At 30.5% G+C, this 67,754-nt stretch overlaps 1 protein-coding gene across 1 annotated transcript; it reads right to left on the reverse strand.

Moving 5' to 3' along the window:
• Positions 1-10,393: 10,393 nt before the first annotated feature.
• On the reverse strand, positions 10,394-60,055 carry LOC119604514 (MOXD1 homolog 2-like; the record flags this gene model as incomplete). Its single annotated transcript, XM_037957193.1, is given in 10 exon segments — positions 10,394-10,978; positions 15,123-15,291; positions 19,900-20,035; positions 35,628-35,790; positions 45,979-46,148; positions 47,179-47,374; positions 49,313-49,498; positions 51,561-51,836; positions 59,893-60,036; positions 60,038-60,055. Coding segments are annotated over 10 exon segments (1,767 nt in total), but the record flags the coding sequence as incomplete, so codon positions are not given.
• Positions 60,056-67,754: the final 7,699 nt, after the last annotated feature.

Genomic DNA, 67,754 nt, shown 5'->3' on the forward strand with positions numbered 1-67,754 from the left:
AATTATTTTAAATAGTTCGATTCTTACTTTATCTACTCCAAACAGCAGATTTTTTATATTACTCTCCTAGAATTTTTTAAAATTTTTCTAAATTACCTCTATTTTGGGTATTTTTCTACCCATTCGGCGTTAATGGGTTAAGGGTGTTATTGGAGGCCATTCGATTGTTTTTATTTTTTGTTTATTTCTTGAGGGATGTAATAATTTAGTTCACATCAATATGAGAAATATAACGATAAAAGAATCCACAGCATTATTTGAAGTTCTATGTAAATCATATAATCATTGTTTATAAACCAGAATGTAACATTAGCAACTACTACTACCAGTAGTAGTGATATTTAGAAAATGTTTAAAGTATCTGCTGAGATTACACGACGCACAGTGGTATAGCAAAGAAAAAATAAATAAATCTGTTACTTTTAAATGGTTAGACCAATTTAAAGAAATTTCAGATGCGTAAAACAGAACATTCTTTTCTAAACCACTGTTCGAAGTACTTTCTGCTCTTCAAGTAGTAGAAGTAGTAGTAAAAATAACAATAGCGATCAAAAATAAAATCCTCAAGTATATACACATAACTAACAGGTTAAAAATTTGGTTAGATCACTTATGTTCAAAAATTTAGGTATATTTTTTAATTATGAGTGTATGTATTTAGCAATGTACGTATTTTTGTGTATATGTATGTATATTAGTAGTAATGCTTAAAGATATAAGTTTATTTTAAACTACATTTGTCATTTTATCTACTTGCAATATGATTTGTTACTTTTAGTATTTTAGTTCTTACTTGGGATTCGTTTATAAAAAATGTATTTTAAGGTACATACTAAAATAGTAGGTATTTTGGTAGTTAGAAAACCTAAATTGTAAAGCAAATGTTTGTTTCATTTTAGCTTACTTGATAAAGTTTTTCTTTTAAGTTTATATATACTATATTTTTTTTCTCTTTAGTCTTAAGTCTAGGGATTTGAAAAAATAGTGGATATATAGTAACTTATGAAACATTTTTTACATATATTATTTTTAAATAAAAAACTTATGAATGTACATACATATATTTTCGCATTTCTTTGGAAATCTTTGCAAACCACTTTTATATTTTAGAATGCTGGGTGTATGTATACCTATCCATAGTACATATGTACTTCATTTTTGAATATGGATGTTTGATAAATGAACACGCTTATCGAAAAAATTTTCCTTACGACAAAAAAAATTCCCTTACCTTTCGTTGAATTTAGATTAAAATGCAAGTTTCAATACCATAACCAAAAATTCAGCATATATTGTCAAAAAACTTTTCAAAATTTCACATAATGAATGATGTTCATCATTCAAAGGTTTTGTAGAAATAATAACGATTTAGTGAAATTTATGCCTACACCTAATTTTGTGCATACTTATTACTCGAAAATTGATATTAACAATGGTTGCAAAGATTTGAATATCATAAGGAAGGAGAAATATAGTATCCACACATAAAATGTATGGGGGATTTCATGTCCAACTTTTTCGAACTTTTGAAACTAATGTTTTTCGATCGGGATAAATTTGCACTATTAACTAGTAGTTTGGATACAACTTTTCAACAATATTTGTCAAGAAGTCTTTATGTTAAAGTGACAACTATATCGGTGCTACATTTTATCATTATTTGGTAATGGGCAATGTTTGTTGAAGTGATTTTCGGACCATATGTGGGAGCTATGACCGATCAATTATGAACCGATCCAGACAATTTTTTCTATATTTGAACTTTACTGATATAAAACATAAATTTGTGAAATTTTATAATGATGCCGATTTTGTGAAGGAAGTTATTAACAATAAATTCATTATCCGGAAATATGTACATTTGTATGGAAGATATGGACCGATTCTTCTGATAAATATCCCACTCGCATCCCACTACGCAACTAAAAAGCTCTTAAAGAAAAAGACATACAGTTAATCTCAAAAATAAGTATACAGAAATACTGACAATTGGTTTTATTTAAAAAAGGATATTATTTTTTCAAAAATCAAAAAAGTAACATATTTATTTATTAAAAACAATTATGATAATTATTATTCACAACTTTTTTCCGGGTTATTTTGGTTACTTGAGTTCTTATTTAAGGTGTAGTTAAATAGGTGCAAAATTTACGTCACAAAAATAAGTATACAGATAATTTCAATATGTATTTGGCTTAATGATATTAACAAAATTCATGAAAATTTTACCTGTTTGAATGTAATTGTTTTATAATAAAATATTCTGTACACTATAACATGGAAAAAATTCACTTTTTGTTCCGAAAAATTGAAATTTTTGATAATTGATCAGAATAATATTTATAAGAGCATTTTTTCCTATTTAAATCCCCGGAGTTTTGGATCGGGTATTCAATAATATCCCTCGTTTGTTCATTATGATGCATTGGAAGACGATATTTTAACTTTTAAATTAATTGTTTCTTTACAATAATTGCAATCCATTGCGGAACATGGCCGTTTTAAACATATTATAGCGTTCATATTCGATATTTAACGGCGATTTCCTAAATTTATGTCTTAAAATGCGATATTAATAATATATATAATATATAATAATATTTTATAGTAATAATATATAATAATATTTTCATTAATTAAAACAAGTTTTTTGGTTCCAATCATCCATTACACACTCCTAAATACTACCAATAATCGTCAAATGGTGACCATGTCAATAACTTACACTGAATTGATTCTGAAATTGATTATTGTCCAAAATAGTAAGATTTTTATATTATATCAGCCTCAATTGGTGGTATGAATACGAATTGAACAATTTTGAACACGGATACATCTTGCTAGAACAAATAAAATGTCCGATCCATAAAGCATGGTTATTGTATCGAGTATATCAAGATATGATTGGTAGCATTATTGTATGCTTTGGAAATCGGAGTATTTGAAAAACCTGTTTATATTAAAGGAAATATATAGAATTATCCAAATTTTAAAGTTTATGTTGTAAGTCTTAAGAAATCGGAGTTAAATTTCGGGTTTTTAAGAACGTACTGTGTTCAAAATGGCCAAATCCATGCATATGGTGACCATGTCAATAACTTACACTACATATCGGTTCTGAAATTGATAATTGTCCAAAATAGTAAGATTTTTATATTATATCAGGCTCAATTGGTGGTATGAATACGAATTGAACAATTTTGAACACGGATACATCTTAATTTGTTGCTAGAACAAATAAAATGTCCGATCCATAAAACATGGTCCGACCCATAAAACATGGTTATTGTAAGATATGATTGGTAGCATTATTGTATGCTTTGGAAATCGGAGTATTTGGAAAACCTGTTTATATTAAAGGAAATATATAGAATTATCCAAATTTTAAAGTTTATGTTGTAAGTCTTAAGAAATCGGAGTTAAATTTCGGGTTTTTAAGAACGTACTGTGTTCAAAATGGCCAAATCCATGCATAGAACATTAATTTCGAAATAACAACTCTTTTCAAAAGTTAAAAATTCTATTTCCAATGCATCATTTGGAGGGTTCAATGACCACCAGATCCAAAACCAGGGGTCTAAAGTGGAAAAAAATCGTAGAAATGAGAAAAAACTCTACTACTAATTAATTCCGGAGCCAATCGGCCCAAATTTCAAGATTTCGGAACTAAAAGTAGATTTTTTCAAAGTTATTGTGTAAAAAATATTTTATTAAAAAGTAATTATATTAATACAAGTAACATTTTCATAAATTTTGTTAATATCATTAAACCAAATATATACTGAAATGATCTGTATACTTACTTTTGTGACGTAAATTTTGCACCTTTTTAACTTCAGCTTAAATGAGAACTCAAGGAACCAAAATATGAAGAAAAAAAGTGGTAAATAATAATTATCATAATTGTTTTTAATAATTAAATGTGTTACTTTTTTGTTTTTTGGAAAAATAATATCTTTTTTTAAATAAAACCAATCGTCAGTATTTCTGTATACTTACTTTTGTGATTAACTGTACGTATTCTTTTGAACCAAAAATAAAGAAATGAAAAAAAAATTATTTTGCGAATTAATTTTAAATAATTTTTCCGAAAGTTTGGAGAAATAGCCATCTAAACTATTTGGAATAAATTTTGTTAAGAACAATAGATAATAAGTTACACAGATGAGAAGAAACACATGTTTGGCAAAAAAATGCCGAACTTTAACTCAGAGAGTAAAGAAAATTGTGTCTAAACTACTATCCGCGACAAAAGTTGGGTCATTTTACATGAAATTTCCCGTATATTGTATATCGTCACACACGTTATAACTTAAATTGTAATTTTTTTTTTGAGAGCATACTTTTTAAAATGAAAAATTTAACGATTTTTTAGTAAACAGTAATCATCTGATTTACGTAACAGGGACATATAAATTTTAATATGTAATATATTGGAAGAAATTAATAAAAAATTTATTAACATAGGTAGGTCGCCATTTTCAACAAGCATTGATGGCGTTAGTCGACGGATTACTGCTTATAAAATACAAATAAAAGTCCCTTATGAGGAACATTTTAGTTTTGAGTGACGATATGGCTGTAGGTGTGTATGTTGTGTAATGGAAGAAATTTTTTTCAGACTATATTTAAAATGTGGATTTTAATTATTTAATTTTATTTATTCTAAATAAGACATTAAAATTCAATTAAATATATAAATAAGTTGGACAAAAAGATCTTCTTGTAGACCGGCATTTGTATTTGCATTTCGATTATAATTTTTATCTTTGTGAATAGTTGTATAAAAATATTATTGAATTTGATTTGTTTTATAGTTTCTTTTGTATGGTTATGTTTTTTGTATGTCATTTTGTATTTATGTGTATGATAATTGTAAAACTAATGATTTATTTATTTATAAATATAAAATGTTCACAATATTTTTTTTTTTTTTTTGGTTTTTATCTTTAATATTCTTTTAATTACTATTGTAAATAGATAACTTTTGCATTTTTAAGTACATATGTATATTTACATATACATATGTATACACAATTAATATTCATTACATAAACATACGTATATGTATATTGAACTTTATATACATACATAAACATATATAAGTGTATGTATGTATGTACTTTCGGGTGGTCCCATTTATATGGAGCAAAAATTAGGTACCGATGGCCAAACCGAAAAAGAAAGCTAGATTTATTCTTAGATAACGTTTCTCAAAATTTATATCCTGGATCAACATTTGCTCAGATAGCTAAAATCTTCATTAAGTTTTATTTGATTTTTTCGAAACCAACGTTCAACAACATTAAAAACGACATTTACAAAGAAAGCACAACAGGAATTATAGATAAAATTGTGTAAGTAGTTCATAAACTGAAATGTTATTTTGATAAAACAGTGCAACACGATTTGAGGCCCCCAAAGATTTGACGCCTAGGTGTAATTTTTGCAAAAAAGTGATAATTTTCTCAGGTTTTAAGAAACTTTATCCTCAAGATTAAAATCGCAAAAAGTTTCAAATATTAGTTGTTTACGTGTTAAAAACATATTTCAAGTGCTTCTATAAATCACGCGAATACTTAATATTTGTAATATTAATAAATACTTAACACGTATACGTACAGGTGTCTTTTATAAAAGCATACATATAATGTTGCATATTTCGGTTATTCGCAAACTTTTTTTTTAAAACATTGGTTTACGGTTAACCGAGTTATCCGGTTTTTAAGTCTTGGTTAATCGGTTTCAAAAAAATCTAATTTTTAGTACAAACTTGTATGTTTTCTTTGATTTTTTATTGTGATTTTAAAAATTTTTGGATAGATAATTCTAAACATTATTTTCCGTTTGTGCATATGAAAACACACCTAAGATTGTTAAACAAATGTTAGGAAATGTTAAACATATATTATGTATATAAAATCGAGATTTACAATTTCAGACAATCAGGAAATTAGTAAAAAGTTGGCATTTAAACCAATAAAAAATTAACTATTTAAACAAATTCCAACCATTATATGAAGAAATTTGTTATTTATTAAGACGAATAAATAACTTTGATGATAAAATGCAGGATGAACATACTTGTTTACTGCGTGAGTTACAGAGAAGTTTCTCAAAAGTTTTCTCAAAACGGACTTCATTTTTCGAAAAATAAGGGTTGTAGTCGCTGTCCGAGAATTTATGCAACTGGAGTTTTTCACAAACTGTAATGACGCTTAGGTTGATTGACAGGAAGTCAGAATGACACCTGTCAATATTCCTAAGCGTCATTCACAGTAATTTGAACAACCACAGGCGTAGCGAGCGGAGGGAGGTCACAATTAAAGCAGGTGTTCAATGTCTATGTCGAGACAGTCGTCGTTTATTTTCGTTCCCGATGAATCGTCGCGAGCCTAAACACTATTTATACTTGATAGTCCTGGACATAAATATTTTATTGATATATATGAATTATATATTCAAAGGTCAATTTATCCCTCCTATGGCAACTTCCATATACCTAACGAATCAATAATATCTTCAGATCTGTGCCTCGTTTCTGTAACTCTCGCATCGAGAAGTTTCTCGCATGAAACAGTGAAATTGTAGAAAATACAATGTGAATTGAAACAAAATATCATTTCTCACATGCAAGTATTTCTGTAAGAAAATTTTGTGAGAACTATCTGTCATTTATGTTTTTTGAAGTAAGTTATTGGAAATTTGTGAGTAAAAGTGTTTCTGTAAGAAAATTTTGTGAGAAGTGACATTTTAAAACGGTGCGGAAAGTAAAATTTTAATTAAAAAAAAATTAATTTAAACGCGAATTCTATGAAATAATGAAAAAGTAATGTTATATTTATAATTAATTAAGATTAAAATAAATATTGTTCACTAATTTTTAGAAAATACGAGGAATTTCGGATATACAGAAGCAAATGCTAAAAAAGTACGTGGGCGTAAACTTAGAATTTGGCAAGGGTGAATTTAGTGGGATAATTTTTCGAACAATTTTCATTTAATTTCTATATTTTTTGTTTATTTATTCTTCGTTTATAAATTTGTTCGTTTTCTTCTTTTAATTTTTATATTTTTGACAGCTGTTTTATTGGAAATTTCCAATAAAAACGTAATTCGTGTAGCCTCTTCTCACTTTAAGTTACAGAAACACTTTTTACTCACAAATCGAGAAACGATGGAATTTTTTGTTTCACACTTCTCGATGTGAGAACTTCTCACTAAAAGTTACAGAAACGGGGTACTGAATAAGTTTGTTTTCTTGTAGTATATTAATGTACATATCTATACTAAAAAGTGCAAATATCTTATTAAGTAATTAATAATATTTCGCAAAATGACATTTTCTTCCAATAAATAGTAAAATATTTTAAAGATTTCCAAACATTTCGGTTAACCGATTTAACCGGTTTTTTTTATACTCGGTTAACCGACAAACCGGTTTTCTAGAAATGGTCAATTTTCGGTTAACTGAAAACCCGATTTTTCCAAAAGTCGGTTTTTATAAACACTACATACATACAATTTTGGTTCTTTATGATAGGAGTAAATCAAAATTCCGATCGGTTTGCAAGCTATGAGCATGAGAAAATTATCACTTTTTTGTAAAAATGACACCGATGCCCCAAATCTTTAAGGCAAAAGTGCATAACTTTGGGCAAAACCGGGAGACATGGGTCTTTTTTGGTCTTTTTATCAACATTTTTTACCAAATTTGTTTTAGACTTATCATTAAAACCTCAAAAAAGGATAATTTTGTCCAACTCATCAAATATTGACGTCAGGACAGAAAAGTTAAGAAATGGTAGCTTATAATGAACATTAACAACTTCTATTATAGGACCTCCCTAATGTACATACATATTTATGTATGTATGTAAGTTTTTTTTCATCGTATTTATTTAATAGATTTATTTTTTAAAAATATTTTTAAAATCCAAATAACTAAAATCATAAAATTTTAAATTAACAAAAGATATTATTTTTTAATTTTTTATCAAATACAACATTTTGCAGGTATATAAAGCATTTCCAACTGGTAAAGAAAATCGAGCATGAGCCATTAAAAAACTTTTTTTGTACATAAGAGTGTCCCGAGGATCAGCCTATTTAAGAATTTCATGTAAGAATACTTCTCAATCGATCCGTTTTTATGTACTGAATACGAAAAAAAACTATTTTTTTTTGAATGGTCCTCAGTTCCCTACCAGCGATTAAAAATCCTGGAATCAGTATAATTATTGAAAAATAAAACACTTTTGATATTTTTGAAATGGGAATATTCCGTAATTTAGGGCTGAATACGGGAAAAATAATTTAAAAATTTTTGTAGAGTATTTTTATCGAAATAGGTCTTAAAATTGTCATAATTTTTGGCTTATACACAAAATTGTTTATCATTTGGTTTGGCCAATTTCAGATTTTTTTGAATTTTTTAAAATTTATATGCCCCTTATAACACACTAAAAGTTGTTTTGCGAACCAGAAATAAACTAACAAATATTTTAATAATTTTTTCCGCGAGAAGCACAAAATTACGCATTTTTGAGATCCATATCGAAAAGATGGCAAAAATTTTTTTCAACATATTGTACTGAGATCAAGATTTTTAATAGCAGGTAGGGAACTGCGGACCTTTTCAAAAAAAAATTATTTCATTTTTTTCGTATTTAGTACATTAAAATGCATTGTTTGAGAGGTATTCAACCAAAAAAGTGGTCCACGGGACACCATAATGTACATACATAAGATTAAGATTTTTCAATATTATAACAATTCCACACTTAAATACTTTTTATGATTTTTTAATGACATGAACTTATAATGTCAGACTGAATATAAAATATTTGTATTTATATAATTGGTTTTTCATTATGTTTTAGTGTTTAAGTACTAATGTTGCTAATATACTTACTAATTTTGATTGTTTTTGTTTTTCATTGCTTAACATTGCAAATAATGATAAAGATTCAGTTTTTAAATCCTACACCATACAGACAGAAAATCGTGAAAAAGTACAAGTTGTTAGGAAATACAAATAACAAAATTAAACAAAAATTATTGTTGTTATAAAAATAATTTTTTTCTTAAATGTATTACATATATCCCAACATTAATAACACGTTTCAATATAAGTTACAACATCAATAGAACTTGTGGAATTTTTAACAATAGACTTCTAAATACTTTTTGACACTATGCATTTAGATGCCATGAACCATTTTCAATCAAAAAGTCAATTTTAAACTTTTTTGTTTACTACGCCCTATTGTATTTTTGGTAAAATTTTTACCATATTTTCTAAAATTATACATCATTTGATTAATATTAGGTATAAATGTGTATTTATATGTTGTTGTTGTTATATGTTGTGTGTATGAAAACGATCTTGCTAAGAAATTTTAAATGATCTGATTGTTGAACAATAGCCTGAATGGTGTAGAATTTTTATATCTGTCTGAACCAATTTTTTTTATAAAATTGATATACAATTTTATTATACTGATGTATATTGTAATTTTTAATTATTATTAACTTATTTGGTGTATGTGTTGGTTATTTGATGAATGTATAAATTAATAATAGGAAATATCATTCTCTAGTGACTCTTTCTTTCTGCTCCTATAATAATCGGCTTAATTTATTAAAAAAAAGTAAACAGGGACATGAAATTTCCAAGCGAGATTTTAAAAGTAGTCAATTCAAAGGACTCGCTGTTTTATAAATTACAACTTATAAAGCCTTCAAACAAATTAATGATTAAAATAATCACATATTTTTATTATTACTTATTTGCTATACTTAAAAACTCCATTGTCATTATTATTTCTAAAATTTTATTCTTTGACTTTTACGAAAATGTATAAGTGTCAATCTAAATTTAAATTCATGTTCAATAAACAAAATCTTTTCATTTTTACTTTTCAATTAACTTAAAAAAGAAATACTTAAGTTAAATGTCAGCTATGCTTCATTTAAATTTTATACACACATTTTAAATGTATGAAATTATAATAATGATAATAAAAATTTATTTAAAATCAGTTCGTTTGTTAAATTATAAGTCTTACAGGACGTTATAAATTATATAAAAACAAATTATAATAAAGCAATAAAAATCAGTACTTCCATTGGTGTATGTGTGTGTATTTATAAATACCCAGCAAACATATAAGTTTAATCTACAATTTAAAATAATTTTAAATTTATGTAATGCCTGATAAAATTTCAGCTGATTAAGTTTCAGCTTAAAAATGAAGAACTAATTTTTATACTCAAATATTATTTTCAGAATGATATAAAGTTAACATTATCTTCAAAGTCCAATCGGACAAACAATTACTCAATTTGATAGAAAAAAACTTAATTAAAATTGTACGTTATCTCTCACAAACATACCTACACCAATGGCTTTAAATTAATCAATTTAATAAAGATGTATAAAAAAGTAAAAAATACGATATTAAATAAAAAATATCGTCAAAAATACATTTATGGGAGGGGAATATAAAATAAAAAAATTAAGAAAAAAATATATTTTTTACTTTTATGTTCCTATTATCTTTCATTGTGTCTTTTTTTTTTTTGTGAATTTTACCTTAATGCACAACGTAGCAATATCATATGTTTTCCTACACAATTGCGGTGAATTTGTGACATTTTAAATCTTTCACGATGGAAGGAAGCACCACCACCACCTGAATACTTGCTGCAACATTAGAAACGATGTTGTAGATGATAAAGTTGTTGCAATCGTTCGACTGTAGCCGTGGGTTACACTTAATCCATCTGTGGCAGAACTTCTACTGCTTCGAGCAGCACCCTCAATAATGTTGTTGTTGTCGACTTCATGTAGAACAGGAAAGTTGATGTCAGGCACTGTTTCTTCCGTCACAAACAGTCTCTTGTGTTTACAGTGTTTCTGTTTTCTATAGGATTTCGTAATGTTTACGTTGTAACCCTCCAGGTATTCCGTATTCTTTATGTCATAAAAAAGAATAGAAGAACAATAAAAAATGTTAAATTATATGAATGGTACATTGTTTAAAGACCAACGTAAGAGTTGGAAATTATTAGCACATGAATCGGTCATATCGACCGTAAGAAAACAAGAAGACAAATTGTTCTGTCAGATATTAAATAAAAGAATAAAATTCATATGAATGAAGGTTATTTTTTATCTTTAATGTTATACATATTTTTCAAAGTAATTTACATTAGAAGATGTTACTCAGTGGCAGGTGCAAATCGGAGAAAGATTTGTATATATATACAAAACATAATCCTTTTGAGCTATGACTTTATATGGGAACCATGACCAATAATGGACCAATAGGAACAAAAATTTTGAAAATTATTTATCGATACACAAAACACACTCATGTGGTATTAAATGACTTTCGAAAGTGGACCTTATATGGGAGCTATGACCAATTATGGACTGATCCAGAAAACATTTAGCAGGGCGATTGATATATAATGGACCGATCCATATCTAGGTTAGCAATATGATTTCTATTGATATTATATTAACATCTATAAACTGGTGATAATCAAATGCATCCTCGGTCTTTCCTTAGAATTATAATCTAGTACCACGCGAACCGCTAGCCTACAGGACAGAGTTTCGGACTTTATCTTGTCCTGGTTATTGGAAAGGTTTCTTCGGGGTGCACGTGGTCGCTGTGGATTAAATCCAAACTCGCGGAAGGAGAATGTTGGTTAAAATACTGATACATGATAATGTCTATAATTCGGAATAATATCGGTCCTGTAGCCGAGATAATAGATACCTCGCTGAGGATTGACTGTGGGACTAATGCCCGTCATTTCAACAAATAGGTACTTTTAAGTGCATAGTTACCCTTGATGGAAAAATATTTGGTAATTTTAATCCATACATTTAAAATACATGCCAACTTACCCAATAGGTAAAGATACCTACTAGATATTTTACAAAGTAGACATCTATTTGCTTAAATTCATGTACCTAGAGTGAGTGTGTCGGATGTGCTGGGTTGAATGGTGATGGATGAAAGGTATCTTATACAAGTGACACTATAGATTTTTCCATCCTTGTCCGAGTATGTTCAGGGTTTATTCTGTTCATATCAGATTTATCACAGTGAGTTCTATGTGGCTAAGAAGAAATAAGAATTTCGGTCTACCGATTACGTTTTTAGGTGCTGTTGCTGAATCAATAGAAGCCATCCCATCTCGGAAGTTAAGCAACAGGACAGCAATGGTCAGAGATTAGATAGTTCGAGTACTTGAGCAACACAATAAAAATGGGAAAATGATAGCGATATATGGAAAAAGTCTTAGCTTTCCAGGCATATTAATTTTTTATCAAAAAAACTCATTTCTAAATTTTTACTTTATGCCAAGTTTACTTAAAGGATGTGCAGCGCTTCGACTTATGTATGACTGTTTTTTTTTGTTTGTACCTTGTAAACCACTGAAGTGAGAGAGGTGCCATTCTCACACAAAATTATAATGAAATTGTAGTATCTGAGAACGTAACACGGTAAGAGTTTTCAAATGTATATTCATATCGTCACCTGAAATGCACTATTAAAATTAAAACTATTGTTATAAAAACGATATTTTCTTACATGTATTATATCCCAACCAGGGTTGACAAAATTGGTACAATTGAAGGGCTTATTGCAGTAACTCTATATGCCACAAAAATAAAATTTTGAGTAAACCGACATTAAAGTTTAAACAAATTCTCAAAAGAATGGCTTATTTAAATTTGTACTTAAAACACGCTTAATAATCATATAAGGTCGATAACTATCTTATGCCAATAGATGGATATCATAAATAAAGTGGAAACCACTGTTTTAGCAAAAAATTGTGGCTTATCAAGTTATTGCCTAACAATAATTGAAAATTTTTTATTTTCAAAAAACAAGTTCTAGTACATTTCAAAGTGGCTTATCATGTTCTTGCAAAAAAATATATATGTAAATTTTATTTTCAATATGAAATTTAATATATTATTTTTAGTTTCTTTTTCATATGAGAATAAATTTGGCTAAATATACTTAGCTAAATTATTATGATTCGGTATAGGCAAAATATATTTTATATAGAATGACAAAACACATTGGTTTGGGTTTTGCACTGAATATTCAGGTTAAAATTTTATATAATCTTGCGTTTATTCAGCATCATTGATTTTCTGCTTCTTGGTCATCATTTTAAACATCTAAACCAATTTCGAAGCATGTTGCGTCAGAAATCTTGCAAATGTTTTAGAACTTTATGCACTTTATATAACAGGCGTTATAATATTATCATTTTGTATAAGCTGATGATTGTGACATGTTTTACAAATATTATAGGATATGCTGCAATGTCTTTGGTAATTTGGTATGATAAATATGATTTTATATTATGCACATAGTTTGAACTTTATATAAGATCTTTATCCCGAAATGGAAATCAATTTATAAACAAAATTTATTGATGTTTTACAATCAAACATTTTCCAAACAGCAAAAACTTGGTAAGCAACATAATTATAAATTAAATTATTTTTGTGCAGTAACATGGTAAGCCACTTTAATTTCAAAAAATTATATATCTCGAGATTTTGATCAATAAAATTTTTTCTTAGTAATTTGATACTTGTCTTACCTTGTTTTATCCTAACAACATCAAAAATTATCAATTCCGCTTTTATCTTCATCATTATAAAGGACTTTTTTATAAAGTGAAAAAAATAAATGTGGCATATCGACTTTATGAAATAAAAATTGTTACATATAGTTTAAATTGAAGAAGTGGCATGACCAATATATCTCCAATTTACCATAATATGTTAAAAATCTTTTTAGATATGGTTCCTAGCAACTCAAAAAGCACATAAAATCGAATTATGATGGTTGGTGGCTTATCGAGTAACTGCAATAAGCCCTTCAATTGTACTTTTTTTGGTACAATTCAATCCTCAAAAGTTCAATGGTGCACCAATGACCCATTTTGTACAATTTTAAATTTATTTCCTTATTGAAATAATAATCTGAAATTTCTAAATTTTCTATCGTCTGGTCTATAAATTAGTCTAGGCCCTAGACTCTAGGGACTAGTCTCTGTGTTAGTCTTTGAGTTATTTACCGACTATTTTATTATCTAGTCTTTAGGGTCTAGTTATAGACTACTCTATGAATTTGCCTTTGGACTAACATATAACATTCTAATCTATAGACTAGTAAAACTCTACTCTAATGTCTAACCTATAGATTAGTCTAGTCTATAGAGTAGTCTATTGTCTAGTTTATAGACTACTCTATTGTGTAGTCCATAGGGAGGCTATAGACCGTCTAGTCTATGGATCAATTAGGTGACAAAATGATCTTGTTTATTGACTAGTCTAATCTATGAGCTAATACAAATGAACTATTAATTTTGAAAGTGCTTTATAATGATATAAAATTTCTAAAAAATTTTGATTTGGTAAAAATGGAGTCAAAAAAGTACAATTGTTAATGTTGTTTTGTACAATTTGAAAATTCGATTATCCAACCCTGATCCCAACAGCAAGAAACACGTTTGTTGCTTTTTAGGACATTCTGACTTGTAAAAATAAAGACTGTGTTTTTTAAGTTTTTGGGTTGGACCCTTTTGCATTTCAAGTGATAAGGGCGGTCTATGAAAAGTGTCACGCCCTTTTAATACGGAAAAACCCGTTTTAAAATTGAAAGTATTCTCTCTAAATGGAAGCAGAAAGTTCAAACTGTGTATTTTCATTTAAAAAGTTAAACATTGCAATTTGTAACGCGAAAAGTTTAGCAACTTTTAACTTTTGACGCTTTGACAGCTGATCAGCGTGCTGTGAAAGCATGCAACGCTTTACAGCATCAACTGTACTTTCAGCTTTAGAATGAAATTAAAATTTATCTTATCTCATCTAGCCTCTTATTACACGTTTCTTAATTTTAAATAAACAAAATGATCAAAAAATATTATTGTCTGTTTCTTTAAATCTTTAATTCTTACCGCCATATTCATAAAGATTAATCGTTTATTTTATATTTATTATACGCTTTTCCATACAAAATTCCTATACTTTATTAACTATTAGAATTAGTTTTTAATTTTCATAAACTTACCGGTACAACATGATTTTTTGCACCCCAACAAAGTGGCTTAAATGAACCTTTTCTGGTTGCATCTTGGAATTCATTAAAATGATTTTGCCAGTCATATGATAGCAGTCTTGTCTCTAAAGTCATTCCGGACAATTCTGGAGGAGAAGATATGAGTACTGGATTTGAATCTCTAAAATTAAATAAATAAAAATGCAAATAAAATTAATTATAATTATAAACCCCGAAAAAATTTTTAGTTGAGTCATTTTTGAACCAGGTGTGCGATATGTACATATATGAAAAAAATATTTTTAGTTTTATTAATACAGAAAATTACAATTACATAAAATCTTTTTATATTTTTAAAATTTTTAAGTTTGAAATATAAAGATGTACAAAAACCGTCAAATAAAATAATTAATTACATTTATTTTATAATTGAGGGGTGTGTAAACAAAGGCAGCAATTTCCATTCTTTCCATGAACTGAATTAATGATGCCATCTGATTACATTTGTTGAATACTTGAATACTTTTAGCCAATAAAAACAAACAACGATCTACACTGGAGATTGCAAAATTAAAATTCAAAATAAAAACAAGTTAAAGTGCTATACCTTCCACCATAAACAGGTTATTTAAATCGTCAAATTTTAACGGTGGACTTAAATTCACCATAACATATCCTTCATTTCCATTACGCCTTAAACTATGCCATGTAAAACGTAACTAATACTTAACAGACTGTTACATACCTAATGTACTAAATTTAACAAATGTTAAACTATGATAAGTATTTAACATAATATGTATCTGTGTAAAAATGGAAATAAAGATATAATACAAAACTTTTTATATACGAGTAATTTTGTTTGTAAAAACTTGTGATCCGATTTTTACGATTTTCAACGCTGTTTATCCTAGTATCAAAATCTAAATGCCATACAAAATCATTGATCTGCATTATTTTATGTAAAATATGAACAAGAAATAGTGAAAACGATGATTAACCACAGCCTTATGTAAAAACACTTACCCAGCAAAAAAGAACTTCCAAAGAATCGAAGAAGTAGAATTTACTCTATGAAAGTACTAAAAAATACCTGCAGAAGTGAAATTTTTAACACTGACTTGTCATAGGAGCGATGTTCTTTTTATACCCTCCACCAACATCAGTGGTGATAGAGGGTATATATAACTTTGTCATTACGTGTGTAACTCTAAGAAATATTCATCTGAGACCCAACAAAGTATATATATTCTTGATCCTTATGAAATTATGAGTCGATTTAGCTATGTCTATCTGTCCGTCCGTGTGCCTTTATGTCTGTGTAAAACACGTTCACGTTAAAACGAAGCAATGAAATTTATCGAAAACATGCATCATTATCTGGTGCAGTTTGGTATTGAAAATCAGCAAAATCGGTACAATAGGCTCAGAGATATGGGTAAACATTTCAGACAACCTCTATTTTGATTTTTCAAATGGTTTTTTGTATTTTTACAAAAACTACTGCAGATAATGTATTGAAAATCAGCAAAATCGGTAAACAATTCAGACAACCTCTATTTTAATTTTTCAAATGGTTTTTTGTATTTTTACAAAAACTACTGCAGATAAACTAATGAATTTCGGAAGATATATGGCTTATATACAAGGATCAACTATGTGGAAAATCGGACCATAATTTTACATACCAGCCATAAAATAGGTCTAAAAGGGGGTTAAAAAATTGTTTTATTTTATTACAAAAAAAAAAAAAAAAATAAAATAAAATAAAAATTTTACCAGCAGACTGGTTTTGAACCTAGACCCTTATAGCTGCCAGTTCTATGTCCTGATCACTGCACCATTGATTGCTACATCTCTCGATTGTTAACTAGTGGTTTTTACATAAAAATACGAATTTCGTTGCTAACGCGCGATTCAAAAACATTAAGAAAACGTGGCTGTTTAATTTTGTATGCAATTGAGCAAGATCAGTGTTGACAAAAAGTATTCAGCAACTGTTTTTTTATACCCTCCATCAGCATAAGTGGTGATAGAGGGTATATATTGGGCTTCACGCAATATTTTTTAAATTGTGATATCATACCTTTTATGAAAGTTTTTGGATCAACGCTAATATTGGCGTAATTATTTTGTTAAAATTTCAACTCCTTCATCTGCATATCTGCGGACAAAATACCGATTTTAGGCGACATTCATCATTCGAAAATATAATATTCAATGCCCTTAAAAAAAAGGTTAAAATTTTTAATTTATTGTAATCCGTTTAGGAGTTATGATGGTTATAATGCTAGCTTGTGGTTTAATAATTTCCCATCAAACGATGGTGTTATTCATCATCATCTCCGAATGTAATAAAATTCCACCCAATTAATGTCATTGTATAATGACAAATTTTGGGTCTTATAACTTTCGTGGTTTTCGAAATATAGCGTTGTAAAGTTTAAAATCTGAAAATTTAAAGTCTCATCACATCTAAAGGGTTAATGATAAAATTTCTGTTTTCGCACCATTTGTCTCAGCAAAAATTATGCACAAAGAAAAAAAATTTTTGAAATATTTTTTGAAAAAAGTGCATCTTTGGATAATACTAAATGTGTGAAGTTAAGCTCATTCTTATTGATTTTTCCTATAAAATCAATTATTAGAGCATGATTTCCTATAAATTCTATAGTTTCTGCTCTGTAAAAAATGTCGCTCAAAATCAGTGGTTTCCGCCTCAGATATGCAGAGGAAGGAGTTGGAATTTTGAAAAAATTATTACAGCATAGTGATCACAGATACAAAAACCTTCTAAAAAGTTGTGATATCACAAAAACGGGAAATATTTTGTTTTTTGAAACGAAGCCTAGTATATATATATGTATATAAGTTTGTCATTCCGTTTGTAACACTGAGAAATATTTATTTAAGACCCAAAAAGTATATATATTCTTGATCCTCGTGAAATTCTTAGTCGATTTAGATATTTCCGTCTGTCTGTCTGTATAAAACACGCCCACGTTAAAACGAAGCATGGAACTCATTGAAATTCACTCAAAATATTCATTGTTATTCTAAGCAGTTTGGTATTGAAAATCAGCAAGATCGCTGAAATAGCTTCAGAGTTATGAGTAAAAATTTGAGACAACCTCGAAAATAATTTTGATATTTCACATATTTATTTCTACTTTTTACAAAAACTACTGATAAATTGATGAATTTTGTCACTGATACAGCTCTTTGTGGCAGGATCAACATTGTTGAATATCAGAAAAATCGGTTTTCAATTTCATATACCTCCCATACAAATGTACATATTCGGTCCAATTATGGACCGATCCTCATAAAATTTTATAGAGCGATTTTTGTTCATATAAAACTTTATGTCGAAATTTATAGCTGTACTATATTGTTAAGCCAATAACTAGCGTTAAAGTAATTTTTTGAAGGGGAGACCTTCATTTTCTGAGGCGTGGGTTAGTTATTGACCGATCCATATCAAATTTTGTAGATCGACTTTGGTTCATATAGAACTTGTTTATATCGAATAACATCGCTGTACAGTAATTTTCTGAAGTGGGCCTTATATGTAGGGTAAGGTGATTTACCGACCCATTCAACATGAAATTGGAAAGAAAGATTTACGTTCATATAAAAGTTGCTTATGTCGAATTTCATAACTGTACTCGTATTTTGAAGCCAGTAATGAGCGTTATAGTGATTTTTTGAAGGGGACCTTCTATGGGGGCTAGGGTCACAATTTGTTAAACCGATTCTGATTTATATACATCTTGCTTATGTCGAAATTCGTTAAAGTAAAGAGGACCTTATATGGAGGGAAGGGGAAATTTTGGACCGATCTTCAATATATATCTAATAGAAAGGTTTTGGCTCAGGAACTTATTTGTGTCGAATTTCATCGGTATACTCGTATTTTTAAGTCTGTAATTAGCGTTGAAGAAATTTTCTGAAAGAGACCTTATATGGGGGGTAGGGTTAATTATGAGTCGATCATAAAATTTGGTAGAGATAATTAATGTCGAATTTAGTCTCTATTTCGTTCTTTTATAGCAGTTATGTCTGCTTAAACTGTATTCCGGGGGTCCACTTGTATGGGGGCTGGGTGAAAACATCAGTCGATATTGCCCATTTTCAATACCAAATAAACTGCAGCAATAGAGAATATTTGTGCAAAATTTCAGATCTAATAAGCACCCAGAATATATATACTTTTGTGGGTCTATAACCAATATTTCGACGTGTTACAAATCGAATGACAAAATCAACCATCACCCATCTTTTTTGATGGTGGGTATAAAAACAAAGTCATTTTTCTCGAAACGATTTTTTGCATTATGCCGGTCTTTGAGTAAATGGGAGACTGTACCTAAAAACCCTTGAGGAGTGTTTGTATTTTTTATTCAACAGATGGCGTCGTTGTTTTTGTAATAAATTCTGTACCTATACTAAAAAGTATTTGGCAGGAATGGGTTTAAGTAATGTAACATTTATATAAATATGTATGTAAGTAAACATAAATTTACTCCTTTGAATTCTTTTAAAATGTTAATTTAATTAACTTTAAAATTTTACAAAAGATTTTATTGTATTCCTTAACCCCTTAGGTCTATAAAAACAGTTAGTTGCAATTTTTTCAATAAGAATTTAGAACAATAAGTCTTGGTATAGCCAAATTTCATATTCTATTTTCTAATAAAATTATGATTTATATTTTGAATTCTATGCAATATGAACTTTAAATGTAAATTTAAATATACATACACACATACATATTATATGTACTTACGTTGCTAGTTGCTCAATGCCGAGCGAGTGAAGAACTGTTGGCAGACTCGGAAGTGAATGACAGGTAGTTAGCTTATTTTGTCGCGGGTAGTAAAGAGTCAATACAATACAACTTTCCTCCTTCATAGTTAAACCACCTGCAAGAAAATAGAGCGCAATACAAAATTGAAATTAAATATAACTGGAACAATACGAGTCGAGGTGGAGGATATAAAATGTAGTAGATGCAAAGCAAAAAAAATTAAATAACTTTTTCGCCATAAGTTGCCACAATAAAGCAAGCAAATGAAAAGTTGAAAAAAAACGTTGAATAAGCGGTAATAATAAACGATTCTATAATGGCTGGAAATATTAAATGAACTATTCAATGAAAATGTATTTGAATGTCTGTAAATGCAACGTTTAAACATCCAGTCAGTTAATAATAAATGTTCCCTGCCAGCAATTTTGTAGTCGACTACGAGAAAAATTCTCTTCTTGTTTACTTTTACAGACTGACTATAAGTCAACTACAATGCAATGCAAATTTGGATCTGGAGAGCATTTTGTTTCGACATGTTCATGTTTCTTTATTGTTTGGAATTTTGTTTTATATTTTTGTCATTTTCTTGTATACATTGTGAAATTAGAGTCCGTAAATTGGACAAATAAATTATAAAAGGTCCAATATTTAAAAACTCGGTACCTAAATTCTAAATTCTGCTGATTGATACTGTAAATATAATACATTAATAGTTAACATTACCACGATTAATAGCCTCCTAAAGACCCTAACTGAGAAAGGATGTAGACCTGTCTGCTATGCAGACGATGTTGTAATACTTTTAAAGGGAAAGGATCCAAATTACTTGTGTAGAACAGCTGAGGAGGCTCTGAATATGGCCTTGAGCTGGGATCAACCGAGAGGCCTCAATGTTTACCCGGCAAAAACGGAAATCTGTCTTTTCACAAGAAAGACAAAAATTTCTACGTATACTGAACCTTGCTTCCTGGGCAAGAAGATACCAGTGACACACAAAGTTAAGTACTTAGGTGTAATCCTCGACCGGAAGTTAAAATGGAGACACCACATAGAAGATAGGATCAACAAGGCACATCGGCATGAAATGGGGTCTTAGTCCTACTATGACAAATCGGCTTTATAAAAGTGCAATTAGACCAATTCTAGCTTATACTTCAATAATCTGGTGGACAGCTTTAGACAAAAAGTGCAATATCAAACTACTACAGGGAGTTCCGCGAACATGCTGCTTGGGTATAAGTGGTGCCATGTGTACAACTTCAACCAAGGCTCCGGAAACGTTGCTATATATTCCACCCATTGAAACATTTTGTCCCCCAATTTAGAGCCATCCGTGTAACAACGGATTCCTACTGGTATTTGCTCTAATGTTCCGCTTGACCAAGACATTCTATCTGAGATCAGCGTTTCAGAGATAGATAGAATGTCTTGGTCAAGCGGAACATTAGAGCAAATACCAGTAGGAATCCGTTGTTACACGGATGGCTCTAAATTGGGGGTCATAGTGGGGCTGGGGTTCTATATTGAAGATCCAGAAACATAAATATACCACCGTTTACCAAATCATAACACAAGCTTCCAGGCAAAAGTACGAGCAATAACGGAATGCGTAAATTGGATTAGAATAAATATGGCGCCCACAGCGCTTAATATATTTACCGGCAGCCAGAAGGCAATTAGAGCGATATCAGCTGATAGAACTAAATCTAAGACCGTATTGGATTGTAAGAAAGCTTTAACTGAATACTCTCCCAGAGGAAAGGTTTACATCATATGGGTACCAGGCCCCTCGGCTGTAGTCGGCAACGAAAGGGCGAATGTAATAGCTTTAAAGGGAAGGGAGCTCGATGTAGTTAACCTGACAAACGCAAAACCATTCGACGCAACAAAAGCTGAATTAAAAATATGGTTGAGATAATCCCATAAGGCCTCTTGGAATAATGAAATGGTGGGTAGAACTACAAAGTTTCTATAGGGTGACCCTGATGGGAGCAAGACGAGAAATTTCCTCAAAATGAGCAAGTCTGAGGTTAGTATGATGGTACGTATTCTGAGTGGACACACAGGATTACGAGCACATCTATGCAAAATTGGACGTGCGGATTCAGATGAATGTAGAGCATGTGCAGAGGACAGTGAAACTCTGGAGCACTTTCTTTGCCACTGCCAGGCATTCGTCGAAGATAGATCCAAGTATCTTGGAAGTGATGTTATTCCGGAAATAACATTCCTGACTAACACTAATTGGAATATTCTTAGGAATTACGTTCAGGAAACTGAGTTTCTGAGCACTGAAAAATAATTCATTCAGTTCCCTTTTTTTTCTTCTTCTTTTTTTTCATAATAAGGAGCGCACAACAGGCCCGATAGTGGCCTAGGTGTATTTCTTCGGATTTGATGTAGTATACATCCTCCTATCAACCTAACCTAACATTACACATAACATTTTTAAATTTATTTTAGATTTGGAACAATGGGAATCATGGAAATAATTAACAAATCATTCATAATTTTATGAATACCGGTGTAATTATTAGTTCCCCTGCAGAAAACATGAAAGAAGAACCTGAGGGAACTTTATTTGTAATAGGTATCGACAAGAATTCCATAGCTAGTCTTGCCAAGAATAAAGGTAGGGCTTAGTTCGCCTCTAAAGCTGTCATATTCAAGATTGGGAAGTTGCCGATTGGAACGGCTGTTACAACAAGCCTCGAAAGGGACACTAAAAAGCCTAGGACCACATCATCAGTAGCAACTACTGATAACGTTAAGGAGTCAAATCCTAAAAGTGAGGAAGTTACCACTAACTCGCCAAAAGAAAGTGCAGCTGCCTTTTCCAAAATTGGGAAGGCGGCGTTTGAAAAGTCTGTCAAAACCGGCCCCGATAAGGACACTAAAACACCTTTGAGGAGTCAAATCCTACGGCGTAAAAAGACCGCAGTATATTGGGATGAGTATCGTAGTAAACTTGGAGAATATAAGAAAATTGTTCGAAAAGCCAAACGAGACTCCTGGAAACTTTTCTGTGAACAGGTAGACAGTGTAAATGACGTATCGAAGATAAAAAAATTCCTATCCAAAACTCATGTCCAACCAAAATCTATGGTCGATGACATTGGCAGGAGGCTGGAGGATATATAAGAGACAATGAAACTCCTAATGGACTCTCATTTTCCACCCAGTATATCAAACAACATAGATGAACCGATATTGGAGGAAGGGGAGGCTAACACGAAAATTGTAATTACATCTTATATGGTTAAAGGGGCAATCAAGTTGCGGGGCCGACACTTTGGAAGCGGGACTGGTTTCCTTACATCTGTCTCATTTATTCACTGCATGCTTGAAATTAACATATACCCCCATTAAATGCCAGGATGCAAGGGTAATATTTATACCCAAACCAGGGAAACCTAGCAAACCTAAGACTTAATGCTCTGTCTTACGTACTTCCTACTTAAAACCTTAGAACGGATAGTCGATAGTATGGTTAAAAGCAGTATACCAGACAAAGACCTTAAATTTAAGCAGCATGCTTATGTAAAGGTACGAACTTTGGAAACCGCTTTAAACGAAGTTGTCCACTACATAGGCGAATCCTTCGATAGCAAACTGTATACACTGGCGGTATGCATTGACATCGAAGGCGCCTTCAATAACGTGCACACTGATACTCTTATCCAATCCCTAGACCAGTTTTATGTTGACCTCCTCCTCCTTAGGTGTAATCCTCGACCGGAAATTAAAATGGAAGAACTACACAGAGGATAGGATCAACAAGGAACATCGGTGCTGGGCGATATGTAGAAGAACTATAGGCATAAAATGGGGTTTTAGTCCTACTATTACAAATTGGCTTTATAAAAGTGTAATTACCCAATTCTAGCTTATGCTTCAATAATGTGGTGGACTGCTTTGGACAAAAAGTGTAATATCAAACTACTACAGCGAGTTCATCTTGGGTATAAGTGGTGCCATGTGTACTACTTCAACCAAAGCTAGATATTCCACCTATTGAAACATATTTAAGATATGAAGCGGCGCTTAAAGCCGAACGACTCTTTCTTTACTTTATGCGAACTGACCAAAAGCGGTTTTAGGACATGTCATCAATGTATACTGGACACATTGGAAGGTTATACACAATCATCGGACGTGCCTGATCGCATACCAGACACAGAATATGTTTGAAACGCTGATCCCACATATAATGTCAAGCGGAATACTCTGTTCTGAAACTCTGGAGCCACTGTCAAGCATGTTATTCCGGAAATAACATTCCTGACTAACACTGTATGGAAGATTCCTGGGAATTACGTCCAGGGAACTGAGTTTCTGAACACTGAAAAATACTTCATTCAGTGAACATTTTTTTTTCATAAAAAGGAGCGCACAACAGGCCCGATAGTGGCATAGGTGTGTTTCTTCGGATTTGATGTAGTATACATCCTCCTATCAACCTAACCTTACCTTACCTACCAGAAATAACCTATTCAGCTAAATGATGGATTGTAATGAACTCTCATTACCAAGTAATGTATGAAATAACTACTGGCCATTACCAAAAATTTCAGATTTGTTGCTAGGTAAATCTAAAATCTGGGACAACCTCTAAAAATTTCGTCAGAAAATTAGTAGTTTTGCACAACAACAACGATCAGATTGTACTTTTTTGTGAATACGTTGTTTGCTTATTTATAATAAACAGTAAACCACTGCAAAGTGGTTTAGAAACTTTAATTTTTGAAAATAATTGGGTTTATCTGAAGCTATTGAATATATCGCAATGAAATTTCACATATTTGGAGCTGATGTGTTTTAGAGTTGATTGACAGTTGTAGGTGATTGAAGGCGGAATGGGGGCCAGTGCGTAGCCCCTCAAAGTTGATCACCTCGGGTATTAATTTTTTTTTATTCGCCAAAATCCATTTATAATCTGAAATATAACTACTTATTGAGAAGGTCTACAAAAATACGCTTACATGTGTTGGTTATCTCTTTTGCTTTAAGATATATTTAGGCTAAAATTTTTTATTCTTAAATTTTCCCTACCTATTTTTTTTAAATATCCCCTAGATTTCTGATAAAATTCTAAATAAAACAAAACAAGTTAGCGTGCTATATTCGGCTGTGCCGAATCTTAAATACCGTCCACCATAAACAGGTTATATAAATCATCAAAATTTAACGATGGATTTAAATTCACCATAATACATATATCCGTCATTTTCATTACGCCTTAAACTTAAACCATGTAAAACGGAACTAACACTTAACAGACTGTTGCATAATGTACTAAATTTAGCAAATGTCAAACTATGACTGTGTGCCAAACGGCAGCAAAGTTCTATGGTAAAATAAATTTTTCTTATGGTGGAAAATATTATCACTTTTGCTGTTCCAAACGAAATCAAAAAATGTAATCAAAAAGATTACATTAAATTTTGACAATTGTCACTGCACAAGAAAATCTGCATTTATTTTAATAAAAGAAGCTCTTTTATTGATTTTTTTATTATTGAAATAAATTTCTACAATCACAAATGTATTATAAACTGAAATTATAAAATATTTTATTTTTTGTATTTTCAAATTTTTCTTTTCATTTGTCAAAAATGTATGTAGCCCTATGAACTAGTAAAATTTTATTCACCTCATATCTATCAAACATTTACATTTTCAAGTAAATTGTTACCGTTTGGCACACACTCTTATTTTAAAAATTTTACATAACTTCGGCAAAATAAACAGATTTAGGTGACAGATACCACGCAGAGCGTTGGAAATGAGTTGGTGTCAAATGTATATCATACGGGATGGATGTAGGGTTATACGGACCTTACTCACTCAGATGTTGGTCTCAATGAGTGTGTCGGTGTGCAGAGTTGAATGGTGATGTATGTAAAGTATCTTATAAATGTGATACCAATGAATTTGCCTTCCATGTCAGGGTATATTTACTAAATATACCCTGGACAGAGTAAACCCTAAATATTATTTAGGGTTTACTCTGACCATACCAGACCACAGTGTATCCACTGATTACGTCCCTAGGTGCTATTGCCGAATCACACATTCGTGGTTGAAAACTGAAGTGATGTTTTTGCATCTCGGTAGTTAAGAAATGGTCAGAGATTAGGTTGCTCGAGTACATGAGCAAAGTTTAAGAAGCACAAAGTGGTGGTGGTGAGTCGTCTTACCCAGTGGTCGTATAAGGCCAACACGACAGGTGTTCACATAAAGCATATTCACTTATGTATCTGTTATCTTTTCGGTAACAGCACCGAACTTATCCAGAAATATAGATTTAACCCGTAATTTTTTGTTTAAACCACAGCCATCCCGAAGGGAGCACTGCAATAACCGGGACAAGTCAAAAAATGGAAATCCAGGCGACTACGGGAACATACATACATAATTTTGATTTTTTTATATAAAACTAAAAATATTTAATTTATTTACATTTAATTTGACAAATGACTGTCGGGAAATCTAACAGGTGGTATGTTTTTAAAAAAATTTTGACAGGTTTCCTCTCTATGTTTCTCTATGCTATGAGCATCAGGGTACAGATAGCGATCGAATTCAATTCGCTCGCGAGCGAGTTTAATTCGAGCGATTTAAATAATTAATTTTCCGGCGAATAAATCTTTCGACTCGCGAGTTTAATTTTTAAACTCGCGATAAGAGTTGAAAATTTAAAGAGCGTAAAATAGAACTCGCTCGCGATTCGAGTCAAAACGAGTTAATCACGAGTTTTATAATTTTGTAAATGGAATAAATTTAAATTTATAAGGCATAATCAATTTATATATAAATATGACATAACCAAATAAATTTCCCATTAAAATTATGTACTCAAATACATATGTATGTACATTATTTGCTGCAAAGTAGTAGACACATCGTACATACGTACATACATACATACATACATACATACATACAAACATACAAACATACATACATACATACATACATACATACATACATACATACATACATACATACATACATACATACATACATACATACATACATACATACATACATACATACATACATACATACATACATACATACATACATACATACATACATACATACATACATACATACATACATACATACATACATACATACATACATACATACATACATACATACATACATACATACATACATACATACATACATACATACATACATACATACATACATACATACATACATACATACATACATACATACATACATACATACATACATACATACATACATACATACATACATACATACATAAATACATACATCATTCAACACGTCTTTTATTATCTTCATAATACAATTTTCCAAACCATTTGATTCACAATCAATAACCTAACTGCCTGTTTCACAATATCGAAACAACATTTTCTTTCTTATAAATATATTGAAAACAAAAACAAAATTTTTAACTTATTTGTTGTTTTCAATATATTTGTAAGAAAGAAAATGTTCTTTCGCATTTAGAGAAACCGGCAGTAATAAATAAAAAAAATTTTTAAAGATCACTTGCATGTCCATCAATATACATATGTACATACATAACTACAGATAAAAAACATACACATATAAATAAAAAGGTAGACAATATATTTCTTATACTTTCCCACTTTTGCTTTGTCAGACCGTCATAAAACCTACGGCTACACAATCACACATACATAATTATTTCCCATACTATTGGTTCTATTTTACTACCACAACAGAACCTGTTTCTTGCACACACACTTTGCTGATTTTCGGCTCGAATTTAACTCGAATTCAACTCGTTTTCCACTCGCTCGTAAGCGAGTTGAAAAAACAAAAACATGTAAATATCGCTTACGAAGCGAATACAAAACACATAAATAAATATAAATAAAATAGATATAAATAAAATAGCGATCGCGAACGATATTTTTACCTACACTGATGAGCATAGAATATTACCATAGAAGGTCAACTCTCTCCGAAAAAACCTAACTCAGCTGTCAAAAAAACCTAACTCTAAATATGTAATATGTATAAAAGCTTTTTACCACACTTAAAATGCTCACATAGTTGCATAAAGTCGGTCGAAATAATAATACAACGTTTTTATTGCATTATTCTTCTTAAATTATTACATTTTAAATTATAGATTGTATTTATAATAGCATGATAATATTTTTCATGCATTCTATATTTGTTAAAATGTAAAATTCTTTATTTTTTTCGATTTTCATAAATTTGTTTACTACTAAAAAATGCGCCTTGAATTTGAAATTAGAAAAACAAAAATTAAATGTAGGGTGATCGACTCGATTTTTCAACCGGTTTTAAAACCGGTTTTTTCTGCTTTACCAGTGTCGGTTTTTTCATAATATTGATTTTTCGAATATCGAATAACCCGGTTTTTTCACTTTTTAAAAACCGGTTTCGAATACTTTTATTTGCTTTGTATTCAAAGATTATTTAAATGAAATTTTTAAGTAAATAATAATACAGCCCGTCTAAATTTTAAAAATATTCGAGTCGAGGAACTAGCGTATATTTTTCTACAGCTCCTTTGGTTAAACTTCTTTGATTTTCCTAATTAATTAAAAAAATTTATTTGTAAAATTGATAACTGTTTGATAAAATTTTACAAAAAAATTTTATAATTACAATAATTAATTTACGGCTGAAATTTTATGGAAGAGTTGGAATGCCTATGCAAATTTCCTAAACAGGGCTTTTATAAAAAGCTAGGATTACATAGTACCTTATGTTTAACAGAAGTGTCCCACTTTTTTCCTAATTTTTTTATATTAAAGAAATAATGTAAATCAGACGACTAGATCTAAAGTTATAATCTTTTAAACTGTTAAAAATCATTTCGGGCCATGTTTTATTAATCAAATTTGAACATAAACATTAAGTTTTTTAAATTAAAATATATTTTTTTTTATTTATAATGAAAAACCGGTTAACCGGTTTTTTCTGTATTTGAAAAATATCAACCGGTTTTTTTTAAATGTCAACTATTCGAACTATTCGAAAACCGGTTTTTGGAAAATGTCGAATAATTGATCAGCCTAATTAAATGTCAAATAATTAAAAAAATAATAATAATAAATTGTTACCGATTGGCACACACTCTATGATAAACTTTACAAAACTTTTTATATAATTTGGTTTGTAAAAACTTGTGATAAGATTTTTGCGATTTTCAAAATTATTTATCATACGATTTTCAACATTGTTTATCCTAGTACCAAAATCTGTATGACGGACAAAATCATTGATCTGCATTACTTTTGTAAAAAATGAATAAGAAATAGAGAAACACTTTGACTAACCCCAGCCTTATGTAAATGCACTTACCCAACAAAAAAGAACTTCCAAAGAAGCGAAAAAGAAGTACAATTTACTGTATGGAAGTACTAAAAAAGACCTACAGAAGTGATGATTTTAACACAGACTTGTCATAGGAGCAATGTTCTTTTTATTTGATTCCACTTTGACTACTTTTGAAATCATTCTCAAGAAGTAATTTTTATATTATTTGTTGGAAGTTATTTGGATTGAAATTGTAGTATTATAGAATATTACAAATTTGACATAAATAATATTAAAATAAACATATTTAAAACAAAAGCCCAAAAATAATATTTTCCTCTTCAAATTTTTTGAAGAAGAATTACAAAAGTACTTATAAATTTGTGACAATTAATTTTGTTTCTTAAAAAATTGAAATATTTTTAATAAAAAGAAAAACATTGAAATAAAGATAAAATTGACGTGTGGTGTGTAACTTGCAGCTTGTAAAGCGCGAAAAGTTTGAAAAGCGTAAGACTCGTTGCCACCATAACGCGTGTTGTGTACTTTCATCTTAATAGTTTCCAAGATAAATTTTTGTATTTAACTAATATGGTAGGCGCCACGCTCCCTAATGCTAGTCCCCCTACTTTTTGTCCTAAGTAATCATATTGACACTAAAGTGGCTCCGTTAAATATTGAGGATTCTAACTGTTATATTATCTCAGATATACTGATAAAAAGTAGCCCATAACCTTTTCCAGACATACAGGAATACACTGAGAAAATCGGTTCAGCCGTTTACTAGTCTATAACGTTCAAACATACAAACAAACACACATTCATTTATATATATATATATATATATATATATATATATATATATATATATATATATATATATATATATATATATATGAATGAATGAACCAATGAATGGTTGGTTATTTCTGACTCGATGTTATTATTATTATTACTCCACGATTTTTCATTATCCTATTGGGTAAAAACTTATTAAAAGTTAATTATAGATCGAATTGAAAACAAGTTAGAGTGCTATATTCTGCTACGCCGAATCTTAAATACCCTCCACAAACAAGTTACTTTTTATTAAAACCCATTTAATTATACAATTTTTAGATAACTTGACAAAATTTTTGTTTCCGTACTGAGGATACTAACTTTTATGCATATGTCGAACTAATTTTGATTAGGTCCATTTTAATAGAATGATTTATCTACAAACAGAACACAATCATGTCGAATGTTATCCGGATATAATCATTTAATAACGAATTAAGTGATTTCCAAAAGTTAACCTTTTATGGGGGTTAAGACAACTTATGGACCGATCTGGAAAAATTTTCCTAGAATGATTTATATATACAAAGTACATATTTATGTCGAATTTTATCCCCATAACTTTGATTATCAATGTGTATTTAAGTAATTTTCGGAAATGGTCCTTATATGGGAGTTGTGACCAAATAAGGACCGATTAAGAACCGATTATTTCGTATAATGATTTATATAAAAAGCATGTCGAATTTTACTCCAATAGATTTAATAATTAATGAAATATGTGCGTTTAGTTGATTTTCGGAAGTGGACTTTATATAGGAGGTATGACCAATTACGGGCCTATCCGGTAATATATATGTACACAAAACATATTTGTGTCGAATTTTATCAAAATGTCTTTATTTGATAATGAAATATGTGCGTTTAAGTGATTTTTTGAAGTGGACCTTAGTTAGGAGCTATTTCAAAATATGGACCGATCATAAAAAAAATTTGGTAGAATGATTTATATGCTCACAAAACATATTCAAGTCGTACTTTATCCCGATAGCTTTATTATTCAAGGAAATATATGCGTCTAATTGATTTTCGTAAGTGGACCCTCTATGGGAGCCTATCCGGAAAAATTTAGTAGAGTGATTCATATAAAGACAAAACATTTTTGTGTCGAACTTTACCAAGATAACTTTATTTGACAATGAAATATGAGCTTTTAAATGATTTTCGGAAGTGGGCCTTATATGGGAGCTATGACCAATAATGGACCGATCCGTAAAAAATTTGCTAGAATGATTTGTATGTACACAAAACATATCCAACTCGAATTTTATCACAATAGCTTTATTCATCAATGAAATATATGCGTTTAAGTGATTTTCGGAAGTGGACCTATGACCAATTATGTGCCCATCCGGAAAAAGTTTCGTAGAGTGATTCATATTTAGACAAAACATATTTGTGTCGAATTCTATCAAGATAGCTTTATTTGACTATGAAATATGTCCTTTTTGTGATTTTTGGAAGTGGGCCTTATATGGGAGCTATGACCATTAGTGGACCGATCCGTAAAAAAAATTTGTAGAATGATTTGTATGTATACAAAACTGAGATCTACGTTGGTAGTATGATTTCTGTTCATATTATATTTGTATGTACAAATTTTTGTATGTACAAAATTTTGTGTTGATACTGATATATTTAAGGGAGTTATTAATGATAAACTATGGGGGCTATGGGAAATTTTGGATTTATTATTTCGATTTTCAACATAATTGATCCCTGGGTAAAAAAATAAAGTGTAGCAAAAAAATAATGTGTGACAAAATTCATCGAATTATCTTTTCTATTTTCTGAGAAAACGACTTAAGAATTACGAAAAAACCCGTAATTTTTTCGAGGTAGTCTGAAATTTTTACTCATAACTTTTAACGTTGTGAACCGATTTTGCTGATTTTCAATACCAAACTGCTTAGGACAACAGTGAATATTTTTTGGTGAATTTGGTTTATTTCTTTTGCTTAGTTTTAACGTAAGCGTGTTTTAGGCAGACAGAAGACGGACGGACATAGCTAAATCGACTCAGAATTTGATAAGGACCCGTAATATATATACTTTGTTAGGTCTCAGATGAATATTTCTTGGTGTTACACACGAAATGACAAACTTATATATACCCTCTATCACCACTGATGGTGGTGGAGGGTATAAAAATTAGACTTACAAAGGACATTTTTCCTTTTTAGGGGCAGGAATAATAAGTGAAATTGGCTTGCAAATCATAAGAAAGCATTGAAAATATCTAAAGGAGTATAAGTTTGTGAACTTTCTGGCGATTAAGTTTATATACAAGCATTTGGTATCATTGAACGCATAATGACTTAGGAATTAAACTTTAATGGATATATAATATAACGGATCTTTTATTAGGACACCATTTACGAAAAAGTTAAAAAAAATATAAAATTTGAAACGAATAAAGATATCGGGACAAAATTTCCGACATATATAGATTACCAGTTATCTAATTTTCTATATACAAATACCGAAATTCTAAAGCGGAAAATGTGTTTTTTGACAAAAGTGTCCATTCTGACGTTATTTACCGTGTGATATAGAAATACTTTGTGTATATTTAAGGAACATATGTGGCTATATAAATATTGGATATTTGTGAAGAGCGGTGCTATGATTTTTAACTTTTTTTATTTAAATCAAAATATTTTTTCAAAATTGATCAAGTTTGGATAGGGCTGGTGGGGGAAGTGTCCGCTAAAATGAGCCAAATTTTATTTTAGACTCTTCTACATTAAGTTCTCTTTCCGGATCATATAAAAATTATATATAATCCCGAATAAAATTTGTTTCTATAAAAACTTAAAAAATACGCATTTTATACTTGTTGCAACTTTGGTGCGTCTAACTTTTTATAGGGACAAGATAACTGTTGAGAAGTTTTATTTAGAAATCGGGAAAATTTAAGAATAAAACAAGTTAGAGTGCTTCATTCGGCGGTACCGAATCTTAAATACCCTCCACTATAAACAGGTTTTATAAATTATCATATTTAAACGATGGACTTAAATTTCTTATAATACACTCCTCGCCACTTGAATAGCACATACATCAATTTTTTTTCAAAGCTTATATTTTTGGATCAGCAATTTCTGGAAACTTGTTTTTCCCCCCCCCATTGTATTATTTTTTGTTCTGAATAAAATATGATATGAACGGTTGTCATATCTGTGATATTTGATTTTATATAATTTTTCTTGTAAATTAACCGAAAAAAGCTACTGTAAAAAATTCGCCACTTAAATAGAACATCCCCCCGAAAAAGTAATTTTATAGCAACTTTTGTAATTAAAACATATTGATTTAGATTATTTACAACGATATAAATTAAACTAAGCTATTTTAGTAATGTGTTGAACCTCCTTGGTTGACTAACACTTCACAAATCCTGTTTGGACGTAATTCATATAGCTTGGCCATGTAATTCAGTTGCACTGAGCTCCAGACTTCTTTAATTGCAAAATCCTTTATTTTCATTACGCCTTAAACTATACCATGTAAAACGGAACTAACACTTAACAGACTCTAACATAATGTACTAAATTTAACAAATGTTTAACTATGATAAATGTTTACAATAATTTGAAAATGAAAATAAAGATACATACATATATAGTGATTTTTGTAAAAATTTAACTAGATAGTGAAAAACGATGATTAACCCCAGTTTTATGTAAAAGCACTTACCCAGCAAAAAAATTCCAAGGAAGCGAAAAAGATGTAGAATTTACTCTATGGAAATACCAAAAAAGACCTGGAGTGTTGATTTTAACACAAACTTGTCATAGGAGGGATGTTCTTTTTATTTGATTTAAATATTATTTATGTTATTTTTTGGAAGTTATTTGGAATTGAAATTGTAGTATTATTTAATATTACTAATTTGACATAAATAATATTCATGTCTGTTCTGTAATCGATTCGGTTTCAAAACCGAAAAGCTTGTTTTGGTGTTCTGCAAATCGAGTTTTTATTTGAATGTAAAATTCAGAAAAATAATATTTTAAATGAAAAAGAGTTTAAAATGCCCATTGCTTTAATATTAAGTTACAATTGTATTAAAAAATTTTTTAATTTATTTGAATTAAATTAAAATCGATTTACTTTCTACTAGATTTGTGTACTCGGTTTTAAAACGAAAAAAATTATGAGAATTCGTTTTTAAACGAGAAATTTACTCGGATTCGGTTTACAGAACAGACATGATTAACATTAATAAGAGAAATAGACACATTTTACACAAATATTTATACCCTCCACCACCGTCTGTGGCGATAGAGGGTATATATAAATTTATATTTATATTCTTGAAATTCTGAGTCGATTTAGATATGTCCGTCTGTCTGTCTTCGTTTTAACGCTCACGTTAAAATAAATTTGTATTTTTTTTGCAAAAACTACTGCAGATAAATTGATGAATTTAGTCAGAGATATAACTCTTTGTGCCAGGATCAACATTGTTAAAAATCGGAAAAATAGGTTCACAATTTCATATACCTCCCATACAAATGTACATATTCCCAGAAATGTATTTATTGTTAAAAACTTCCGTAATAATGCCGATATCTTTACAAAATTTTACAAATTTAAATTTACGTCAATAGAATTCATACAAATAAACAATTTTCTGGATCGGTCCATAATTAGTCATAGCTCCCATATAAGGCTCCCTTCCGAAAATAACGATATCCATACAAACTTTGGCACAAATATTGTTTTTATCTACAGGAAAACCCATACAAGATCTCCTTTTCAGAATCACTTAAACGCATATTTCTCCTTACCAAATAAAAATATCCATACAAAATTTAGCACAAACATTGCTTTTATATACAGATATTATACTGTAAAATTTGTTTACGATCGATCCGTAATTGGTCGTAGCTCCCATACAAGGTCCCCTTTCGAGAATCACTTATTACTCATTACCAAATACAAAATTTGTGCGAAATATTGCTTTTATCTATAGAAATCTTACATCTTTTGTAAAGATGTTGTTGGTAATTTCCGTTAAAAAAGCTAGTCAATGTCAAACTATCATTCTCATGCCCAATTTTTAAGAAGATAAAACAGAAGAAGAATAACTTCATAAAGTAAACATATAAATAGTGCTTTAAAGTGAAATAAAATTAAAAAATAATTCATATTAGTGCTATAATTAACTTAGTTTTTCAATATTATTATATTTTTATAAAAATTAAAGATGGTTTTTCTTTCTTTTTTTTTGCAAAGTGGCTTTTTACAATATGAAAATACAATTCGTTGTTCACAAGCAGATATCGGAATTCTGTGTTTTAATAAACGATACGTAATACAAGACCAGTTGGGAATAGGACATTTGAGAGAATAAACTTTAAAGTTTTAAAAAAAGTCTAACATTTTATGAAATTTGTGCATGTAGGCCTCACTTACAGATATGTTTTAGATAACAAACAAATTAATGCAGGCCTAATGTACATACATAGATACTTAATACATTAATTATTATTTACGTATACAATGTATGTAGATATATTTTGTTCCATTCTTACCTAGTGTTATTGCCTTCCGTGAGGAACTGTCATAAATGCATTCAGCTACAAGTCTATCACCAGGCAATACCTGGACGGGTGTTAACAGACGACGAAAGTCTTGATAGGCGACGTCTATATTGCTGTCGTATGCAATTGGTGGTAGTTCCTCGGTTTGCCGAATCTGTAATAGATTTACTTATTAACATCGTTTGGTAAATATGAATATATTAGTTTTCATGAAGGTGGCGAAATAGGTGCTAAATCTTCCCGACTATGTCAAATTGACAACGGGAATAAGTGCTAAAATCAATTTAATGTTGCTGAAATTTTTTATTTTTATTTATTCAATGAAAATGTCTTAAAATGCTTAAATATATTTTTTATTTGTTTATAAGTTTTAAATATTTTCGGACGTCTCACTTTAAATGAAAAGCAAAATCGTGCTTTTGTTACCCCTCTCAAAATTAACCTTGTTTTGTTTTATAATTATTCCCGAAACAGTGAAGCGATTACCGTTCCTGAGCTGAACCGATTACAAAAAGGTATTTTAGTTTTTATTAGATTGCCATATTTTGCAAAAATCACTTTATCTCTTGTGTATCACCAAGAAATATTCATCTGAGACCCAACAAAGTATACATATTCCTGGTCCTCATCAAATTGTGAGTCGATTTAGCTATGTCCGTCTGTCTGTGTAAAACACACTCACGTTAAAACGAAGCAATGGAATCGCGAAAATCGGTTCACATCGGGAAAAGATATGAATCAAAATTTAAAAAAACTCCGAAAAAATAAGTTTTTTTTCACACATTCTAATGTAATTTTCACAAAAACTGTGCAATGTAATTTCATGAAAATCATCTCACATTTATTTCTACATGAAAGCTTTATTTCTGTTGAATATTGGCGGAATCGATCCACAATTTCATATACCTCCCATATAAATTTACATATTTCCGGAAAATGAGTTTATTTTTAATAACATTCATTAGAATGTCGATGTTTCTACAAAATCTTGCAAATTAAAATTTTATGCCAGCAGAATTCATGCCGAAATTTTTTTTGGATCGTTCCATAATTGGTCATAGTTCCCATTCAAGTTCCCCTCCCGAAAATCACTTAAACGCACATAACTCATTACCAAATAATGATATCCATACAAAATTTGGCTCAAATATTACTTTTGTACACAGAAATGATATTTTAAAATTTATTTACGATCGGTCCATATTTGGTCATTGCTTCCATAGAAGGTCCCCTTCCGAAAATCACTTAAACGCACATAACTCATTGCTAAATTAAGATATCCATACAAGATTTGGCACACATCATATTTGGTCATAGCTCCCTCCCGAAAATCACATAACACACAGATTTGGCGCAAATATTGCCTTTATATACAAAAATATTATTGTAAATTTTTTTTGGATCGGTCTATATTTGGTCATAGCCCCCATACAAGGTCCCCTCCCGAAAATCACTACAAAATGATGATATCCATTCAAAATTTGTTGCAAACATTACTTTTATAAACTGAAAGCACTTAGACGCAAACTTATTATTACCAAATAACGATATACATACATACATAAATAGATACAAAATTTTACTGAAATATACACAGAAAAAAGTTCCAGCATAAATATTATGAACTGCTTTCATTGACTAAAGTTAATAATATTTAAGAATAAGTTCCTAAATTGTATGAATTTTTTCATTTTTATATTTTTAAACATAATCTAGAAGCCTTGACTTAAAATATTAAAAATTTTCTTTATATTTTTCTATTTGTTAAAAAATGTTTGAAATTTTCTTTGGAAAATTTTTTATTTCTTTATGATTTTTAGATTGAAAACAATGAAATATGCGCGTAACATGCAGCATTTTCTGAAGAATGGATGTTTAGCTATATGCTGATGTTTTTTTATTTCATATTTTGTTTTCCAACATTTTATTTATTTATCATAAAAATTCGCTAATATGTGATTATTTTCTAAAAAATGGAAGATATTAATAGGTAACGCGGATATTTATTCCAATTTTTTATGAAAATCAAAAAAATGAGCAAAAAAACAAAAAAATCTTTAATGTACAAATTCATACATTTTATGAACTTTTAATATTCTGAATGAAAATGGTTTGGGAAAAAAAAGTCATGTTCGATTCATTCAATTTATTACAAAATTTATTCAAGTTATGTATTAATTTTTTCTGTGTAGCTTTCATATACAGAAAAGTAATACTATGTTCACATAGTCATGTTTTTAACGTGATTTGAAAAACATAATGAGTTCAAACACACCCGTTCACATATTACATTATTGTGTTTTTGCTTTGAAATGTTTTTCCAAATAACTTTTTTTTTAATTAAGAAATTCTCTTAAATTACACTGAATTGATGATTAAAACACAATTATTTTTTAAATTAAAACATTTTAAAATCGTTTCAATATCAAGATTAATATTTTTTTGTAAATTCAATTTTTGGTTTTGACATTACTTTTTGTTCTTTCTGTGTTCAATAAACAAAAGTGCGGAAAAAATCATTCCTGTTCTGAAAAACATTACGTGTTTTATAATTAAACATGTCAATTGAGATGGTTCTGAACATGATGTTGCTGAATAGCATAAAAAATTAAACAGTTACACTTTCTCAATGTGCACATTTTATTTGAACCTGTAAAATTTTGTGAAGATATCAGCATTCTGACGGAAGTCAGAAAAGTCCGTAAATATGTGCTTTTTTATGCGAGGTATATGAAATTGTGGACCGATTCCGCCAATTTTCAGCAGAAATAAAGCTCTTGTATAAAAAAAAATGACATTAGAATATGTTAAAAAAAAACTTAATTTTTTCGCATTTTTTTCAAATTTTGATTCATAACTTTTCCCGATGTGAACCCAATTTGCTCATTTTCAATACCAAACTGCCAGGGACAATAATAAATATTTTGGGTGAAATTCGTTAATTTTTGTTGCTTCATATTAGCGTGAGAATGTTTTATACAGACAGGTTGGACATAGCTAGATTGACTCAGAATTTCATAAGGTCCAAGATATATATACTTTGTCTCAGATGAATATTTCTGGGTCTAACACACGGAATGACAAAGTTATATATACCCTCTATCACCACTGATGGTGGTGGAGGGTATAAAAAGTATTAATATAAAATAGCTGGTGGAGGGTATTTAAGATTTAGCTCAGCTGAATATAGCACTCTAACTTGTTCCACACTTTTTTTGCTGGGATAATACACCGAAATACTCTTGCTACGATTTATAAAATATACAATACTTACCCCCATTTTCACCACCTTCAGTTATTTTTTAACTGGTAGTTATTCTTTCAGTTAGAGTGTTATATTTGGCTATGACGAATCTTAAATACACTCCACCTGTAAGCTGTTTTTTACCAAAACCATTTGAAGTCATTTCTTTCCCTATCTGAAATTGTTCACAGCAAAAAGTTTCATTACCATGTAAGGCGTTAACATGCTAAAATTTACTTACACAATATCATTTTAAGTCATTATTTTAACATGGTAATGTCATTGGAGGCAAGTACTTACCACAACCGCTTACTAATAATTAGAAAAAGTAGTCAATGTAAATAGTACGTTAAAACATGTACAGCTTCTATAGCTTCACGGAGAAGATGTCATAAGTCAACATTAGAAAGTATTTATATAAAACATTATTAATAAGATGTTATTAGACTACTTATATGTAATCAGAACAAGATGTTGTAGTCATTGAAAAGTATGATATTAGGTAAATCTTACAACTTAAATTCACTACCGAGTTTTTGCTGGGTTATTTAAGAAAATGTAAAAGTCGGGCCCAAAGAATAATAAGAAGTTGGACTATGACATTGTTTTACAACAATAACATTTCCTCTTCTTCACAGACCACAGTGGGGCAGAATGGAAATTTTTTGGAAATAAATCTGGCATTTCTAAACGGCTGATCCGATCGGGATAAAATTTGGCGTGAGCGTAGCCAAGGAGTATTCGAGTTTAAGTTTTGAAGATGAACCCTGCAGATGCCCCAGGGACGGCTGTGGCGGCTCAAAGTAAGGTACCTACGACATGTAAAATTTTTAAACTCGTGCCATTTTTTTGTTTTTCACCCAAATACAAAGATTTTTATATTTTGTGAAAGCGCTCGACGAGATCTTGAAAAAACATGCTTGGACATACTACTTATCTCTTATAATATCCGAGTTATAGGCATTTAAAAATTTAGTGATACAAAATTTACCATACCTTGGTCCGCCTTTTTTTGAATACCGGGCGTAATTTTGGACCAAATGAACTCAATTTTTTCTTGTTAGTTAGACAACAAAATTTCCAATAATATACAAAAAATTTCAGATCAATATCGTTTACAGATCCAAAAATATACGTTTTTTAATTTAAAAATTCAAAAAATTTTAGATTTTTGGCGTTTTTTTGCCAAAAATGTGTCTTAACTCTTTTATTAATAAAATAAAATTTTTATTAAGAACATATAACAATTTTATAGTTTTCTAAAAGGTATCTTTACGCAGAACGCTTTGGCGTAAAAAACTTGTCCTATTTTTTGAAAATGTTGCCACTGCGTCCTTCCGAATATGACCTATTTTTTATCAAAACTTCAACTTTGGGCGACATGTTCTAAAATCCCAAAGCTGGGATCAGAAAACTGAAAGCAGTTTTGGAAACCTCAATATGTTTTCTATTTACTCCAAAAGTATTTTCCCAGCCCTAAAAGAAATGTGGAAAAAGTAAAAAATCCCATTTTTGGGATTTTCATTCCTATTTTTGGGAATTGCGGGATGCCCTTTGACCTTTTCAATTTTTTTTTGCATATTCTTATTTGAAATGACAAATTTAACAAGCGTTGAAAATTTCATTGAGTTTTGTTCATAAATAAAGATTTTGTCATATATTACATATTTGTTTAATTTCTAAAACTATGATTTATATCAAAATTTTAATAGGATCGCAGATAGCTACAACAATTTAGTCCATATTTATCCCTTAATATCATTTTTTAGTTAGATATGGAAATTCTCGACCCTTTACAAAAAAATTTCAAGCCAATATCTCAATTACATTCAAAAATATGTTCATTTAAACCTGTGTCCTTTAATTTCATCTTTTTCATATTTTAGTATTAAGTATGACAGCACATATTTAAATCTTATATTTACCTATTTTCTATTTGTTTGCTTATCCTTATAATTGAAAGGTCCTATTATGCTTAAATTTTCAAAAATTTATAACTATTTTTTACCTACATTTTTTCGACAGATCATTTCGTTCTGTTTCGTTTATGATCATGTAGGTAAAAATATACAGGTAATGATAATTTCGATTCATTCACTAATAAGAAATATCAATGACTGAATTAAAGGTTATAGTAATATAGTCCTAAATGTTAATAGGTAGACAATTCGTAATTTTTTACTTTGGAATACCTGTATCGGAAATGACAAGAATTGGTATATAAGTAAACTTCTCAGCTTTTAAGTACCATATTTAATAAATCTACAATGAAGATTACATTAAAGTACGAAGAGTTGTGTTCCGTTTTATGGAGTATATCTTCAAAAGGACCAGAAAGAATTGAAGACATTTCAAATTATATAAAAACTACATATAGTAGAAAAGTAGATAAAACAGGCATATCAAAAATTGAAAACTTTTTAAAACTTTTTGATGTAAAAAGTAAGTCTGTGGATGGAAATCAAAAGAAATTTCGATTAAAATTTTGTAGTTGGATGGAAACTACTACGGAAATCTCAACTTACAACACATCAATAGGAGCGCCTTGCAAGTCATACGAAGACTTATTTTCAAGGTAAAAAAAAGAGGGTCACACAAAAACTTTTTTCAATCTCAAATGAGGAAATTGCTGATACATTTAACGAAATGCTGAAAAAGGAAAACCAACATATGGATATCGTACATATTGCAACTATTCTTCTTAATGCATCACCAAAACGACTTAAGCGAATTGTGGAAAGTATACCAACTCCAACATCATAATCAAATTTTACTGAAGAGGAAGCAATAGCGCTTATGTTGGAACTGGCTCTCAGTCGAAATAAGTACCAAATATTAAGGAAAGCTCTGCATGAAAAAGGACACAATATATTACCATAATACAAGGCGATCCAGGAAAAAAAACAAACTATCCTACTAAATCAACAAAAAATAATGAAGAATTGAAAGAACTGAGAGCTGCGGAAAAAGCAGAATCCAAGAAGAATTTAAAGTTCAGATGGGATTAAACATCGACAAACCACTTTCAAGTTGCGGTAGTACAAATGACGGTAATACGTCGAGAAGGTTTTTTCGTGATTTTGAAATTACTTCAAAAATAACTGGAATCGACAAGGAGTTGCTTCGAAGAGTTAAAACTATTTTAATGGCACCGAATAGTAAACATAAAATTAATGAAAATTGATTTGGGGAATACACATCTGAAATTTCTAAATTACTTGTATCTCTGTATCCATGGAGGGAACTAACACCAACAGTACACAAAGTATTGTGTCATGGTCAAATAATAATTGAATCAAATATTCTTCCACTTGGAGAGTTAACAGAAGAAGCCCAGGAAGCGAGGAATCGAGATTTTAAGCATGTTCAACTATTCAGCTCAAGAAAATGCTCCAGGCAATCACAGAATGAAGATATTTTTAATAGTTTACTTCTATCTTCTGATCCTGTTCTTTCAACTATGCGAAAAAGATGGATTTGTTATGAAACTCTATCATCTCAAAACAAGGAAGATTTAAAGGACTTATATTACCTTCTGGATATGTATACCGATATGACAGATTATTTTATAGAAAATAAGTAGTGTTAGGAATTAACTATATAAGTAGGTTGTAAGAATTAATTGTATTATGTTTAAGATAAACAGTTCAAATAAAACAAGCTATTATACTAACTGATGATATTGTATTAAATTGTGTTTTATATTTCGGTGGGCGGGAAAGGTAATTTGTGTAGGGTGATTTAGGTGTTGTTGTGCGTGGCTCATAATAAAATTATAATTTTTTTTATTTTATATACAATATTATAATAAAATAATTAACTAAATAATTTTTAAAAATTGTCCAAATATTTTATTCAACACCAAATGTATGTTCTGTCATACTTAATACTAAAATATGAAAAAGATGAAATTAAAGGACACAGGTTTAAATGAACATATTTTTGAATGTAATTGAGATATTGGCTTGAAATTTTTTGTAAAGGGTCGAGAATTTCCATATCTAACTAAAAAATGATATTAAGGGATAAATATGGACTAAATTGTTGTAGCTATCTGCGATCATATTAAAATTTTGATATAAATCATAGTTTTAGAAATTAAACAAATATGTAATATATGACAAAATCTTTATTTATGAACAAAACTCAATGAAATTTTCAACGCTTGTTAAATTTGTCATTTCAAATAAGAATATGCACAAAAAAATTGAAAAGGTCAAAGGGCATCCCGCAATTCCCAAAAATAGGAATGAAAATCCCAAAAATGGGATTTTTTACTTTTTTGCCCATAGGGTCCACATTTCTTTTAGGGCTGGGAAAATACTTTTGGAGTAAATAGAAAACATATTGAGGTTTCCAAAACTGCTTTCAGTTTTCTGATCCCAGCTTTGGGATTTTAGAACATGTCGCCCAAAGTTGAAGTTTTGATAAAAAATAGGTCATATTCGGAAGGACGCAGTGGCAACATTTTCAAAAAATAGGACAAGTTTTTTACGCCAAAGCGTTCTGCGTAAAGATACCTTTTAGAAAACTATAAAATTGTTATATGTTCTTAATAAAAATTTTATTTTATTAATAAAAGAGTTAAGACACATTTTTGGCAAAAAAACGCCAAAAATCTAAAATTTTTTGAATTTTTAAATTAAAAAACGTATATTTTTGGATCTGTAAACGATATTGATCTGAAATTTTTTGTATATTATTGGAAATTTTGTTGTCTAACTAACAAGAAAAAATTGAGTCCATGTGGTCCAAAATTACGCCCGGTATTCAAAAAAAGGCGGACCAAGGTATGGTAAATTTTGTATCACTAAATTTTTAAATGCCTATAACTCGGATATTATAAGAGATAAGTAGTATGTCCAAGCATGTTTTTTCAAGATCTCGTCGAGCGCTTTCACAAAATATAAAAATCTTTGTATTTGGGTGAAAAACAAAAAATGGCACGAGTTTAAAAATTTTACATGTCGTAGGTACCCTACTTTGAGCCGCCACAGCGCCGTCCCTGGGGCATCTGCAGGGTTCATCTTCAAAACTTAAACTCGAATACTCCTTGGCTACGCTCACGCCAAATTTTATCCCGATCGGATCAGCCGTTTAGAAATGCCAGATTTATTTCCAAAAAATTTCCATTCTGCCCCACTGTGCAATACTTCAAAAGTTTTTCGCGAAAATACCGGGATAATAGGACTTGAACGACGTTTTTTCACAAACACATAACTATTTTTTAATTTTTTACACAATTTTATCGCATTTAACAATCCGAAATATTTTTATTTTTCACAAACTAAAAAAATATTTTTTTAATTTTTTTGACAATAAATTTTTGTGTGTTGAAATTAAAATTGACAAAACAAAGTTGTATATTTTGGTATTGAAAATGAAAAAAATATTTAAAATAAACTTATTTTTTTGCAAAAAAAGTGATTTTAAGTCCGAAAAATATATTTATTAAATGTTTACTGATTAGATGTGGGCAAAATAAATTAAAAAAATCTGCGAATGTAGAAATTTAAATGTTATTTATTTTTCCTAAAATTTTTATGTACGATTTTATGCAAGTATGTATGTTTGGAAAGTGTGGTGAAAGTGGTTGGAGCTCCAATACTAATACAAAAATTCTACCAATACATACTTAGAGTTAGGTACCGAATGACAACTCCTTTACGTACCAATTGACAAGCCCCAATTTCTTTATATTCTTTGGTCAGGCCTCTGATATTAGGTTATGTCCCAGAGGAATACTACGAATCGTTTCTATTATTTTTTCCAATGCCAAATTTCTTAAATACCAATAAATTACAATGGATATACAAATCATCAAAGTCTAAAGTGTAGTTTTTGAGAAAATTTTATTTTCACCACAAAATAAGCTCGTTTATATTATTTAACCCCCCCCCATTGAATGTAACTTAAAATTTGATCCCCAATTTTATAAAAAAATTTTTGGGGTAATTTTCCATTTTTAAAAATTGTATATATTTCACCGTCCAACACTCAAAATTAGAAATTTAATGGAGAAAAACTACGTTTTTAGTTTTTCATTTTGTGATCCTGTGTCCTTTTTAAAGGACTTCAAAGTTTTAAAAAGTGCATTTTTCAAGATATATTTAAAAATACTTCTACTGATCAACCAAAGCCAAATTTGATGTCAAGCAAACAAGAAGAGTTGTAAAATATTTTATGTTATTTTTATTTTATTCTGCCAGGTTCAAAAGATGTAAAAAATGTCTTTCAATTTTGTTAGAAAAAAATAAAATTGAAAACATTAATAGATATTAGCTTTGTTCCAGAACTTTTCTGGCTAAAGAGAATTAATGAATTTTCTCTTCGTACTTATAAAAAGTACGGGAACAGAAAAAACAAAATTTCTCTTTCAATAAATTTGTATTGAAGTTTATTCATATAAATTTCAATTGAAATTAAAATAAAATTGAAAAACTACAATCACACATACTTATTTATGAAAATAAATAAAAAAATATCCAACATTTTTTGTTTCCAATGTATTTTTTTAAACAAATAATTTATTTGACAATTTTTTTTTCTATTTGCCAGGAAAAAATTTTCTGGCTAAAACCTGCAAGTTCTGGCAAAGAGAAAATAATTTTAATTGCTCAAATTTGTTCTCTTTTACAATTTCTGGTAAAAACCTGCAAACTTCACAAGTAAAGGAACAAAGCTATTAAAGGATATAAATTTTAAAATACAGTTTTGATATCTTTTTATCCTGACAGTATAAAATAAAAATTATACAAAATATATTCCAACTCTTTTTGTTCTCTTGACATCAAATTTGGCATTGTTTGATCAGTAGAAATATTTTAAAATATTTTTTGAAGGATCACGAAATGAAAAACTAACAACTAACTCAGTTATTCTCCATTAAATTTATAGTATCAGACGTATATCATCTGGTTGATGTATTTGTAATCTGTGTATCTTTGGTGCCATTTTTCGCAGAGCTATTTTCGGTAACATATTGTGACATACCATTTTGGTAACATAATATTACATAATTTGAAAAGCGTAATTTAAGCACTTAAAATATATACCTATACTGTTCACTATTACTTAATTACATATAACATAACAAACCTGTCGTAGTTTAACTTCCTTCCCAATTAGATGGGTGCTCATCATTACTGCAAATATATGAATGCCTTCGGGTGGAAATGCATATGCAGTACAGTCTTCCACACATTGCCCTTCCGACACCACCTGATTCTGCCCAGGTGGTATTATATGTCGCCAATTTGGATCCATGCCTAAATGCATACAAAATAGAATTAAAATGGAGAAGGGTAAATAAATGTTTATTCGATAAAAATCATTAGAAATATAGCTAGATATCAAATTAAACAATTGAACCACCATCAAAACGTATACCGAAAAATAATGAGTATTTCGGAAGTCTCCCCTATATTTATATAAACATTGATAATTAGGCATTGATCCCTTTTATATCATTCAAACAATTTAGTAATTTATTAGATTTATGTTGATATTTATTATTCATCATATGTCAAATATTAGGAGTAGGGCATTTATGGGAAATAATGTCAATTATCGGTCGATTTTAGTTTTTATTAAACTTATTTATGAGGGATTAAATTTTACAGAGAGATTTTCTAGTTTCTATAAATATACCCCCATCTATAAAAAGCAAGAAAGTACAGTCGGGCATGTCCATCCTTACATATCCTAAGCTGGAAGATTCAGTACTAGGCTAGGTTTAATGTTGGTTCGTCCCTTACAGAATTTGATAGAGCTATTTATGTTAAATAAATTTTGCCTATTTTTTACTAAATTATTTCAGGACTCGTAATATTGATCTATCACGATTGTTGTATAGTTATCATATTTATGGTAATATATTTCTGGGAAACATTTCAATGGTGGGTATATAAAATGATTTTAATCAGAATAAAAGTTTAAAAACGATTTCTTTCGATAGGGACGAACCCAACATTAGTGCTATTGGATTATACTTAATTTAGACAGAATTTTTCAACAAGATCGACCTAGAACTCTTTAACTTATTACATATATTGCTTTTAGTAAAATTGGCAATATCAAATTTATTTGACATTTTTTCAAAATGGGCCCTTTTTTCTTTTTTCTTCCAAAAAAAGTTTAGGTCTTTTCCTTTAAGATCGTGGCACCTCTTATGCAAGGTATAAAGATATTGAAATTGTAAAAACGGGAATGGATCTTACCATAAAAAGTTGATATGAAAAATCGTAAAGGTGGCTTCTTACACTGGGTATAGATAGTTTAAATACAATTTTCTCTTACCAATTGATAGCACTCCTGCATCATAAGGACGTAATACATGAGTAAAATGAATTTTTAGTCCAGAGTTGTCGGCCATTTGCCTCGCTGACAGTTGTTTTATATCAGGCTGTAAATTAATATAATGCGTTTCCATAAGATAATATTTGGATTGGCGAGATTCCATTGGGTAACCGGCCTCTTCTGGGAATGTAAAACTCTAAAATTAAATAAATTAGACTTATTATTTATTAAGAGTATTATATAATATTTACGAATGTTAATTGCTTTTTCTCATAAATTTTGATGATTTTCAAAATATTTATTAGGACCTTACTTTGAGAAAACCATAACAAGATATTTCATAGAGGTAAATATATTACATTATTAAATTATAAATGTATTTCTGGGGCTATGTCAAATATTCTTTCCATAAAACTATGAAATCTTAAAAAAAATTAATTACAATTCCTTTTTGTACTTATAGTAAACCTATTCAGTTCAGCAGGTGTGAAATTACTTGAAGATGATGTATATTATTGTTTGTAATTTAATTAATAAAAGTGTGTATTTTCTATATTTTGCATCGCGTGCAGTAAATAATTTCCGTTGTTATTTTGAATGAGATGAATAAAAGTAGAATCTGCGTTTATGAAAGCAATTTGTCATGATGATTTCAAAAAAATCCTCTTTATATCATATACCATAATTTCTCTAACATAATTTTCAATGAATGAATGTATGTATGTATATGTAAGTATACAACGTCATATTAAGGGTGGAATTTTATAAAAATATTTTTCAATATTTATACATACATATCGTCACCTGAAACGCAAACAGCCCTAACTAACCAAAAATTCAAAATCGATTTTATTGTTGATTATAATGTATTGCATCAAAACATATGTCCACACAAAAATTGGACTCCTCCGGCCAAAATTGCCGATTTCATTGACAAAAAACAAAAGGCCCTATCTACAAAAACATTTAAATATTAAAGGTAAAAAGTCCAATTTATCCATTTACTACAAGACTGACATAATCCGAAATTCGCGATTTTTGAACTGAGTACTAGAAAATGTGTGTCATATTAAGGCCTTTCATATTAGTTTGTCTATTTTCAAAAATTTTTATATTTTTAGCTGCGCGAGCAATCTTTCTTTGTAAATGTCAAAATTTAATCTCAAGTTTTCACTTATATTTGATAAGTAAAATGTTGTTTAAGTTCAGATGAGAAACATTTTAACATCTAATTTATGTATCAAATTATTTAAAATTTAGCTAAATTTCAAAAAACATTCAATGGTGTTTTACTCAAAATTAAGCACTAAGATCTTGTAGTGAGCGATATGCATGAATATATATTAGGTTGGGCCCTCTTTGTGTTGAGCATCTGAATATATTTAAGTTTCCAACTTAAATAACACTGTGATACAAAGGAGAAGAAAAATAAAATTCATATGCACTCATATACCAATTCCATTTCGTTATAGTGTATATAGTACAAAAATACTTTAAGTTTTCCCCGATCACTGCGTTAACTTACTTTTTAAGAGCAAAAGTTATGAAAAGCGATATTTTTCACTTTGAAAAATCATAAGTTTGACAGTTTTGAACCGATTTTAAAATCTAATATTCCGTTTTAATGATACAAGTGTTTCGTTTTAATGCAAATAAAAAGAAATCGAATATTTACGGTTCAATGTCTGATCAAAAAGCAACGCTTGTAGCTTTAAAACAAAGTTTGAACATCGGTTAAAAATTGTCACACTTATGATTTCACATCTTTTGTTCTTAAAAAGTAAGCTAACGAAGTGATCGGAGAAAACTAAAAATATATTTTTACTATATGGTATAAACATCTTTAATAGTCTGGAATGTCCCAAAGGAGTGTCTATAAGGGATTTAATCAAATTTGTCAATAGTACTGTTTGGATCTTTCAGCTCTTCAGGAATTAAAATTGGATGAACTACTTGAAAATGTATTCGCTTAAGTGTTAGCGATTTTTTAGAGCACACTAATGTGCCTTTAAAAATGTTTACAATGTTCACATTTTCTAGCAAACACGAGAATATTGAGTACATACTTACACACATACATATATATTTTTTTGCGATTTGTTAAATTTGATGATAGAAAAATATATGTACTTACATTAGAGCCGCGTGACCACGAGGCAACTATAGCATTACATGCTAATGGAATATCACGAGCACCCATGCACTGTCTTCCTTGTTCGCGTGCCATTTCCTCCAGTTCCTGATGCATGCCATGGCATTCTCTTAGAGTTATGCGTTGTAAATAATGGACACTGGATGGAGAATCGTATATGGGTTCATACTAATATCACAGAGAAATAAAAAAGAAATCAAAATAGAACAACACATGAAATGGAGATAAAAGAAAAAAAATTAACAATTTTTCAACCAGCAAAATGAACATGAAGTATAAATAAGAGATGAATAAAAAAGGAAAAAAAGTTATGTTGCACATACAACAACGCTTATGTGTGTGTAGATAGACAGATGGAGATGAGCGCATTGATGATTTAGCATGATTTGCAAGTTGCAATAGCAATGCAATTAATGACTTAATGGAACATTTGAAACTCTTTTATTTTTATTGTTAGCCATGTTTTGTTATTGTACATATATACGGTACATGTCTATGAACATTAGAGTGTTCCGTTTTATAGGAATTCTGCTCAAATGATGCGTATATGCAGCATATTTGAAAATAAAGTAATATTTAAATTCCCTTCCAAATACACACATAAATATGAATGTATTAAAACACTCAATTGTTAGCAACAAATTCAATCAGGTATGTGATGGAATTCCAACGATTTCAAATCGACCGATATGTATGTAAATAATTTTAGTCCATACAACCAATTAACGTTTTTTTTCGAAAATATACCTATATGGATAATTTAAAAAAAAATGTTAACTTCGTATTTATATAAAGAATGTATGTACCAAATTTCGTCAAAATCAGAAAGGAAAATTTTTAAAATGTCCAATAAACATAAATATATATGTATGTATAATGTATGTATGTATAATGTACATACTAGGGTTGTCATTCGAATAAAAATTATTCGATTAATCGAGGAAAAAAATTAGTTTTTCACCGAACGATTGAAAAATTTCCAATTTAGAATAACGAATAATTCGAACAATTTTTGTCTATTATAGAACATTCGAATAATATTTGAATGTTACTTTTACTACTTTTTGCAGTTTATAAAATTTTTTAAAAATAAAATGGTTCTAGTTTTAAAAGTGGTTCTCTTCATTTTTTTTAAACGTTTGCAATAAGTGAAACAGTTAAACATTAATTAATTAATTTGGTTCTTAAAGTCAAGAGAAAGACAACAATTTCTAGGTATACTGAGCCCTGTTTCCTGGGCAAGAAGATACCGGTGATAGACACCGAAAATTAAGATGGAGACACCACATAGACGATAGGATCAAAAAAGCACATCGGTGTTGGGCGATATGTAGGAGAACTATAGCCATGAAATGGGGTCTTAGTCCTACTAGGACAAATTGGCTTTATAAAAGTGTAATTAGACAAATTCTGGCTTATGCTTCAATTATCTGGTTGAATTCTTTGGACAAAAAGTGTAATATCAAACTACAACATGGAGTTCAGCGTACATGATGCTTGGGTACAAGTGGTGTCATAAGCACAACGCCAAGCAAGGCTCTAGAAACGTTGCTAGATATTCTACCCAATGAAAGATAGAATGTCTTGGTCAAGCTGAACATTTTTTACGAACATTGATCGCGAAATTCTTAGGAATTACGGCCAGGAAATTGAGTTTCAGAACATTGAAAGATAATAAATTCAGTAGACACTATGTTGTTTTTTACCAACAAACCTTTTCCTTCTATGAAAAGCAGCTCACAACAGGCCCGATAGTGGCCTGTTTCTAATACTTTGATAAATAGTACGATTTTTCTTATATAAAACAGTTTGTAAAAACGTCTGCAAAACAGGTTAGTTAAACATCGTATATATCATTAAAAAGGCCCCAGCTTCCACTTTTAAATCCGCTGAGAAATTTAAAATAGGTTGAGATTCAACTAAGTTACTGATTTATAAGCGTATTAATATGGAAACCCGTTTTTTACCCGTATCTTAATATTTTGAAGGTGTTTGGCAATTTTTATTCGTTATTCATTCGAATAATCGAACTCGACTACTCGAATAAAGAAATATAGTACTTTTTTATTCAAATAATTTTAAACACGAATAATTGACAACCCTAGTACATATGTACATATGTATGTGCTGAAAATTACCAATCTTTCAATAGGCATCATAACAGCAAGTTTCGAAAAATGTAGTTTTACTGAACACTCTATTGTGACTAAATAAACATTTAAGTACATACCCTTATTAAATGATGTTTATGCTTCATGTCGTCCAATTTAAACATTTTACACCAAATTAACGAGTCATCAAATCTCGGCAGTTCAACATCTTCATTGCGTAGTTCCAGTATGCGAATATGTTCTAAATGCCGGTAGTGTATATGTGGTCGTTGTGTCAGCACTATTGGCCTATAAGGATGAAATGATGCTGCGGAATTTGGTAGTGGACTAGATCTCACAGACCCGTGTGGTGGATCATTCTCATTATACATGTATAGAATACGCATTGTATCATTCTAAAAAAAGGAAATTTATTGATACGAATTAAAACATATAGGAAATTCTCTTTTTATTTTAGATTTTAGACTTATAAAAACACAAATAATAACAAGTTAAATACCCTACACCTTAAACTGGTTTCATAAATTGTCAAATTTTATGGATTGATTCAAATTTACCTTAACATTTTACACTTACTTTCATTACGCCTTAAAATATGCTATTAAAAACAAAACTATCACTTAACACACTGTTATAGAACGCACTAAAAACAAGTTAGAGTGCTATATTCGGCTATGCCGAATCTTAAATACCCTCCACCAGCAAGCTACTTTTTATTAAAACCCATTTAACTATCTAATATTTAGATGACTTGGCAAAATTTTTGTTTCCGTATTGAGGGTACTAACATTTATGCATATGTCAAACTAATTTTTATTAGGTCGAGAAAAATGTATATTAATAGGCCAGTTTGAAAACATTTTAATATAATGATTTATCTGTACACAGAACATACTCATTTTGAATTTTATCCGGATATAATCATTTAATTACGAATTAAGTGATATTAAGTGATTTTCAGAAGTATACCTTATATGGGAGCTAAGACAACCTATGGACCGATCCGGGAAAAAAATTCCGTAGAATGATTTATATATACAAAATACACATTTATGTTCAATTTTATCCCGATAACATTTATAATCAATGTGCATTTAAGTAATTTTCGGAATTGGTCCTTATATGGGAGTTGTGACCAATTATCGACCGATAAGGAAAAAAATTCGTATAATATGCCAAAAAAATCAAGTCGAATTTTACTACAATAGATTTATTAATTAATGAAATATGTGCGTTTAGGTCATTTTCGGAAGTGGACTTTATATGTATAGGAGCTATGACCTCACACAAAACATATTTGTGTCGAATTTTATCAAGATATCTTTATTTGATAATGAAATATGTGCATTTAAGTGATTTTTTTGGAGTGGACCTTATATAGGAGCTATTAGCATATCCGGAAAAAATCTGGTAGAATGATTTATATGCTTACAAAACATATTCAAGTTGTATTTTATCCCGATAGCTTTATTATTCAAAGAAATATATGCGTTTAACTGATTTTCGTAAGTGGACCCTCTATGGGAGCCTATCCGGAAAAAATTTAGTTGAGTGACTCATATAAAGACAAAACATATTTGTATTAAATTTTATCAATATAAATCTATTTGACAATTAAATATGTGATTTTCGGAAGAGGGACTTATATGGGTGCTATGGTCAATAATGGACCGATCCGGGAAAAAAAAGTGGTAGAATGATTTATATGTACACCAAATATATTCAAGTCGAATTTTATCCTTATAGTTTTAGAATTTAATGAAATATATGCGTTTAAGTGATTTTCGGAAGTGGACTTTATATGGGAGCTATGACCAATTATGAGCCTATCCGGAAAAAATTTCGTAGAATGACTCATATAAAGACAAAATATATTTGTGTCCAATTTTATCAAGATTACTTCATTTGACAATGAAATATGTGCTTTTAAGTGATTTTCGGCAGTGGGCCTTATATGGGAGCTATGACCAATAATGGACCGATTCGTAAAAAATTGGTAGAATGATTTGAATATACACAAAACACATTCTTGTCGAATTTTATCCCAATAGCTTTAGAATTCAATGAAATATATGCGTTTAAGTGATTTTCGGAAGTGGACCTTATATGGGAGCTATGACCAATTATGGGCCTATCCAAAAAAAATTTAGTAGAGTAATTCATATTTAGACAAAATATATTTATGTCAAATTTTATCACGATAGCTTTATTTGACAATGAAATATGTGCTTTTAAGTGATTTTCGGAAGTGGGCCTTATATGGAAGCTATGACCTATAATGGACCGATCCGTAAAAAAATTTGTAGAATGATTTGTATGTATACAAAACATATTTGTGTCGAATTTTATCCCGATAGCTTTATAATTCAATGAAATATATGCGCTTAAGTGATTTTCGGAAGTGGACTTTATATGGGAGCCATGACCAATTATGGGCCTATCCTGAAAAAATTTCGTAGAATGATTCATATTTGCACTAAACATATTTGTGTCGAATTTTATCAAGATAGCTTTATTTGACAATGAAATATGAGCTTTTAAATGATTTTCGGAAGTGGGCCTTATATGGGAGCTATGACCAATTATGGACCGATTCGGAAAAAAATCGTAAATTGGTTTATACGTATACAAAATATATTCATGTTAAATTTTATCGTGATAGCTTTATTTATCAGTGAAATATGCGCGTTTGAGTGATTTTCGGAAGAGGACCTTATATGGGAGCTATGACCAATTGTGGACCGATACTAATCTACGTTGGTAGTATGATTTTTGTTGATATTTTATGTATATTTGAGGAAGTTATTAACGATAAATACATTTCCGGATATATGTACCTTTGTATGGGGGCTACGGGAAATTTTGGATCGATTGTTTTGATTTTCAACATAATTGCTCCCTGGGTAAAAAAATAACGTGTAACAAAATTCATCGAATTATCTTTTGTAGTTTCTGAGAAAATGACTTAATAATTACGAAAAAACGTAATTTTTTTCGAGGTAGTCTGAAATTTTTACTCATAACTTTTAACGTTGTGAACCGATTTTGCTGATTTTCAATACCAAACTGCTTAGGACAACAATGAATATTTTTTTGGTAAATTTGGTTTATTTCTTTTTCTTAGTTTTAACGTGAGCGTGTTTTAGGCAGACAGACAGACAGACGGACATAGCTAAATCGACTCAGAATTTCATAAGAATCAAGAATATATATACTTTGTTGGGTCTCAGGTGAATATTTCTAGGTGTTACACACGGAATGACAAACTTATATATACCCTCCATCACCACTGATGGTGGTGGAGAGTATAAAAATATTTATAATAATTTGTATATATGTATGAAAATATAAATTTCTGATATTCAGTATTAAACTTAAGAATATTATCAAAATTTTGATCGTGTTTGACAAAGACGGATGAGCAGAAGACGAACATAGCTAAATTGTCTCAGAAATTAATTTTTTTTTAAACAAAAAATTTCATTTAATTTGGTTTTTAAAAAAATATTAAAAATTTTAATTATTAAGATCGATCAGGAATCGAACCGGCGATGTTCAAGCTTGTCGATTCTCCGTTCAATCTATAACACCACTTCTTTATTTCAACTCTCGTTAACTAATATTTTCCATATAAAAATATCATGTTATTTTCTGTTTGTGCAAAACACTGCTGCTGAATAACTTTTATCAACACTGATGTTGCTGAATAGCATAAAAAATGAAACAGTAACAATTTCTCAATGTGATCATTTTATTTGATCGTGGGTTATCGACAGTTTTTTACACAAACAGGAAAGAAAATCTCTGTCAAGATCATTAGTTGACAAACAATCGTCAGACTTAATAGTGTAATGGATATGACGTAGAACTAGGAACTGAGAGATAGTGGGTTCAAACTCCTGTTTGATTTGGACGGTTTTTATTTAATTTTTTTCGAAAAAATAAATATTTTTAACTCCCTATGGTTTGTATATAACATTGTGGACCGATATCAATTTTCAACACAGTGGATCTGGATACACGTACCAAAAACTATATGTCTGACAAAGTTCATCAATATTTGTGCCAAATTTTTTATGAATATCATTATTTTGTAATGAGTAATATGCGCTTAAGTGATTCTCGAAAGGGGATCTTGTGTGGGAGCTACGACCAATTATGGACCTTTAGTAAAAAAATACAGTATTATTTCTGTATATACAAGCATTATTTGTGCCATATTTTTAATCTATATAGTTATTTGGTAATGAGTAAGGTGCGTTTAAGTGATTTTCGGAAGGGGACCTTGTATGGGAGCTATGGCCAATTATGAACCAATCGTAAACAAACTTTTTAGTAACATTTCCGTAGATAAAAGCAAGGTTTGTGCCACATTTTTTATATGTATATCATTATTTTGTAACGATTTAAATGCGTTTTAGTGGTTTTCTGCAGGGGACCTTGTATGGAACCTATGACCAAATATGGACCGATCGTAAAAAAATTTCAAGGTAACATTTCTGTATACAAAGGCAATATTTGTACCAATTGTATTGTATGTATATCATTATTTGGTAATGAGTTATGTGCCTTTAAGTGATTTTTGGAAGGGGACCTTATATGGAAGCTAAGACCAATTATGGACCGATTCCGAAAATTGTTTCCTTATTTGAATTCTATTGGCAAAAAGCTTTAATTTGTAAAATTTTGTAAAGATATCGGCATTATAACGGAAGTTATTAACAATAAATTAATTTCCGGGGATATATATGAAATTGTGAACCGATTTTTCCGATTTTTAACAATGTTGATCCTGGAACCAAGAGTTGTATCTTTGACAAAATTCATCAATTTATCTGCAGTAGTTTTTGTAAAAAGCACAAATAATTATGTGAAAAATCACAATTTTTTTCGAGGTTGTCTCAAATTTTTACTAATAAATCTGAACCTATTTCACCGATCTTCAATACCAAACTGCTTAGGATAACAATGAATATTTTGGGTGAATTTCATTGAGTTCCATTGCTTCGTTTTAACGTGAGCGTGTATTATACAGACAGACGGACATATCTGACTCAGAATTTCATAAGGATCAAGAATATATATACTTTGTTGGGTCTCAGATTAATATTTCTCAGTGTTACAAATGGAATGACAAACTTATATATACCCTATATCACCACTTATACCCTCTATCAGCACTTATTCGGCTGTGCCGAATTTTAAATACCATCCACCATAATCAGGTTACATAAATTATCAAATTTTAACGATTGATTAAAATTTACCATAAAATGTCTTTCATATTAAAAACATTTTCATTATGCCTTAAAAAATATCGTGTAGAAGAGAACTAGCAATTAAAAGAATATTTCATAACGTACTAAATTTAACGAATGCTAACACTATGCGACAAAAAAAATACCTGGGAAGTGACACTATTTTTCTGAAAGGTGGATCCGAGTAGGACAAGAATATGTTTTTTAAATTTGCCAAACACCTCCAAAATCTTGAGTTACAGGCAAAAACCCGCTTTTTCGTACCTTTAAGCACTTATAAGTCAGTAACTTAGTTGAATCTGAACTGATTTCAAGTTTATCTATGGATTTAGAAAGCAGAAGCTGAGGCCTTTATAATGACATATATTACGTTTATATATGTGTGAATTTCATCAGCAAACATATTTTTTATTTTAGTTATGCACCGTTGTCCAAGTTTGGAGTTGTTTTTTTAAATTATTTTATATAGGAACCGTACTATTTATCAATTGATTAGAAAACCCTGTCTATTCATAGGAAAATGCAACTTTGTTTTTAAAAATCCGTTAGCAATTGACGACGTTATTGATCTTTTTCTTAAGAAAATTGTTCATAAATTGATTTTCTGAAGGATGCTTTATATGGGGGATAGGGTTAAATATGGACCGATCCTCGAAAAATTTGGTGGAAGGATTTATGTTTATATAAAAGTTATTTATGCTGAATTTCATCGTGATATTAATATTTAGAGGAAAATTATTTAATTGAAGTCATTTTCTGAAGGAGGGTTTGTATGGGGACTAGGGTCAAATAAGACCGTATTGTCTAAAGAATCAGCAGTATCACTAAAAATTACAGCAAACTCATTTATACCGATTTTTGTATTGTTTGGACCTTATTTGACCCTAGTCCCCATTCAAATCCTCCTTAAGAAAGCGACTTTAATTCCATAATTCTCTTAATTATATCAATATCACGATGAAATTCAGCTTAAATAATTTTTATATAAATCTAAATCCTTCCTCCTAATTGTGGGAGGATCGGACCATATTTAGCCCTATCCCCTATCTTTCGGAAAATCAGCTTTGAAAAAATTTTGTATTAAGAAAGAGATCAATAATATCGTCACTTGTTAACGGATTTTTAAAAACAAAGTTGCGTTTTATTCATGAATAAACATGGGTTTCTAATCGGTTAATAAATAGTACGGTTCCTACATAAAATACTTTCAAAAAACATCTCCAAACTTGGACAACGGTGCAAAACTAAAATAAAAATATGTTTGCTGATGAAATTCATGAAAAATGGAAATACAAATGTATTTTAAATCTTTTTACATAATTCTGTAATTTGAAAGGTATAAGAAATTGTGATTCGATTTTCACGATTTTTTTACTGACAAAATTCATCATTGAACTGTAATAGTTTTTGTAAAAGACACACAAGAACAAGTTAGAGTGCTATATTCGGCTGTGCCGAATCTAAAATACCCTCTACCATATAAAAGTTATATAAATCATCAAATTTTAACGATAAATTTAAATTTACCATAACATATCCTTCATTTTCATTACGCCTTAAAATATACCATGTAATTCGGAACTAACACTTAACAGATGTTTACATAATGTAATAAATTTAACAAATATCATGGTTTAATAAATGTTTAATTTGTATGTATGTGAAAACGGAAATAAAGATATACTACAAAACTTTTTATGTAATTATACCCTTTACCTTCGTGAGAAGGGTATATATAAGTTTGTCATTCCGTTTGTAATTTCTATGATATAATTTTCCGACCCTATATGATATAATTTTCCGACCCTATAAAGTATATATATTCTGGATCCTTATAGATAGCGGAGTCGATTTAGCCATGTCCGTCTGTCTGTCTGTGTGTATGATGAAATCAGTTTTCAGAAGACCCCAGATATCTGCGAGATTCAAATTTCAATAATTCTATCGGAAATACAATCGATTTTCCGTTTAACGACTTATATATACTAAATACACATTTATGTCGAATTTTATCCCGATAACTTTGATTGTTAATGTGTGTTTAATTAATTTTCGGAAATGTTCCTTTATGGGAGTTGTGACCAATTATTGACCGATCAGGAAAAAAAATCGTATAATCATTTATATGCAAAAAAAAAAAAAAAACAGGTCGTATTTTACTGCAATAGATTTATTAATTAATGAAATATGTCTATCACCACTGATGGTGGTGGAGGGTATAAAAAAACAAATTGTCCTCCGCCAATGTGCAGAGTAGTCTCATTATTGTAGTAACACTGAAATTCCCTTTCGATAATGTGCAGACGAGTGTGATGTTAATCGTTTAATACTTCAGAAAATGTGCAGAAAAGTCTAACAAAAAGTTTGCCGATTATTCCGCAAAATGTCTAAGGGAAATTTAGAAATTCGTTAAAAATTCTGATAAAGTCTGAAAAAATTGTTTACTGGGTATGTATGTACATTAAGGAGGTCCTAAATTAGAAATTATTGATGTTAACTGTCTTGCTTTTTTTGTAAACAACATTTTGATTGTTGTTGTTTACATTATTTAGATGTAATTTAATTTCGAAAAACGAAAAAAAGTTTCGGTTAAATATAATTAGATTTATGATTCGGTTAATTACATTAAATATATACCTATCTCCGTAGAAGTTTAAAATGTATACATTTTTTTAACTAACACAAAAATTTATGATATTAAAAAAGGCCTCTCAAGACATCTCACAAGATATCAAAACTTCATATCATTCCTTTGCGCGAAACACGGAAAAATGTAAAAAGGGAATTTTTATCTATTAACTCATCTCTCCAGACACCCAGAACAAAAATTTTTACAAATGGTATCTGAGATAGAATCAAGCTTTCATTTTCTCCATCAAACGAGGCCACCCTAATGTACAAATATACATGCATATATGTATATGTAGGTTTGTAAGATGGGTTAGTATAAGTCTGCTTTCAATACACAAAAAGTTTAAATACATTTTCAATTCATTACTTTGAAAGCATAAAAAGTTTCGAAACTCATTTAATCAATGTTTTTAACAAAATATTTAAACAGCTTAAAACTTTTGAAAAAAAAGCGAAATGTGTCATTAATCAAGGTTATGGTGTGAGCGAGCATCTTTTAAAATTGTTTAATTTAATTTTACTTTTGTAATTCATTTATCATGTATAAAAGTTATTTACTTACCGTTATTGCTATGTCATGTACATTATCACAAGTATCAAGTTTCCTACGAAATCTTAGTACAGTATGCGTTCTATTTTCATAACCCAGCATAAGCATGTAGTCCTGTGAGGGGTCAACAATTGGCTCAGGGTCTCCATTACGTTTTTAAATGACGGTCCTGAAAATAAAATATTAAGTGATCCATAATTATAAAATATTTAACTCGTACTTTTAGGAATATTTAAATGGGTCTAAAATTGATATATCTATAAATTAGTAAAGAGAGCTTGCTGCCGAGTTTAAGTTTTGAATTTGGATCTCATGGGGCTTAGTCAGGCGTCCGCAAAGTAGGACACCTCGGGTATGTTAAATTTTTAAAACGATCCTGTTTCATCTATTACAGAATATAATCTCCTCATCAAGCGTTATAAAAACATCGTCGTGCCCATGGGTCCACCAGAGCACATGAGGTCCAAATTCTTAGTCGTTACGCTTGTAAATTTCAATACAATCGGCCAAACCATTAGATGTTATATAACTTTTTCCCTCTTTTTGTGTTTGTTTTAAGTGTGTCTATTTCCCTTATTAATGTTAATATATTTAAGTCAAATCAGTTGTGTTCTATAATTCAACAATTTTATATCCAAATAACTTCTAAAAAAGAGCATAAAAATTACTTCTTGAAAAACGTCTTCAGAAGTAATGAATTTAGAATAAAATAAAAAGAACATTCAGTACTTCCATAGAGTAAATTCTACTTATTTTTCGGTTCTTTGGAAGATGTTTTTTCACCTATTGATCCTAGCAAAAATTATCCAAAGGACTTTAGATAGCTATTTCTTTAATCATTCCAAAAATATTTTTTCAAAATTGGCATTTTTTGGCTCAAAAGAAAGCTTATCGGATTTACTCTGAGAGGTTTATAGTCGCTTAATAGGATCCGCGTTGAATGTCTATCAATAAAATTTTTAACTCAAGAACAAGATTTTGCAATATTTGGCACAGGTATTATTTTAATTTCCCCATTTTTTTTTAAAATGGGCGTTTTTCAAAAGAAAGCATAAACCATTTACCGTCATTATCCGGTACAGTTTGGTATTGAAAATCATCAAATCGGTCTAATAGATTCATAGATATAAGTAAAAATTTCAGACAACCACGAAAGAAATTGTGTTTTTTAACATATTTTTTTTACTTTTTACAAAAACTACTGCAGATAAACAGTGTTAAAAATCAGTTTTATAATACTTCATTACTTCCATACATTTTTCACACACATACAAATTATGTTAAATACTTAATATAGGTTAATATTTCTTAATTTAACAGTCTGTTATGTGGTAGTTCTGTTTTAATGGCATATTTAAATGCGTAATGAAAATGTGTATATAATATGTAAATATTGTAAAGGTAAATTTTTATCAATTCTTAAAATTTTATAATTTACAAACGTCATCAGTTTAAGATGGAGTGTATTTAAGATTCGGCAAAGCCAAATATAGCAGGTTATTTGAAAATCGAAAAAAAAATGTAATATTAATTTAATAACTGTGATTATTAGTGAATAAATAGTATTTTAATTTAGAGAATCAATTTAATAAGCAGAAATCGCACTTTCTCCTTTTGGGAAAATAATTACCGAGTGCTTTTACATAAGGCGGGGGAGTTTTCCAGACTCGGGGGAGTTTTCCAGATTTTTCCTACCGAGCGCGTCCCCGGGTGGCGGATAGGGGGTGGTGATGGACCATCTGTCCTCTCCCAGCTTTAATTTCACTTAAGCTGAGGGAGGGCAGATTGTCCACCACCTGGGAATATTATATTCCCCGCGGACCAAAAAACTGGAAAAAAAAAAAACAAATATGGAAAATGAAAATAAAAAGATAAAAGTTACGGTGCAGGGCCTAAATAACCCAGTACCGGCGGCAAGTGTTGATCTACTCGCGAGTCACGTGTCGTCGTCATCCTGCAATCGTGAGCAGAATACTACTACGGAGGTGGGTACCTTGGCCTCCGTGGCGGACAATGCGTCAAGTGTACAGCATGCCGCTGGCAAAAATATAGGGGTTGAAAGAGAACTCGGTACTCGAAAAGAGCTCTAAGCTACCTCAGCCTTTAAACATAGGTGAGGGTTCCGACTCTGAATCCTCAGATGATAATAATAATACCATTATAGCAAATCCCAAAAGGATGAAGTAGAGCAAATGGTTGAAAGAGGTGAGTGATAGCATAGCTAAACTACCTATTACTAAGAAAAGACTTTCTGGAGCACAGAGGAGGAAGTTGAAAAAGATGCTTCAGGAAATCATAGTTAGTCAATCCCACGACACTCCAAAGGAAAAATCGGACTCTCTCACAAGATCTGAGGCAAAAAGGATCAGGTCTCCCGAGGAGTTGACAACTGAGAATAAACCTAAGAAGAAAAAGAGCTCCCCATCTTCTAATACACAGTCGAAGCCAAGCCATACTTCACTCAAAGGAATCTCAAGTGAGAATCCTGCGAGTAAGGGTGACAACGCCAAGCCAGATATTCCGAAGACGAACACGTCGGCGAAATCAACCTCGAAGATAAGGGAATCTCAAAAGAAGCCCCGAAAAACGAGGAAGGAGAAGCTAGACGGAGGAAAAGGAAAAGAGCCGCCATCTTACGCCAAAGTTGCCAGAAGTAGGCACCGGGACGATCTCTGCTATGCAGTTTACGATGCCGGTAATCCGACAGGCAAAATTCCAATAGACCAACAGAGTAAAATAGAAGACCTGGTCAACAATAAGATAGTGGACCATGCAATCGCTTCAAAGGGCAAACAACCAATAGAGAGCGAGAGCTGCGAGTTCAGCATGGGCGTGATGTTGATGAGGTTGGCATCTCACCAATGTGTTAGCACCCTAAAGAACTTGGTGGAAAGTATCCCTCCTCCCTGGGACGGCGCTAGGCTGGGACTGGCAAAGAAGAGCGAGCTTCCGGTGCTCCTAAAGTCCACTGTCTACATAAAAGGATGGGGCAGTAAACTGGCTAATGAACGTATACTGGAAATTCTTGGAGGTCAAAATGCTGAGCTGGCCGTGGAAAAATGGGATGTCTTTTACAGGAAAGAAGAACCTGAGGGAACTTTATTTGTAATAGGTATCGACCAGAAATCCATGGCTAGTCTTGCCAAGAATAAAGGTAGGGCTTACTTCGCCTATAAATCTTTCATATTCAAAATTGGGAAGGTGCCGATTGGAAGGGCTGTTACAACAAGCCTCGGAAAGGACACTAAAAAACCTAGGACCACAGCATCAGTATCCACTACTGATAACGTTGAGGAGTCAAATCCTAAAATCGAGGAATTTACCATTAACTCGCCAGAAGAAAGTGTAGTTGCCCTTTCCAAAATTGGGAAGGCGCGATTGAAAGAGCTGTCAAAACCGGCCCCGACAAGGACACTAAAAACACCTAAGACAGTACCCAAAGCATCATTAGCAAGTACTAGCAATGTTGAGGAGTCAAATCCTAAAAGCGAGGAGGAAAATCACTCACCCGCCAGAAGACAGACCAGCAATGCTCTCCAGAATTGGGAATGTGTCTATTAAAAATACTGCTATTCCTATGCCTGATAAGGACACCGCAGTGCCATCAACAGTACTCACTGCATTAATAGCCACTTCAGGCTATCCGGAGGAGTCAAATCCAAAGAGCGAGGAGGTGACCACCAACTCGCTGGAAGACAGTTTAATGGATGACCATGATTGAGGTTATCCAAATAAACCTCCATCGGAGCGAGACAGCTACCAACGCTCTGATGGCTAAAATCAACACAGGTAAAATACATATAGCTTTAATCCAGGAACCTTGGACGATTCGCAACAAGGTTTCTGGATTAAATCACGTAAATTTCCAACTTTTCTACGCTGATACAGGATCTCGCCCTAGAACATGTATCTTATGTCACAAGAACTTATGTTTTCTCCTCTCAACAGGATTATCAACATCGGATGCAACGGTGCTGAAGCAAGGTCGTGGCAACATATTCCTTGCATCTATTTACCTGCCTTTCGATTCTCCGACACTACCACCAACGTCGGATCTGATGAAACTGGTTGAAGAGGCACAAAGGAAAAATAAGAAAATTGTAATAGGTTGTGATGCCAACTCGCACCATGTAGCTTGGGGTAGTACAAACACCAATCGCAGGGGACAAGCCCTCATGGATTTCTTTAATACTAAAGACTTGATAACATTGAACTTAGGTAATAAAGCTACCTTCGTCAATAGAATCAGAGAAGAAGTATTAGATATAACTATATGTTCAGAAGAGCTTATAAACGAAATTCAGGATTGGAGAGTTTCGGACGAGCACTCCTTTTCTGATCATCGGTACATAAGATTTAAAATACTAAGGCCACCACCAAAGCCGATAAAGTTTCGGAATAAGTCTAAAACCAATTGGACAATGTTCGGGACCTTACTAAAGAAACCGTTTAGGTCAGGACACTTTTCAATGTCGAAATAAAGAGGATATAGATGCCAAAGTGGAAACGTTCACAAGTGCCCCTGGTTGAATCGTTCGAGGACAGCTGCCCTCTGCGAGAGCGGAGATCTGCCCAGGAAAACCCTGGGTAACTGGGGAGATCCGGAACCTTGGGAAGACTCTTCGCAAACTATTTAACGGGCACGGCGTAAAAAGACCGCAGTATACTGGGATGAGTATCGTAATAAACTTGGTGAATATAAGAAAATCGTTCGAAAAGCCAAACGAGACTCCTGGAAACTTTTCTGTGAACAGGTAGATAGCGTAAATGACGTATCGAAGATAAAAAAATTCCTATCCAAAACTCATGTCCAACCGGAATCTATGATCGATGACACGGGCAGGAGGCTTGAGGATATGGAGGAGACAATGAAACTCCTAATGGATTCTCATTTCCCACCCGGTATATCGAATAACATAGATGAACCGATATTGGAGGAAGGGGAGGGTAACACGGAAATAGTTATTACAACTGACATGGTTAAAGGGGCAATCAAGAGCTTTGCTCCCTATAAAGCTGCAGGGCCGGATGGAATTTTCGGTTCACAATTTTTTATATCTATCATACAAAATTATATAAAAGGTTTTAAAATCTTTATTTCCATTTTTCACACACATTCAAATATATTAAAATATTTAAAATTTTATAATTTCTATAACATGTTGATAGTGGTGGATTTTTAAAATTCGGCACAACACTCTAACTTGTTTCCTTGAGTTTTTATAAAACTTGATATTGAATGTATATTATACATATGTTGTATTAAAGAAACGGACATATAACTAAAATGGTGGCGTTTCATAATGTCCGTGGACGTATTATTTAGAAAAAGCATAAGTTTACCAGGATACGAACCGGCGATTTAAAGTTTGTTAATTCTCTGTTCAATCCACATCACCAAACTAATATTTTTCATATTCATATATTGTTCAAAAAATTTTGCTGAATAACTTTTATCAATGCTGATGTTTCTGAAAATAAACAGTTACATTTTCTCAATGTGCTCAATTTTTTGATGATGTGTTAGCAACTGAGTCTAGTTGATATATCGACGTTGTGAGATCGAGTACTTTCTTGTTGAACAATTTTTTGTTCTTTTATTGTGAAAAACCCTATTTGTATGGGTGGTATAAGAAATTGTGGACCGATTTTTCTGATTGTCAACACAGTATTTCCCAAATGGGTGAAAATTTTTTCGAGGTTGTCTGAAATTTTTACTTATATCTCTGAACTTTATTGTGCTGATTTTCAATACCAAACTGTAACGGATATTATAGAATGTTTTAGATGAATTTCGTTAATTTCCATTGCTTCCTTTTAACGTGAGTGAGTTTTACAGATAAATTGATTTTGTCATTCCGTTTGTAACACATCGAAATATTGGTCATAGACCCACACAAGTAATATATTCTGGGCCCTTATTAAATTCTAAGACCATCTAGCCATGCCCATCCGTCTGTCCGTCCGTCTGTCTGTTGAAATCACGATAGGGCCCACACGGGAGACAGTTAAAATTTTACATAAATATACTCTATTTCTAAGGTTTGTTTGGTATTGAAAATGAGCAATATCGGTCCACGTTTTCCGATAGCCCCCATACAAGTGGACCTCCAAAAAACAGCTTTAACGGGAATAACTGTTTTATAAGTACGAGTATAGCGATCAAATTCGATATTAATAAGTTTTATATCAGCCAAAATCTTTCTACAAAATTTTTTGAGGATCGGCCCATAATTGATCCTACTCCCCATATACGGTCCCTTTCAGAAAATGACTTTAACACTCATTACTGGCCTAAACATTCGAGTATAGCGATAAAATTCGGTATAAGTAAGTTTCATATGAGCCAAAATATTTCTACGAAATTTTTTGAGGATCTGTCCATTATTGACCCTAGCCCCCATATTAGGTCCCCTACAGAAAGTAACTTTAGCACTCATTACCGGTCTAAACATTCGAGTATAGCGATGAAATTCGGTATAAGTAAGGTTTTTACGGACCAAAACCTCTCTATTAACTTTCCATTAGGATCGGTTTAAAAATATGAACATAGTGACAAAATTCGACACGTATAAATTTTATGTGATCCAAAATCTCTCTACCAAATGTACTGTGGTTCGGTCCATAATTGACTCTACCCCCCATATAAGGTCGCCTTCAGAAAATGACTTTCACACACATTACTGGCCTAAACATTCGAGTATAGCGATGAAATTCGGTATAAGTAAGTTTCTTAAGGACCAAAACCTCTCTATTAACTTTTTTTTAACTCTGAAAATGACTTTAACGCTCATTAATGGCTTAAAAATATGAATATAGTGACGAAATTTGTCACACAAAGGTTTTATGCGAGCCAAAATCTCTCTACCAAATTTAGTGAGGATCAGTTCATAATTGACCATACAAGGTCCCCTTCACAAAATGACTTGAACGCTCATTACTGGTTAAAAAATACGAGTATAGCGATAACATTTGACACAAGTAAGTTCCTCGCGAGCCCCCATATAAGGTCCCCCTTTAGAAAATTACTTAAACGATCATGCTGGCTTAAAATACGAGTTATGAAATTTGACATAACAAACTTCTATATGAACTTTAATCTTGCTACCGAATTTTATGCGGAATGTGGCGGTAATTCATTCTATCCCGCATATAAGCCCCCTTTAGAAAATTACATTACCTCTAATTACTGGCATAAAAATGCGAGTACATCGATGATATTCAATGTAAACAAGTTGTATATGAACAAAAATTGGTGTACAAAAAGTCATGAGGATAGATCAATAATTGACCATACCCCTCATATAAGGTCCTTTTTAGAAAATTTGATGGGGAGGATTCAGAAAATAACTATTAGAGCTATGAAAATCGGCATAAAAAAGTATATACTTAGGAACATAATTCTTCATTCCGAATCTAATGAAGACTGATCTATAACTGACCCTAGCGCCTATAAAAGGTTTCTTTCAGGAAAGAGTGTTCCTTATTTAAAATACGAGTATTGCGATCAAACTTGACATAAACAAGTTCTATACAAAACGAAATCTATGTACAAAATTTTATGAGTATCGGTTCATTATTGACGCATATAAAGGTCAGAAAATTACTCATACGTTAGTTCAAAAGAGCTCTATCCATAATTGACTTAAGCCATATTCCAAATATCACCCTGATGTTTATATGGGAGCATTTCTTTTACGGCATACGGTTTGATGGTGGGTATATGAGATTCGGCACAGCCGAATATAACACTCTCACTTGTTAGTTATGATTTGAAATTTTACAGTTTTTTCTTAAACAAATATACAATATGTGGTATCATTTGAAAGATTTTTTGAAGCCACTTCTAGTGGTGTTTAAAAATTTTGCATACA

Source organism: Lucilia sericata, unplaced genomic scaffold (genome assembly GCF_015586225.1).
Source record: "Lucilia sericata isolate MDLA Ls3-8-SP2 unplaced genomic scaffold, ASM1558622v1 Contig000400F_arrow, whole genome shotgun sequence".
Classification (NCBI taxonomy): domain Eukaryota; kingdom Metazoa; phylum Arthropoda; class Insecta; order Diptera; family Calliphoridae; genus Lucilia; species Lucilia sericata.